Here is a 72,089-nt window from a genome sequence, read left to right on the forward strand (position 1 = left end):
AGAGCCATACAACAGAGTTCAAATGTTATTCAGATTCATTATTTGCAGTTGAAGAATTTGGATTCACTTAGCTCCAAAAACTTTTATTGAGTAGAAACTGTAAAAATAGCAATCTGAAAAAAAATGGCAGTCTGAGTATAACGATTAACTTTATATGTTAAGTGGAGTGAGCCACAGGGTGCCCAGAGGAAATTATTTCTGAGTGTGTCTATGCAGATTTTTGTAGCTGAGATTAGCATTTGAATCAGTGGAACTCAATAAAGTCAATCACTATCCTCAGTGTGGGTGGGCTTCACCAAATTGGTTGAAGGCCTGAGTAGAACAAAAGGTGGAGAAAGGAGGAATTTGCCCCTTTTCTTGCCCCAGTGCTTGAGTGGGACATTTCATGTCATCCTCTCCAGCCCTTAGACTGGTATTTACATCATTGGCTCCTCTGGCTCTCAGGCCTTTGGACATGGACTTGAAGTACACCATGGCTTTCATGGGTCCCATCCTTGGAGAAGACAGACTATAGGACTTCTCAGCCTCCATAATTTCATGAGCCAATTTCTCATAATAAATGCCCTTCAACATTGTGCTATTTCTGTTTCTCTGGAGAAACCTAAGAGACTGGGAATACAAGAGCAAATCTAAAAGGACCCTTGCCTTTAGCTGCCTCCTTGGGTCGAAGGGGCAAAGGTACGTGCAGGTAACATGGTTAAGGTGGAATGCTCTGCAGAAGGAGGCTCAGGGGCTAAATGAAGGCACCTAATAAGGAGATGATACCAAAAGTCAATTTTCTTATTCCATTCATTTAACAGAATGGACATTCTCTTGAAATACAAAGTAGAACAAGGCTGAACGAGTCACTACCCTCTTTACTACCTTTTGTAAAATCCTCTAAAAGAATAAAATGGTGGGATGCCTGGGTGGCTCAGTTGGTTGGGCGGCTGCCTTCGGCTCAGGTCATGATCCGGCGTCCTGGGATCGAGTCCCACATCGGGCTCCTTGCTCAGCAGGGAGCTTGCTTTTCCTTCTGCCTCTGCCTGCCATTCTGTCTCCTGTGCTCACTCTCTCCCTCTGACAAATAAATAAAAAATCTTAAAAAAAAAAGAATAAAATGGTTAGTTAGGAAACACACACACACACTTTCAGGATAAATGAATTTCTTAGTTTATAATCCTGGCCCATCCACTTTCTAGCCATATTATTTTGAGCATGTAGATTACTTAACATCTCCCTGGCTGTTTTTCCTTCTCAGAAGTGGAGCTATTGATGGTATTAAGGATGATGTCTAACTCACAGATATATTACAGGGGATAAAACAGGAAAAAATATAAAGCCTTTATAGCATAGTGCCTAACAAACAGTGAAAGTTCAGTAACTTTTATTTATTATCCTATGATGATGATTATTATAATCAAGTGGAAATGCCTTTTGCGGACCTAAATACAAAAGTGGAAAATGGGCCAGCTATTGGCCCTCTCCCTGAGCAGGGTGAGAAGGGCAAGGGGATATCTGCATAGCAGAAGGTTGGGACTTGTCCTTGAGCAACTAGCAAAGGAAATGAAAGCCCATTTGACTTAATATTTCAGGCTCAACTTTAAGCAGGTACCAGAGGCAATTCAGTTTCCTTGTCTCTGAGCTGGACTATCCCAAACTTATCTGCAGAAATGAGCAAGGTGACCTAATTGCTCCTCTGCTTTTCGCATGAATTTATCTTCTTGAGTGACAGAACATTGCTTTTTTAGGTAGGAGCCTTCTGTTTAATAATTTGGTAATTAGATACACCACTGTCAGCTGTGAAATTCCTAACAGCTTTTCAGTGACAACATACTGCCGGCTTTCGTGGTCCTCTAAGGTCCCTCTCAGATGTCTGCAACAGGAAGGACAGCGGGATGTGAGAGCCTCACTCAGGTGTGTGCAAATCCAGGTGCAGAGGCGGCTGTGGGTTGATGGCCAATGGCTCTCATTTCCTCTCCTTCAGATCACATTAGCTGGGAGAGCCTAGGCATGACTTGAGAAAGTGGGAGAGAAGCAAAAATAAAATGCCTCATCCTTCATGCATTAAGGATCCTCCCAAGACTTTAGCCTCAGGGTCGTTCAATGAGAATCACCTCGCTGGAGAGGAAGGAAGACAGCTCAGCACACAGTTGTGTAGATTCTGCCTCCACAAAGGTATGCGTTTTGTTTTGAATCTCAAAAAAAAATTTTTTTGCAAGTATTTTATCATTTTTCCCCCCCAAGAAGAAACCTCCAAAAGAAACAAAGAAAGGTGAAAGGCACTAACAGCAGCATGCTAATTAGCAACTACGCCCTAGCCACTTCGCATTAGCCGACTTAGGCACAGTATGTTTTATGTCTTTGTTCATTGGCAAGGACTTCCAGCAGCCTAATAATTCACTCTCAGACCAGCTTTATCAAGAAGACACTGTGTTTTAGAAACTATAAAAGATCATTTAGGGCAGTGACAAATTACTGCTTTTAATAAAATGCTTTCTTTTTTCACTCAATAGGATACTGTAAAAAATAGTCTATAGAGAAATATCTATAGAAAAGGAACATTTCTGTCTTTGAGAAAATAATACTGGGAGAATGATAATGTAGTTGTAGTGACTCATGGTACAAAAGGGGGAGAAAAAGGCTCATTGTCTGACATCTCTCTCTCTGTTGCTTCCCTGTCAACCTGCCTGATCATTCCTTTATAAACTCCTTCCCAGGTGCCTCTCTCTCCAGGCCCCCTCCTTCCTGCTGGGTTCCACAAAGATCAGCGCTTGGATGCTTACTGATCTCACTTTCCACACTATGCCCAAGATAGTCTGATCTAGTGGTTTCAAAAAGGAAACACGGTCCAGAGTATTTGCTCATGCAGATTCCTGGCCCCCATCCCTGACCTGCACAGGGAGAATCTCTAGGGACTGGACCCAGGAATCTGGGCTTTCATGACATTTTTCAGGTGATGTTAGATCTGGGAGTCTAGGTTACAAAATCCCGGAAGCTGGCATCCTGGAAGCTACCCAAAGACTGGAATGATCTGTATCTGTTGAGGTGGTGGTTCCCTTCAGCCTGAGGCAAGACTATCTAACTGCCAGATAGATGTACATATCTGAATGTCACTGGGACTTTTCACAGACAACACACCCAAAGCGGTTCTCCCCCACCCCAATGCATCCATGGGTGACTATTTTTGTATCTAACCTTGCGGAGGAGCAACCAAGGCTCTTAACTCTCCCTCAACCTCTACATATAGACATCAAAACCTAAGATGTGCCTCTTTTGACCCATTTTCCTCGCCTTGTCCTAGTTTAGGGTCACCTAAAGCTTCTCTTGGACTAGAGGCACAATGACTAGGTCTGAGGCTCCAAACAGGAAGTGAATTACCTGTCACTTCTGCCTTTGGCTGCCTCATCATCACACGAGGATTTTTATTTCCTTGCCTCCATAGACTCTGGACCCAACACCTGGGACAAGGGATTCCTGTTCCCCAAAAGGACTCAAGCATCATTTAAACCTTCGACTTGTGCCTTCTTAATTACTGCAAGATCCTCCCTGCCCAGAAGCCTGTCCCTTTCCATTTATCAGGGACTTCCTCTAGGTTTCGAGGACTTACAGTAAACCTCTGTGATCAGACCCCCAAGCTCTGCTAAGGATATGCAGAAGGAATGTTTTTGGAATTTAGAAATCTTTTATTCGCTCCACAAAGCTAGGCTTTTAAGACCACAGACTTAAGAAAAAAAGAAAGTTAGTGTGAAATTCAAGCTGAGCAATGACTTCTTTGTTCTAGATGGCATTTGCTGCCCCTCACCCCCAAACAATTAATGCCATTGATCCAAAGGGTGAGAAACCTCAGGGCAATGTGATTGACAGGGAAGGAAAAATACATTGTTTTCAATATCACCCGCCCCTTCCCTTCCCCCACCCCCCACATTTTCTCCCCAGGCCAGACCTTTGCACCTTTGAAAAGCACATTTGTTTCAAGCAAGTGCTCCCCACCCCTCCTCCGAGGAAAGAGGGTGTCAGTTTTCTGTGTGAAGCTGCCCCCGTGAAGGAAAGCTCGTCCACGCTCTGAGGTTGTGTTGAATCCCATCCAGGCAGAGCGGACTCCATCTTTAATGATGCTGGACAGAAATAAATGCCCTGAAATGAACATGGGTCCTTGTTACCCAGAGAAGGCAGAAGTGGCATGTTGGGGACAGTCGTACTGCCCATGCTCAGGACACATTGGACATGCATCTCGTGTGGGTTTGTTTTTGTATGTCTTGCCTTTGCCCCTAAGGATTTCACTCATACGTCCATTCCTGTTGGCTGTGAGTAGAGAAGAAAAGTGAAAATTTCAAACAAAGGAAGAAGCAGGGAAGTAGCTGGCTGAGTCGGTGCTGGATATTTTTGTTTTTGCTTCATTTTGTTTTGTTCTTTCAAGGGAAGCCTTAGGAAAAATAACGCTATGGGGGAAAAACTTGGATTTTAATACTATTGTGTGTTTGAAAGGGAGCTGAGACATAGAAGACTATCATGGCTGGATGCAAAGTACATCATCGTGAAATTATGATGGGTAGAACTGAGTCCATATAATCTTAGATGCTGAGTTGGTTAAATATTCAACCTAATTCTTGTTTCTGAGACCATAATTACTCTCTCTCTCTCTCTCTCTCTCCCTTTCCTTCTCCATGCATCCCACCCCCCCCGCCCCACATACATGTTTGGGGGGAATATAACTCAGCAATTATGCTGTGCATATCTGGTACAACAAAGCAAAACAATTTATAAGCATTTTGTTAAAAATAAATGAAGTCAGAGCTTATAAATATTTCAGGCACTTAATGACAATAAAAGTGTATTATTTGGTATAACTTTATCTGTTTAAAGAGATTTGTAAAATATAACAAATCAGAGATCTTGTAGATCATCCCAATACTTTTTTTTGAGTTCTATCTTCTGTGTTTTCATAGATCTGTATATTCAATCTCAGAGCACAAGGGTCATGTGCAAGAGGCAAAGCTTAATAGCCCAACCTAATGAAAAATAAACTATTTTATTCACAAGGGAGCCACATATGAATTATTTGGAAATAGTTTTTAAAATCCCCTTTCCTCTGCTAAACATGTGCCTTAAACTTCAGATTTACTCTAGCACAAAATTTTCTTCCTTCTCTCTTCACTTCTCCCCAACCAACATAGCTTCCCTTCTCTATATTCCTTATTCCTACAACTCTTATTATGCTGTGGCTTACAGTCCTATGTGCTTTCCTCACCTTTCCCCAGAGACTTTGGTTCTTTGCCTTCTTTGGTCTTTGGATTCTACATTATAAAAGTTTAAAGAGCAGAACCCTGATAATAACATTCTGTGTCTCATCAAGCTTTCTATAGATCCCCCACGCATAGCATAGTGCCATGGACAAAATGGACCTTTGACCATGGGGCCAGGAGGGGAGATGGAGAGACAGAGAGCCTAGAGCAAGTGAAAAGAAAAGCTGTGTTAGTTTATGAATTTTTTTCAAACTCTTTGGATGGAAATTTTACAAGAAAAATCTTACACATGACGAGTTTCTACCTTCCGGATTGTTATACACTGTAACAAAACATTAAAATGGACCAAAGTATTTTTCAGTTAATCATGTAGTTAAATGGATGATCAAACACAGTTGATTACCAAATAACAGAGAATTGTTAGAAGGTCAATTAAATGACAGAAAGTTTTATTTTTATCTGGAATCTTTGGCACTTGGTTCAACCAGAGTCTTGTAGGCTAGAACTAAGCAGGTCACTCGTGGGACTGGAATGATAAGGGTGGGGAATAAAGTCACTATATGGTGAATATTTTGGATTTGATCATGAATAGGAAATTAGAAATGACTCAGGTGGGTGAGGGGTAGTGGCAAGTTGTTACAAAGACTGAATTTAAGAACAAGGTAACTCAAGGCTCGATGAACAAAGAAAACTCACGGTCATAGGAAAATAAGGAGCAAACCCATCTGAGATAAGAAGTTTTATCCTCAGGGGCTCACATCCCTGTACCATTTAATTTTGTTTCAGGTATTAATATATGACACAGCTAGTTGCTTCTCCCAACTACTATTACAAGTGTGAGATATAAAAGCATTTCTTACTTCTCTAAATTTTCAGATGGTCTAGTTTTACATTGTTCTTTATTCTGAGAATTCTTAGAGTAAATGTGCTGATGGGTATTATAATCTTACAAGTCAAGTTTAAGATTATGTGCAATGGAAACTTGATGATGTAAGTGAGAGTTTCTTAGCCTACTGAGGCGACAGGAAAACACACAGGTGTTAAAATCTTCCACGGATTTGAAAATCTTCCAGTAGATATGTGTGCTTTGTCATAAGCTCTTATTGATTCCCTATATCCATCTGTGTGTGTGTGTGTGTGTGTGTGTGTGTGTGTGTGCATGTGTGTCATATTATTGCCACCTCAATGGCTTCCTTTTGTACTTATTATTTTCTGTCATTACTGCTTTTACATAGTGTGGACATGTGACAAGAATATACACACCCTAGCCTCTGTCGAGGTGACAGAAACTCCCAAAGGTCAAGAGTGCCATCTTAAGCCTTTTTTCTTATATGGCTTATTTCCGGTATGTGAAACCCTAGGGCCCATCCCCTTATGACACTAACTGAGAAGTTCCCAGGTGACGGGAAGGCAAGATATTGGAATGCAACTTAGGGCCCTAAGCAGTACCAAGGATAAATCTAGGAGTTCACAAGCCAACTTCTGGAGGACCTTGCTACTAGAGCAATGTTACATCAGAGCTGTAAAATTATTCCACACTAAGTCAAGTAACCCAGGTTTGTTATCCTCACTTCATTTCATTCTTTCAAATATACTGTTAGAAGACTTCTTTCATGCCTTATTTACATTATTAGCTTCATTCTTAAACATATTTCGCATATGATCCTTGTGCGTGTTCTTCCTTGTGTTCAACAACCGCCAGTTGGTTGCTTGGCTCTACCTGTGTGGGGTAGGCAGGATAATGCTCCCCCATGCCCAAAAGATGTCCATAGGAACGTGTGCCTATGTTCTGTTACATTGCAAGAGGGAATTAAGGCAGCAGATGGAATTACAATTGCTAATTGGCTGACCTTAAAATATTATCCTGGATTTTCCATGTGAGCCCAATATAATCAGATGGGCCCTGAAATGGGAAAGTGGGAGACAGAAGAGTATGAGAAAAATCTCACAGGCAGTTCTGGATTTGGAGATTGAGGGGACCATAACCAAGAAAGGAGGGCAGCTTCTAGAAGCTGGAAAGGCAAAGAAACAGATTCTTCTCTATAATCCACCAACATGGATTTTGGCCAGTGAGATCTAATCAGACTTCTGACCTCCAGAACTCTAAGATAATAATTTTATGTTGTTTTAAGCTATGAAATTTGTGATAATTTGTCACAGCGGTGATAGGAAACTGATGCACTGGATAAGGAGAAACAACATTCAAAAGTATTTACTAGTATGCTTCCTCTACTAGACTGTGAGTTCCCTAAGGCCAGAAGGTAGGTATCTTTCTCTTTCTTCTTCTTTCTTTTTAAATATTTTATTTATTTATTTGTCAGAGAGAGAAAGAGAGCACAAGCAGGGGGAACGGCAGGTTGAAGGAGAAGCAGACTCCCTGCTGAGCAAGGGGTCTGACACAGGACTTGAACCAGCACCCTGGGATCATAACCTGAGCCAAAGACAGACTCTTAACTGGCTGAGGCACCCAGGCACCCCCCAAAGGTAGGTATCTTTTACTTCTGCAGCCCCAGGATCTATAACACTACATAATAATTTCTGATTCAAAACAGATAAAGAAGAGAGAGAATAAAGTGGAAATTCTCACTGTATGCTTAAATCTGTGCATTAATAAATATTCTCCTTACAGATAGACTACCTGAGAGTATGGGCTATGGCTCAAATACATGTGTCAAAAGACTAAACAATTTTCTCATCAGTGGTTTTGATGCTTTGTTCTATGTGAGCCCTAGTGATTCATTTTCAAAACTGTTATTAAGAAGGTAGGTATTAGGGCACCTGGGTGGCTCAGTGGGTTAAGCCTCTGCCTTCAGCTCAGGTCACGATCTCAGGGTCCTGGGATGGAGTTCCGCTCAGCAGGGAGCCTGCTTCCCCAACCCCCTGTCTGCCTCTCTGCCTGCTTGTGATCTCTGTCTGTCAAATAAATAAGTAAACAAATAAATAAGTAAAATTTTTAATAATAATAAAAAAAAGAAGGTGGGTATTAAGGAGGGCACGTATTGCATGGAGCACTGGGTGTGGTACATAAATAATGAATCTTGGAACACTGAAAAAATAAAATTGAATTTAAGAAAAAGAAGAAGAAGATAAGGCCTCAACCAGCTGCATAGCTAGAAAGATTTGGCAAAATACAATTATGGGATATCACCAAAGCCATATTCAAGGATAGTATTGTAATAATACATTAAACAGAAATAATGTTTATTAGTTAGAAAGAGACAAAAAAAACGCTTGTTATTTGAAAATAGTGTAATAACACACCTAGTAATTCTATAGAAATCAACTGAAATACAGAAATAATAACATTTTGTAAAGTGTCAGGATAGCTAAGTATAGAAAAATCAATAGATTTCCTTTAAGTTACCAGTAAGAATCCAGAACACACTAAAAAAGAAAAGAATGAGTCCACAACTGTTCAAAACAAAAAATTCTTAGAAATAGCTTAAGCAGAAACACTGTAAGCTTATAATTAAACCACAGAACCTTACAAAGATAAAAGAAGTTTTCAATAAATTATATATGAAATATATAAATATATCTACATATACGATATCCCATATTCCTCTAACCCCTTGTTCCTAGAATGGCTATTATGACTGGAAACAACAACAAATTCATTTATAAAACTAGGGAGATTTCCAAAGAAGTGGCATACAACTTGTTACAAAATCCTTCTAGAGTTAATCTAGAAGAATAGATGAGAAGAGGCAAGATATATTTAAAAAAGTACAGTAATAGAGGCATAGCTATTTTATAGTATATTAGAACATAAAGTTAAAATAATTAAATTGTTAGATACTAGGGAATATACTTACAAAATTATTAAAAAAATGTTTATGCCCGTAAAGTAGATGTCCTTCTTTGAGTGTGTTTTGATCTATGATGTAACAGTGAAAAAACTTGAAAGATGTGGAACATGACTCAATGAATCATCATGCAAAATTTGACTATTTTTTTTTCAAAAGTAAGTTAAATATTTATGTTACAGCCATACATTAAACAACTTTATTAAACTGAGGACAATTATGAACAATTAAGTTACTTAATGTCAGGGTGGAAAAGGAATCACTAAAGTGTAAAAGTAAGAGGAAAAGTACACATAGATATTAATATATGAAACTTTTATATCATTTAACGCTGAGGAAGATAAAAATGACAAAAATAGGAAATGTATTCATGATGAATAAAAAAAGACCAATAACTAATATCATTTCTATTTAGAGAATTACTAAAAACCAAAGAAGAAAATACTTAACATTTCAACTGAATTTGCAAAACACATTTACACAAAATTCACATATAAAGCCATAAATCTTCAATAAGCAAATATCAAATATATTTCCAATCTAACAGTAAATTAGAAAGAAAACAAGTTAAAAGAATAAAAAAAAGTTAAAAGAATTACTTTTAACAATTTAAAAGAACTTAAGTAAGTTAAAGAATATGGCTTTACTTTTCTAACAACTGGGCAATATACACAAAATGTTTCAATACTATTTGACCAGATTTGATTGTGATAAATTGTATCATTTTCTATGGGTAAAAATGTAAATTATCAAAAATATCTTGAAAGCAATTTGTCAAACTATTGTCACGAGTCAGGAATATATAAGAATTGTGATTTAGAAATTCCTTTTCTATTAATTTATCTTCCACAGATAAGCAGCATGCTTATAAGCTTTGTACATAGGATGTTTATTATGGTGTCATTCTTAAAATAACAAAATATTGTTAGCAATTTACATGAACAAAAGTACAACAGATATTATACAACAAATAAAATGCATGTTTTATGAAACATTTTCTGACAGAAATTCTCTTAACACAATTTTAAAAAAGCATTATGATCTCAATTTTATGTATAATTATATATATATTATATATAATACACACACATATATATCTTATATATATGTTTTGAAATGTTAGGAGGTAGGTTAACCTATTAAAAATAACCATCTGTAGTTGATGAGAGAAAAAAAAATTCTTTATCTTTCTCTATTTTCTAAATTTAATGTAATTTTTTTACATTAATTTTATAAGTAAAGCACACACACATTTTTAAAAGAAAATACTGAAAAAATTATTTATTATTAATGTTGCCCATTGAGATAATGAATCAAAAATTTTAAATTTTATTTTGGTACACACTCCAGAAAAAAAAACAACAACAAAAAACAATTGCAACATCCAAAAATAGATGACAAAAATAGATTTAAATAGGATAGTAAAAGGATTTATATACTGAATCTTGCACTATTAATTTGTGGTTTTAGTAAACTTTTCACTTGCTTATAGGTCTCTGCAACAAAGGCAACTTTTAAAAGAGTAGGGAGACACCAATTGCATAAAGAAACCTTGGATCAGGGTGCCTGGGTGGCTCAGTGGGTTAAGCCTCTGCCTTCAGCTCAGGTCGTGATCTCAGGGTCCTGGGATGGAGCCCAGCATTGGGCTCTCTGCTCAGCAGGGAGCCTGCTTCCTCCTTTCCCTCTGCCTACCTCTCTGCCTACTTGTGATCTCTCTCTCTCTGTCAAATAAATAAATAAAATCTAAAAAAAAAAAGAAACCTTGGATCTCAGTTGACCATAATAAAAAAACACTGTGATATTTGGGTCAAAATCACAGCTATGAATTGTTGCACTGGTTAGGTGTCAATAGAGAAAACTCTTCCCCAAGGAAATCATGGAAGAAAAAGGAGGGTGCTGTGGAAACTTGACAAATTTTTTAATATAATGGTTGAATGAGAAAAACAAAGAAAAGTAAACGAGACCTTCTTGAAATTTGGAATTATTTGTTGAAAGGCTATTTTATAAGAAGCAACAAATCATTCTGAGTTTTGATCAGTGAACATTGCCCAGTTCATTTTTAGTTAGTGCTCAGTTAAACTCAGCTGAGATATCAGAAAATGAATTATACTATTCATTTAAGAAATAAGAAACAAGAATGAGAAAAAATAAGAAAAAAGTCTTTAAATTTAGGAAGAATGAAGAATATCCTTGATATTAGAAAATATGGCATGTTTCCCTCAAATAGTTTTGTAGACTATTTTTCATTGTATTTTAAATTTCCCAGTGGCTGTTGGACTCTTCAAATGATAATAACCATACAGGGAAAATATAGATAATTGCCAATTTGGGGAGAAAACAGAATTTTAGTTTATGCTTGCCAGCTTCTTTTTTATTAATTAAGTAAGCTATTAATGTTTAAATGTTTAAAAACTCTGTCTCTGGAATTTAGAAGTCACAGAGAGAAACTCTACTGGAGAAAAAATAATGTTGGAAACATTGCCCTCCTTTGAGTATTCCAAAGATTATGGGGTTGTGTACTTTGCTTTTTCTCCAAGTTAGCAGGATAATAAAGATGATTTTGCTTTTGCAGATGTTTAAAGACATAATGCCAAAGACAAATTTTTTAACTGGAACCCCCAAGAAATGTCACTTCTGTGTCTTGCCAAGAGAGATCCAGCATTCTATCTACGTAAACATCTGCTGGAAAAATTTTAAAGGGAGGCATTTTAAATAATGATGTTTGTAGCTTCATGCCTTTAATAAGCTAGGAAAATAATGAAAATGAATTTGTGATACATTCCCTCCCAAAACAACTTTTCTTCACTGACATGCATCAAATTAGAGGATCAGAAAGTGAAAACATGAACATTGTGTTGGGTGGAAATGGTTAAAAACATTTCTGTGAATTGTCTATCAATCATCCCTGAGAGACACTTATAAATCACAGGTTCCTTTAACTCCAGAAGCTCCACCAGTTCATTGTTATGCTCACTTGTTTGTGGCAATTACGCTATGTTTGTATTTACATAATAATTGGATTTTCTATTAAATTAAACCAAAAAAACCTTCAAAAGCGAGAGTCAGGGAACCATAAGTTAGCTATACAACCTGAACAATGCAAATTCATTTGTAGTTAGAATGGAAACTTCATCTTGTTCAAACCAATGTAGATGTTTGGGGATAATTCTCTGTAGGAAATGCAAAATATATAGCCAGGCTCTTTAAGGTTCCAAGAAAGAGACACACATGGATTGCCTTTGGTAATAGGTGTTTATTGCAAGGATACACTAGAATGTAATTTAGCAAGAAATGTTCTCTCGTAGCTCCTCTGGGTTTCACTGCTTCAAAGAATCAGCGGTCCTGCAGGCATCAGGAAGTGCAAAGACAATTTAGTGTAAAAAGAGCTCAGTGTCTTTTGGATTAAAAACTAAGCTCCAATGATCTCTCCCATTAAACAACATTTTAACTTCCTCCAAATAACTGATTTGCTTGATAGCTTTGCCACCATCCAGAAAGGAGAATTCCCATCATTAAGGCTTTCAGAGCACCTCAGCTCAAGGTACTCACGTACCAGTCTCTAGATGGAAGATTTGGATTCTCTTGACACATGGAGTTCAAGAAGTTGGTGACCAATTCAGTGAAGTAATGGTTTAGGTTTTTTTCTAGATGTTAGCAACAGCCATAGTTGAAACAGTTCTCCTGGAGTCTTCTTGCAGCATATTCAATACATTAATAATGGATTGAAATGCATAAAGCAAGGATTCAGTGCACATACCTTCAAATAGAGCTCATGAGGGTCACCTGAAGCTAGCTTCAGAGACCCATGCTATACTAAAAAAACAGTATTGGTATTTAGTACTTCCTGAATGGTGGCCTGAAAGCTCACTGGACCTTCTCCCCAGTAAAACAACAATTAAATTGGTGAAAATTCTGAGGAAACAATTATTTGTAGTTTATGAAAAGTGTCCTAGGGGCATATAGCAAATGGGTAAATTTTCATTCAAGAAAATCAACTCAAACTCAGTAAGAACAGTGAAAGTCTGTGATGCTGGAGCCTCCACCTGCTCCCTTCATGCTGCTTCCTTCCTCAAGCTCCATATTAGAAGGTCTGCCCCCACCACAGCTCTGCTCTCGATCAGTGCAGAAGACAAGGGAGTCCTTGAATGCATTCCTCATACGATCTACAGAATGATCACTGTCACAAAAGGCTTGAGTACAACTTTTGAGCAAACTACCTCTATGATAACTTACTCTGACCTGAGGGTAGCTCCTAGGAATCCAGGCATAAAACTTCCTGGTAATCTGGAAGACTGTGTGCATGCTCAAGGTCATGCCCTTTCAGAAGTAATCGGAGGGTAACTCCAAGCTATTAACCTCCAGCTACAAATATAGCTTGAGTAAGTAAATAAGTAGATAAGTAAACAAGTAAACAAACAATCTGAATTGTGATAGCAGCCCCACACCACACACATATCCAGTGGTAAAGGGTAAAATTCATCTGACTAAGTGGGTATAGTGGATGTAAATGTGGTCTTTGATGAATAAGTGGTTTATGCTGCCCCAGGAGCAAATCCAGGTGGCAAGAAAAAAACAAGGGTTAAAATCTGAGTGAGGATATCAGAAACTTCACACTGTATGGAAAATAGATTTGGCAAAATTAGTTCAGCAAAATCACTAAACAAAGAAGCAAACAACCTAGCAAAAAGCAATGTGTGGGTGAAGGGAATCAGTATATAGAGTTGCCAGAATATATAATTCAATTTTTTTTTGTTTTGTTTTCAACAACAACCAAAAAATGAAGTGTACAAAGATACAGGAAAGTGTCAATCACAAAGGAAGAAAAATAAATATTAGAAAATGCTTTTAAAGAGGTCCATTTTGTGGATTTAGACAAATATTTCAAAGCAATTGTTGTAAATATATTCAAAGACTAAAGGAAACTATTCTCCAATAATTAAAGGATGGTATAATGACAATATATTATCAAATAGCATATATCGGTAAAGATACAGAAAAGTTTAAAAATAATCAAATGGAAATTCTGGCACTTAAAGTGTAATAACCAAAATAAAAAGTTTAGTAGCAGGGCTCATCAGTAAATATGAGCAGGCAGAAAAAGAATCAGCAAACTTGAAGACAGATTCAAAAGACATCATGCAATCTGAAGAAAAGAGAAAGGAATGAAAATAACAACAACAAAAATAGGGCCTTTAAAAAATTCAGGACAATAATAAATACACTCACATACACACGATGGAAGTGCCAGAAGTAGAGGAGAGAGAGAAAGGGACAGGGAAACTATTCAAAGAACTAATGGATGAAAACTTCCAAAATTTGATGAAGATGTTAATGTAAATATCTGAAAAAGACCAATGAACTCTCAGTTGGATAAAAGCAAGGAGATCCATCAACATCCAGACATGTAATAGTCAAATTGTTAAAAGTCAAAGATAAAAATAAACTCGAACTCAATGAGAGATAGAGGACTCATGTACAAGGATTTCCCACTATGATTAATGACTATTTTTATCAGAAACAATTGGAGGTCAGAAAGAGTGGGGTAGCATATTCAAAGTGGTGAAAGTGAAAATAACTGTCAACCGAGTGTCATATATATAACAAAACTTTTTTTCTAAAAAATGAAGGTAAAGTAAATACTTTCTAGGCCAAATAAAACCCAAGGTAATTTTTTCTAGTGGACCTGCTTAATAAGTACTAAATAAAGAAAGTACTTCGGACTGAAATCATGTAGCACCACAGTATCTCAAACCCAGGTGGTAAAAACAAAGAGTATTCAAAAATAAATATGTAGACAATTACAAAAGACAAGGTAATTGCCCATTTCTTCTCCTTTCTTCTCTTAGCTCATTCAAAAGTAATTAGCAAATGGGGCGCCTAGGTGGTTCAGTTGGTTAAGCAACCTGCTCTTGATGTCAGCTCAGGCTGTGATCTCAGGGTTGTGAGATCAAGCCCTACATCTGCTCCACATTCAGAGAGGAATCTACCTGAGATTCTCTCTCTCCCTCCAACTGTCACTCTTTGCAAATGACATGATACTGTATGTGGAAAACCCAAAAGTCTCTACCCCAAAACTATTAGAACTCATACAGGGAATCAGTAAAGTGGCAGGATATAAAATCAATGCACAGAAATCAGTTGCATTTCTATACAAGAACAATGAGACAGAAGAAAGAGGAAATGAAGAGTCACTCCCACTTACAATTGCATCCAAAACCATAAGATACCTAGGAATAAACCTAGCAAGAAATCTGTACTCAGAAAACTATAAAGTACTCATGAAATAAATTGAGGAAGACACAAAGAAATAGAAAAATGTTCCATGCTCATGGGTTGGAAGAACAAATATTGTTAATGTCTATGTTACCTAGAGCAATCTACACATTCAATGCAATCCCTATCAAAATCTCATCAACTTTTTTCACAGAACTGGAACAGAGCATCTTAAAATTTGGATGAAAACAGAAAAGACCCTGAATAGCCAAAGGAATATTGAAAAAGAAAACCAAAGCTGGTGGCATTGCAATTCCGGACTTCAAGCTCTATTACAAATCTGTCATCATCAAGACAGCATGGTACTGGCACAAAAACAGACACATAGGTCAATGGAACAGAATAGAGAGCCCAGAAATGGACCTTCAACTCTGTGGTCAACTAATCTTCAACAAAACAGGAAAGAGTGTCCAATGGAAAAAGAGACAGTCTCTTCAACAAATAGTGTTGGGAAAATTGGAGACACACTTCAAATTCAAAGATGCAAACAATCTGAAACAACTTGCAGACTATAACCAGAAAAGACTGGAATGGCTATGCTGGTATCAGAAAAGATGGGCATCAAGCACAAAATATTACCAGAGATAAAGATAGATATTTTACAGTACTAAAAGGGTAAATCCATGAGAAAGATATAACAAATATAAACACGTATGCACCTAGTAACAGAGAGAGAGATACTGGAATACTGGAATCAATACTGATAGAATTAAAGGAAAATACAGTGAATTCAAAACTAATACTTGGAGGCTTCAATCCCCATTTTCAATAATGGATACAGTAGTTACAGCAGAATATCAACAGGAAAATAAAAGGTTTGAGCAACAGTTTAAATCAACCAGACTTCACAAAGACCTACTCCCACCAAGAGTTAATATATACATTCTTTTCAACTGTCCATGGAACATTCTCCAGGACATAACAAATGTTAGGCCATAAAGTAAACCTCAGTATTTAAAAAAAAATCTAAATTAATACAAAAAGTATTTGTCCAGCTCATCATAAAATGAAAATCAAAATTAATAATAGAAGGATATTTGGGAAATTAATGAATATATAGAAACTAAAGAGCACAGCTAATTAACCAATAAGTCAGAGAAAAAAATATCACAAGGGAATGTAGCAAATGCTGTGATATGAACTGGAAATACATACCAAAATGAGTAGGATGTAACTTTTAGTAACTTAACTTTTGGTTAAGAGGGAAATTTATAGGAGTGCCTGGGTGACTCCATCGGTCAAGTACCTGCCTTTGGGTCAGGTCATCATTCCAGGGTCCCGGGATTGAGCCCCACATCAGGCTTCCCACTCAGTGGGGAGTCTGCTTCTCCTTCTCCCTCTGCCCCTCCCCGCACTCATGCTCTTGTGCTCGCTCTCTCTCTCTCTCAAATAAATAAGTAAAATTTTTTTAAAAAAAGAGGGAAATGTATCACTATTAATACCCATAAGGAAAAAAAAAAGAAGAAAGATCTCAAATTAATAATCTAAACTTCTACCCAGAGAAAATAGAAAAAGAACAAACTAAACACATAGCAAATAGAACGCAGAAAATAATAAAAATAAAAGAAAAAATAAAACAATAGGAAAAAACAAATAAAATAAATGAAACAATAGATAAAAACAACAAACATAATGTAAGCAAATACTAATTCTTACAAGAGATCAATAAGACTAATAAAATGTTAGCTGGAGTGACAAAGAGAAAAACAGAATCAGACTGAAAATCAGACATGGTAAAGGGGTCCTTACTGACAATCTTGCAAATATAAAAATGATTCAAAGGGAATGGTATGAATGATTGTAGGATAAGAAATCAGATACATAGATGGAAATGGACAAATGCCTAGAAAGATACTACTTACTTAAGTTGACTAAAAAAAAAAAATAGGGAACATAAATAGATTATATTATGTAAACATTTTGAATTTGTAACCAAAAGATCTCCTTAAATGCACAGAGAGCCCAGGCCCAGATGAATTCCCTGGTGAATCCCACCAAACACTTAAATAAACATTAACACCAAGACTTACAAACTTTTCATGGAAACAGGAAAAGAGAGAAATCTTCCCAAATAATTCTAGGAGGCCAGTATTACTCTGATACCAAAATCAAACAAAGACATCAGAAGAAAAAATTTATAGGTCATTTTTTTATACATATAGATGTAAAATCTTCAACAAAACATTAGCAAACTAAATCCAGAAACATATAAAAATGATCATAAATCACTTAATGTAGTGTATATACCATATTAGTAGAACAAAAGACAAAAGCAAGTTATCTAAATAGTTGCAGAAAAAGCATTCAGCAAGATCCAACAGACTTTCATAATAAAAAGGCTCGATGAATAGGAAGAGAATGAAACTTCCTCACACTGATAAAAGACATCTATGACCAGCCTAATTAATGTGAAAATTAATGTGAAAATTAATGGTGAAAGACAGAGTGCTTGCCCCCTGAGATCAGGAACAAAACAAGGACACCTACTCTCACCTTTCCTATTAGTATGTACGGGAGATTCTAGCCAGGGCATCAGGACAGGAAAAAAAAAAAAAAAAAAAAAAAAAACAAGAAAATAAAGTAATAAAAGTCATCCATATTAGAAAAGAAGAGGTGAGACTCTCTCTATTAGCTGATGACATGATCTTGTATATAGAAAAATGTAAGAAATTCACAGAAATAATATTAGAACTAATAAATGAGTCCATCAAGTTTGCAGGAGACACAATTAATATATAAAAATTAATTGTATTTCTATACAGTTGCATTGAACTCTGAAATAAAATTAAGATACAGTGACCTGTACATAAAAGGTTTATTAGAAAACTATCAACATACTAATGAAAGTTATGGGTAAATAGGTACCTGGTCATGCATTATGTTAAATGAGAAACTCGAGTTTAGGCAGAGTATAGCTATTCTAATATGTCTGAGAAAATTTGTATATAAATTTGGAAGTTTAGAACCAAAACTGATCCACAGATCTTTTGGGGGTTAGGTTTAATTTAGGATAGTAATCTGGAGAATACATTATATTCCATTCCCCAGATATTTAATGGAACCTTGTTTTAAAAGACAACTCTTGCACATTTAGAATGGTCTCAGAGTAGGTAAAAAGAACAGATTTGGTTACCAGGTGGGAATAGAGTGGCGGGATGGTCATTCTCTTAATGGATAGGAAAATTCATCACAGTGATTGGTACATAGGGCAGAGAGCCATTTTTAAGAACTGCCAATCAAGTCACACCCTTCCTCTACTTCCAATCCAAACCTTCAACGGCTTCTCATCACACTTGAGTTAAAGGTGAAACTCCTAAAGGCACCTATAATCAACTCCTCCAAGATTCAGCTCTTCTTTGTTTTCTGGATCAGTGTGTTCAGTTTTGCTGGCCCTTTCCCAGTTGCTGATACTCACTGAGCTCATTCTCTCCTTGGGGTTTTGCTCTTGCTGTTCCCACTGCCTGGAGTAGTCCTTGGAAAGCCCTCCTGTGGTTCTCTCACCGAGGTCCTTGCTTAGACATGGCTGTCCTCACTATTGACCTGAAATAACTCCCATGTCCACTCACTGCGAAGTCCTCTAGCCCGTTTCCTTTCCTTCAATGGACTTACCACTCCCTGAAATTATGTGCTACATAAGCTTGTGTATTTAGTTATTTGATTACTCATTTTCTCTCTCCCCCCCACTAGAACGTCATCTCCTTGAGGGTGTAGGTTTTCTATTTTGTTTACACTTCAGACCTAGTGGAATCCCAGTTACAAAACAGATATCCAATAAATATTCAGTGAATGGATTAAATTGGGACCATCCTGTGTCGTCTACTGCATTTGAGTGAAGAATTCAAAAGGTTAACTAGTCTTTTTTTTTTTTTTAAATCTGGCCACTTATGTTTTTAATGAATGGCATGAAAACCTGGGATCAGTGAACCTTAAAATGAGAAACTATCTCAGGAATTGAAATAGCCTTGACTGTTGTGTTAAGAAAGGCCCAGAGAAAAGATTCAGGTAGAGGAACAAGAGGTTCCATAATATAAATGGTATTCTGTGGCAGAACATTTGACTGCATAATATAAGTGGTATTCTATTTATTATGAAATCAGATCCATTTCACTACTGTTTTTATCCTCGAGAAATATAGAAAACAAAAAGCCCTAAACTTAAAACTACTATAAAAAAGACCCTCAAAAGGTGCTTTAATAGATTACATATGTGCATATATGTAGATATATATTTATATATTTATATATTTATAGTCTCTCTCTCTCTCTCTCACACACACACACACACACACACACACACACACACTGAAGACATGCTTAGCCCCCATTGTGGAATCAGATACACCTGGTCCAAACCTGGGCCCCGCCATTTCCCAGCTGTTTAAACAGATTATTTGACGTCAATAAGACTGAATTGGCTCCTCTTTAGACTGGGGATTAAGCCTAATTCACAGGAAAGGTGTGAAGGATAAATGCTATAGTGAATGTTAAGTGCTGGGCACAGTGCCTTGGACAATGGACGCGTTCAATAAATAAGAATTCATCGTTTTCCCCACAGAACCTTTCAGGCTTCCATTCTTCTCTCTTTAAATCTTTCTTGGCTTTATAAGACACATGGTCATTGAATTTGAATTTTCCAGAGCCCCGTTTCTTCTTGCAGACTTCTCCCAAGTACTACAAATTTACCTGGGATGTGACAGGTACATAAATTTGGTAAGCTGGCCCCTCCGAACAAAATAAATAAAGAGAAATGGAATAAATGATGGAAATCCTCACGCAATCTATTTCTGGTAGAAATAGTTTATTGGGTTTTCAGAGAGAATCTAAAAACAATATCGAGTGGAACAGTGGGTGCTTCCCAGGTAAGTAACCAGAGGCGCACGTGTTGCAGTATATTGAGTTTTGTCCAGACGGAAATGCCTTCAGGATGCTGTCGTGATGTGAAACTTTCAAGAGGACAGAGAAGGGGGCAGAAGTTCTGACAGAGCGTGAATTGTGGTCTGCTAGGCAGGATCCAGATGCTAGCCTGGATGGAACTTTAGCCGTAGTCTATGGTGGGGGAAAAAAAAAAATCAGGAAATTCTTTAAATTTAATATCTATCCTATCATACCATTTCATTCTGGTTTACTTACCGAAAGCCTCAAGTGTGTTTAGCCTAACACTTTTCATAGTATAGACAAAAATTCAAATGATCTCATTTCTCTCTTTTCTTTAACAAATGGGAAGGAGGGATTTTCAGCCCCTTCCTGGGTCTAAAAGACCTCTGCAAAGTAAAGACAAGACAGTAATTATTAAAGGCTCCAATATGCTGGTGCATCTAGAATACATTCTAAAGGTCTCTTGGAGCTGGATTTAAAAAAAAAAAAAAAAAAGTCATCGACTGAAACACTGGCCAGACTTTATCTTGGACAACGATCTTCTTCAAAAGACTTAACCGGGCTGAGAAAATGACTCTGTGTATAGAAAGGTTGACTCTTCAGTTTCATGGAACATATTTCCTGTCATTCCAAGAAGTTTTTGTAAATCATGTTTTGCTTTATTTTGTTTTCTGATTTCTCTAGGAATCTGTACATCTCTGTGTCTCTTCTCTGCCTTTTCCCACATTACCCCTGCAGACAAATAATAATAATAACAATAACAATAATAATAATAAAAATTAAAAAGTGGGCTGGAAGCATTTAGCAAGTTGCTAAAAATGCATTACTTAGAAGCTTACTAACACCCCTGTTCTTTGACTTTAGGTAAAGTCAAATTCATCCCAAAGATGAATCTTCTCCCAGGGAGGGGAGAGGGCCATTTGATTTCCACAGCAATGCCTGCTTGACAGATGGAGGGTCCCGAATTCAGTGAAGTGTCCATGAACTGGACCCTCTTCCCTGTAGGGATTAAGAGATGGACCCTAGAGAGTAGTTTTATTAGGGCCTTAAGAGCAGTATCTCAGTATCAGTGGCTGAAGCCTTAACTTTCCCCCTTCCCCTGTGTCTTTGTGCAGGTATGTTCATTTGTTTGGATAATTTTTTTTGGTTTCAGATTGAGAAAATGCCTCTCTGGGAGAAATTTCTATATATTTAATATGTAATCTTTTATGGGCCTTTTACAAATAATCCCAAACCCATTAAACAATAACAACAGTACTTAAAACCATGTTTTGCACATTTTGTGGTTGGTTAGAAGCCAAACACCCAGAAGTAACATCAATATCATTATTTCCCTGTGGAAATACGGTGAACATTATAAATTCGTGCTTACTTGAAAACATGTCAGTGATTACACATTCTTAAAAAAAAAAAAATGAGTTTGGGACGCCTGGATAGCTCAGTTGGTTAAATGTCTCACTTGATTTTAGCTCAGGTCATGATCTCAGTGTGGTGAGATCGAGCCCCACCCCGCCGCTCTGCCCCCTGCACTGAGTCCTCCCTTGGCTCCTTTCTGGCTGTGGTGTCTGCTTGATATTCTCTCCCTTTCTATTCTGCTTCTCTGCCCTCCTCACTCCATCTTAAAAAGATGTCTATTTTTTATTACATATTTGTTAGTAGAGTTAGTATTTTCTAAATATAGTTTTAATGTTAGTCCCTAGGTTAGTTTTAATATTAGTCCCCAAATTTGAAACCCCTACCCTTATCAATTATTTATAATGCATTGTACCAAACAGATTTCCATATCATCATGGAACTACCTAAATATTCTAGCTCACACCAAAGTATACATCATCAATAATATGCATTACAACAAAAAACAATTTACTATAAAATATTAGAAAGTTATCTTAGAGACACTATACTATATATTTTGAAGTGTTTTTTTTTTTTTTTTAAAGATTTTATTTATTTATTTGACAGACAGAGATTACAAGTAGGCAGAGAGGCAGGCAGAGAGAGAGAGAGAGGAAGAAGCAGGCTCCCTGCTGAGCAGACAGCCCAATGCAGGGCTCGATCCCAGGACCCTAGGATCATGACCTGAGCTGAAGGCAGAGGCTTTAACCCACTGAGACACCCAGGCGCCCCTATACTATATATTTTGTATAGGTTGTTTTTAAATTGGGGGGTGTAGGAGGGAAGGAGGGGAAAAATGAAAAAAATGAAAATATTTCCTTCCCTTTTTCTCTTCCTTCAAATTGAAGAGAAAAATGTTGGGAAGGAAAACAGCTTTTTCAGAAAGTTTTAGTACAGTGACCTATAAACAGTGTGACTACCTTTTCACCTTGGTGGCCCCTTGGATGTGGGCTCTGAACTCAATAATAGAGCCACCACAGCTTACACATTAATATTTTCTAATAAGCAGACTAAAAAAGAAATCAAGAGAGAAACTACAACATGAAAGTTACCAAGGGAAGAAAAAAAAAAAGTCATGTCCCAATCTCTCCAAATGTATTGATATTCTTCGGACTGATAATAATAAAGAAAGCATTACATGCTTAGTTCCAGAAATTCTCCATTTCCATTATTGCTGGAAAAGCCATCTAAAAAGCACTTGAAGTTGATGATGTATGTTGTTTACTCTCTTGAAAAAACATCCTCTCCAAATAGGGGGAAAGGTTAGAAATGATTTGTAGTGCATTGATCAATTTATCCGAGTTGTCTTTCGACAGATTGTATTAATGGAACTTCATTTTCTTTTATTCAGTTGACGGCCAATTTTTTGTTGTCTCTTAAAAAGATCAATGAACATGTCTCGCCATCTTTTCACAAAACAAGATGATTTTCCCCTTAAACTTTAAAAAAGACTTTATTATTTTGTTGTAATAGATTTTTGTCTCCCTCTTTTTGCTTTCAACCCCCTGCAGTGAGTTTTCTAATGCCTGCCTTTTCTTTTATACCTCTTTGTAGTTTCGACTTCAATACCTTGAATTTCACTTCTTTTCCCCATCATTCTGGGTGCCACAGATATCTTCAGGGACAGCAGCTTCTCCCCACTTTGAGCTGCACTGGGAGGACAGGCCGATGGCTGTTCACCACACAATGCAGAAACATAATGTAAACGAGCTCCTGCAAGAACAAGAATGCATTTCGATCTTTCACAGTCTTTCAAAATGAAAACTTGCCGCTTTTACCAAGGCCAGATGGGAATAGCTGATTATCTTTCTGTGCAAGGAGGGTAGGGGGCCTAGTAGTACCCCTTATTTGCCATTTCTTGACATTTAGAGTATGTTTCTATGAATGTAAATGCATCTTTCTGTCTGGTGGAAACATTCTTTTTGTTTGTTTTGTTTTTATTGCAAGGGAAAATCTGAAAAGTCAAAAGACAGTAAACCTCAATTTATCTACCTGGCTCTTCCCAGTAGAGGCTGATTCTTGGTTCCTTCTACTTCTCTTCTGCCCTCTTATAATTACTCCCATGATCACATCTTGGGCTAACACATCACCAGCCACCTGGCATTTTTAAAGAGTAGCCGTGCCTGGAGAGAATTTGCACATTCAGAAGGTTTTGGTTTTGTGTGTGTGTGTGTGTGTGTGTGTGTGTGTGTGTGTGTTTTCCTCCCAGATCCTGAATAGCTGTGGAAGCCATGTGATATACACTGACTTCTCCCAACCACCCTCCAAAAAATTAAGAAGGACAGGATGAATGACTTCAACACTTTTTCAATACACATATTAAACACAGGAAGTATAAATGTCTACATCTTGAATATAGGATTTCACTGCTTCATTTTTATAGACTCAAAAACTTCCTTAAAACAGATTTCATGGAGGGAAAAAAAAAAAAAAGAAAAACAGTATTGGGACTCTCATGCATGGATTTCTTTACAAAGTCATTAGAGGCAAACAAAGTGAAATCCTGATTTCTTAAATTGAGGGTCTCTTCCCAAACCATGACTTACAGGGGAATAAGCCAGTCAGGATTAGGATCGATCATAAATCACCCCTCGATTTCTGGATGCCATGGTCTGTAGAGGAGGACAAGTGGGTATCTGGACTCCCCAATGTGGGGGAAGAGGACAGAGAGTTGTTTTTGTTTGAATGTTTTGTTTTGTTTTGTTTTGTGTGTTGTTGCTGAAGATGATTGTATCATTATCATTCAAGCAGGACATCTGGGCATAATGCTATATTCCCCTTTCTTATGTAAGCCACATGTATAATCGATCAACAAATCTCCCAGCTTGTCTTCCCTGAACATCTCATATCCATCTCCTTCCCTCTTTCTTTTGCCATTTTCCCCAGTTCAGGCTTGCATCATTCCTCACCTGGATGAGTGGGGCTAACCTCCCAACTTGTCTCATTTCCTCCAGCATGGCCCTGGGAGTGATCCCACATACTTGGGCAAAATAAGCTTTGTGAACTGCAAATCTGATCCTGCCCTTGCATTCCTCAAATTGCTGGACAGCCCCAGGCCCTGTTAGTTGCAGGATGAAACTCACGAGATGACCATTTCTCCTTCAGGCCTCCCAGGCCTGTCTCTAGCTCCTCTCACAGACACATGACCCTGTAGAAGTAGGAACTGTCTGCAGCTCCTTCGTTCATTCTGACATTTTACTCATTTGAACTTTAACATGTGTGGGTCCCCTGGCCAAGAATGCCCTTTTTCTCTTTTTCATTGAGCAATTTCCTACTAATTCTCAACAGTAAAACAAGCAAAGATAATGGAGCGAGTGATCAAGCACAAAACACAATCTCTAACAAAATATTGTTTTCTTAGGGGTCTCAGCTAGATTTCTGAGTGCAACGAAGTGCTCCTTTTCTAGGGTTTCAGAGCAGCGTCAACTAGGTCTTCACAGAATTGACCACAGTTCTCTGTTGATTGATTGATGCTGGAAGCTCCCCGGTGCTGCTCTAGCTTTGACTCCCTAGTGAGAATAGGTGCATAGAAGACACTCAATATTTTTGAATGTTAAAGAAGGGATTTGCACTCCACATCTAGCCCTTAATAGGCTCTTCTGGTTGGCAATCACAGAAACAACCCAAAACTAATGTAGTACTGAAAGGGTCATGACCTATGAGAAAATCTGGTCATCATGGGAGCCGAAGGCATGGATTATTAGTCTATGAAAGCCTGTGCCAGAGAGCATGGGGAAAATCAAGTCTCTTTCCTTCATCTGTCTAGGATTACATGCTCTCTTATCTCTGCTTCTCTTTGCATGTTTCACTCTTCTCTACCAGGTTTAAATGTGCTCAAGCATGTTCTAGCCACAGCTTTACAGAACATTCTAATGCAGATGTATACTAGAAAGACACTGCTCGGAGCATTGAATCATCATGCCAATGTCCTAGTTGAGAGAATCTGATTTCTCCTCTGGATCTTGAGTGGTCTTTACCCTTGGCCCAGGAAGGTATAGCATCTGGAGACGAAGAAATGGATTCATCGTCTAGTACTATGGGCAGGGCATTTGAAAGGGGTCAGTTGTTGTAGGAGGATGATCGTGGGTCTATAAGCATCAAAACAGTGAATGGCCAATTCTCAGTCTTATTTCCCAGTTTATTCTAATAGCTTCATACAGTCCTAGACTAGCAAGCCATCTGATCTTTCTCCTTAAAAATGTGATTTTCTGAAGGCCACTTGGTATTTTACAGAGTTGATCCATGAAGTCCTTTTCCAGTTGTACTATTTGGTAATGCTGTGCTTCCCTAGAACTATAGAGCCTACACTTTTGGAGGCAAAACTGATGGTCAGAAGGAAGAAAAACCTTCACTGTTAAGGATTCAATATAAATGGTGACAAGAATAATGCAGTCCTAAACAAATATGGTTGACTTATGTTTTTGTTAATTAGTAATAATGCTAAGGACCTAGTTGAGGATATTCATTGCTTAGGTGTTGTGTGTTCACTTGGAAACAAGTTTGACAGCTCTTTTGTGGAGCACAGTATTATGGGTTGACTTGTGTCCCCCCTTCAAAAAAAATCATATAATGTAGTCCTCACCTCCATTACTTCAGACTGGGACCTTATTTGGAAATGAGACCATCGCAGATGTAATTAATTAAGATGAGGTCATATCAGAGAAGGTTGGGATAATCCAATGTGACCAATGCCCTTATAAAAGGGGAAAATTTGGATACAGACATAGAAGGCCATGTGAGGATGAAGGCGGAGAGCAAAATGATGCATCTACAAGCCAAGCCAAGCCAAGGAACTGCAGAGATGGCCAGAAAGCCACCAGAAGCTAGAAGAGATGCATGGAGCATGTTCTTCTTCACAACCCTCAGAGGGAACCAATCCTGCTGATGCCATGATTTTGGACTTCTGGTCTCTAGAACTGCAAGAGAATACACGCTATGTCTTAGCCACTTAATTTGTGATAATCCTTCAAAAACAATGAGAAATCTGATAATCTAACATTAACTGTTCAGAAAGAAAGAGGTGTGTGTTTAAGATACGCATGCAAAGTGCTCAGTTCACTTATTGAAGGCTAGAGTTTGGGAACTCCATACTTCTGTGAATATTTCTTGGAAGGTTTTGCTGCCTTCTTGCCCCTCATTTAACTTAACTCAACATTAGATCCCACAAAAATATCCCACATCAGTACCAAGGCATGCTTTGCAACTTCAGTTTCCTTATCTGTAAACTAAATACATACCGGAAAATATGTTTTAGAGTTTGCGTTGAGGACTGAATGAGACATAAAATATATAGTCTGGTGCCTCACACAAAAGGCACAGTAGAATTTATCTATTTTTTCTTCTAAGTCAGAAAATATTTGTACTTCCTCAATTTGATATCCAATGTCTGAGAGGGTTTCCTTAATTCTTTGTTGATTGAGCTACATCTTTCTAAATAGATCATATTTCAAATAGATCTGTTTCCAAATAGATCACTTTGGGAAAGAGAGGATCATGAATTTTCTTTCTGTGTTTCTTCCCCTTTCTTCCCAATGTCCATCATAATTATAAGCAGAGTATTTAATGCTTTTTGTACAAATGTATGATAAATGAGGAGACTAAGGGGTAAGGTAGATTTGACCAAAAAAAAAAAAAAAAAGTCTAACCATCCCAGGTGGTTTAAGAGTCACTTTGGAAACTGGCCCTATAACAATATTCCTAATTTTGAAGGTTCCAGGTACATAGAAACAAACAAACAAACATGACATGCACTTTGTTGTTAGTTAGTTTCAAATTCTATTTCTGCCACCAATTTGTTCTGGGGACTTGGAAGTGGCTTAACCTTCCTGAACTTCAACAAGCTTCTCTGTAACATGGTGGCTCCATTGAGAAGATGGAGAAGATACACGTAAAGAACTTTGTAGAGTGCCTGCCATTTGGTAGGTGCTCAGTAACATGTGCTCTATGCTGGAACCCCAGGGAAATTAGGTAAGTGGATAGACAGATAGACAGACAGATAAACTTCCACAAAATTGGTTTATGTGATTATGGGTGGGGGTGCAGCAAAAACATGTCTGAAATTCCCAGAGCAGGCAATCAGTAGGAGATGATAACGAACGAATAGGCTGTAATGTGGGCATAGAACAAAGTTGCTAGCCTCCCTGAAGTGTTGTTCAGTCAAGTTGACCTATCAAATACCCTCACTCACACATAAAAAATAAGCAACTTTCAGGGGCACCTCAGTGGCTCAATCATTTAAGCCTCTAAATCTTGATTTTGGTTCAGGTCATGACCTCAGTGTCATGAGATTGAGCCCCATATCAGGCTCCACGTTAGGACAGAGTCTGAGTTTTTCCTCCCTCTCCCTGTGTCTCTTCCCCAGCTCATACTTTCTCTCTCTTTCTAAGTAAATAAATAAATAAATATTTTTTTTTAAAAAGGAAAAGCAACTTTTGAATATAAGAAACCACTTCTCCTCTTTACCTTCTATCATGGTAGTGATCATCTCAGACCGAATGAAACAGGGGCTCAATGCCCCTGCTTCACCTGCTTCCAAAAGTCTCATCCTATATGCATAGTGTTTGTTTGCTCTCTCTACATATCTGAACTTTTCTTTTTAACTAAGGTAATGTACACTCACAGTTAAAAAAATAATATTGTCTAAAAAATTACCATGCAAAGCAACTGAAGAAGAAGGAATGAGGGAAGAGGCAAAGAAGATAGAGTACAGGTATTGAGAGCATGTAGGTACAAAGGTACAAAGTGCTACCTCTCCCTTTCCCATCAGGAGCTACATAATGGAACCATGTAGAGAACTTTTTCCACTTTAAAGACATCATGAAGCTGAAACAAAACTATATATTTGGTTGCCATATTTCCTGGTTGGTCAATACAAAATTGTAACTTGTTTATGAATTTCCAGGAAAAGAAAAATCTAGATTTTGATATTAATCTAGAAATAAGAAGTTTTTGTGAGGAATCAAAGGTACTGTTAATGCAGGGAGCAGAAGTTTAAGGCTTTATTTTATTTTTTTAAAGATTTTATTGATTGATTGATTGATTGATTGATTTGACAGAGAGAGATCACAAGTAGGCAGAGAGCCAGGCAGAGAGAGAGAGGGGAAGCAGGCTCCCCGCTGAGCAGAGAACCCCATGTGGGGCTTGATCCCAGGACCTTGAGATCATGACCTGAGCCGAAGGCAGAGGCTTAACCCACTGAACCACCCAAGTGCCCCAGTTTAAGATTTTAAAAGAGCAAAGAGAAACAAAAGGGGCAGTGAGAAAAGTCAGGGGAGGGAGATCTGAATCCCAGCTCAGTATGGTGGGTTGGACACATGGAAGTCCAGTGACAGTGAAGAGAGTGAGCAGGAGGTGACTTTACTGCAGGTGGGAGATTGTAACAGATTTCCGGAAAATGGAAAGCAGATGGCATATGCAGAAGGATGAAAGCTGCAGAGATATCCAAGATTGAGAATTTGTACACAAAGTTCTGCAGCTGCGCAAGGAACCTGTCCTTTCAGCCAAACCTAGGGAGAACCACTAACCTCAAGGTTGAGGGATACCTTACATAGGGATTAGAGGTTGGTCTAAAAACAGAAATTAAAAGCTGACCACAAAAGAGCTGGGTCAGGCATGCTGCAATTCATCTTTTGCACATACCCTGTACTCATGAACTGTAGACCTTTAGGCATTTTCCACTCAGGGGGTTTACCTGAAGAATTTAAATGAATCATCTTGGGAGAATTTGGACTTCCAATGAGAGCTTTGATGTCCCAGAGTTAACCCAAGTCCTTCTCCTCCTGGAATTCCTTCCCCAGGCTAACCACTTAATGGTTGGACTTCCACTCTCTAACTTAGAAGGGAAGGGAAGTTTTGGACTATCTCTGTGCATCAGACTACCAACCAGCCTCCCAGCTAGGAAGCAAAGTGACAGACTACCTTACTCATGGCCAGTTTCTTAAACCATCAACCAAGCTCTTGATTCACAAACATGCCATCCCCATAATTACAGTATCTAAAGCATCTCCAGGTTAGGAACAGTTTTGCTCACATCTGTTTATCCCCAGTATCTAGCACAGGCTACACGAAGACAAAAAAGCGAAATCTTCACATTTTCCTATGAAGGCCAGATGCTTCCCACCGAGTGTCCATTCCACTATTGAGTCTTTCTGTCTTTTAAAAAACACGGTTGTTGTTCATCCATTCATTCATTTAAAAAAAAAAGTATTTATTGATTACTTATGACTGCCAAGCACTTTCTACAGACAGTGACCAGAACTTCCATTTTAATATTAATCTATCATGAAAGCATTTTGGAGATGCCAAAAGAAAGTCTCATGATTTGAAATAAAAGATGTCCTTGTTTTCACTTATAGTTGTTTATATCTAATGGGGAAGAGCGTGATGATGGTAGCTCTTACTCTTTAAGATGAGCCAAGTGTTGATTTACTTCTTCTGGTTTTCAATCGCTCGCATTTCATCTGAGAATTATTCTTTATGCTTAAGAGAGAATGTATGTAAAAATACAGTTTTGAATTAAGACATATTATCACAAAGGGATGACTGGAGAGTAATGAGGGCTCAACATCAAAGACACAATGATCTTTGCAAATGACATCAAAAAATAAACACAAAAAATGCCTAGATGAACCGTGGATCCCTGCTTTCTTCACTCGCTACTTAGTGATTTTAGAAAGTTGTGCCATGTTTTCTTTCTACCTTAGTGGTTGAGGCCTTGAAGTCAAGTGTTATTCAAAAGGTGAAAACAGATGGTCAGATATTTATGATAGCTCATCTTGTAACTCACCAATAAAAGGTAGGAGGAAAAACAAACCAAAGGAACAGCAAAATATGCTTGGTTGAATAAGGAGTTCTCACGGTCACTGAGCTTCATTACCAGTAGTGATCTTAGCAATACAGACACATAAAGCATCCTTGGCTTTGCAAAGCCAGTGCCTGGGGAATAAGGGTTAGGAACAGGGGAAGGGGCAGGGAATAGAGAGATAAACTTGGGACCTCGAAGTGGTGGATAGCATCTGTCAGCTTGCACTCTGTATCTGAGTGGCAACAGGAAAACTCTCTCCTGTGACTGTTTATGTTTTTGTTTTTAAGATTTTATTTATATGAGATAAAGAGCCAGAGTGAGATATATAGAGAGTGCTAGCTGGGAGTGGGGAGAAGGGGCAGAGGCAGAGGGAGAAGTAGACTCTCCACTGAGCAGGGAGCCCAACATGGGGCTCTATCCCAGGACCTCAAGATCATGACCTGAGCCAAAGGCAGACACCCAACCGACTGAGCTCCCCAGGCATCCTTACTGTGAGTGTTTATAAAAGCAAGTTTGCAAACATGTACCTTTAACACAGAATTCAGTTAATCTCTGATTGTATTCAAGCCAAATGGGAGATTTGGTTTAAGTACAGGGGGCCCATACTGGTAGTGTTCTAAGTGCCTGGAAAGAAAAACACAAATTTTCTGTGCTCTAATAATCATTGTTTTGTCTTACAAAAAAGGAAGATCTAATTGGCATATAAGAAATAGCACATATTTAAATCATTCAAATTTGGTAAGTTTTGCCATATGCATGCACTTGTGGAGCCAGGACTACAATAAACGTCAACCTCACCCAAAATTTCCTCGAGTCCTTCTCAATTCCTCTGTCCTATCCCTTTCCACCCCTCTATTCTCTGGGCCCAGACAGCCAATGATCTGTTTTCTATAGATAAGTTTGCATTTTCTTATTTTCTTGTATTTTATATACATGGAGTAATACAGTACATGCTGGGTTTTTATTTTTATGTTTTTTTTTTTTTGTCCATCTTCTTTCGCTCTGTGCAATTATTTTGAGATTCATCCATGTTGTTGTAATAGTACTTCATTTCTTTTCCAGATTAAAAAGTGGAGAATGGAGCTGTCTTTATTCACAGAAGACATTATCACTTATATGTAAAATTCAGTGGAATCTACTAGAAAGACAAATGAAGGGGCGCCTGGGTGTCTCAGTGGGTTAAAGCCTCTGCCTTCGGCTCAGGTCATGATCCCAGGGTCCTGGGATCGAGTCCCGCATCGGGCTCTCTGCTCAGCAGGGAGCCTGCGTCCTCCTCTCTCTGCCTGCCTCTCTGCCTACTTGTGATCTCTGTCTGTCAAATAAATAAATAAAAATTTTTTTAAAAAAAGAAAGATAAATGAGCTTAGAAAGATTGTAGAATGTACAGAAATCAAGTGTCTTTATATGCTAGTAAGAAAAATCAGAAGTTGAAATAAGGAAAATACCATTTGTAATAGCATAAAATATGAAATAGGTATAAATCTGATAAAAGTTGTACAAAATCTATATAATGAAGATTCAAACACGTGGCTGAGATAAATTAATGAAAACGTAAGTAAATGGAGAGATATATTGTATGTTGGGGAAACTCAGTATTTTTAAGGTGTTAATATTCTCCAAATGAATCAATAGATTCAGTAGCATCCCACCCTCCATTTAAAAGGATTTTTGTAGAATTTTTCAAATTGATTCTAAAATTTATATAAAAATTTAAAGGGTGTGGAAGATTCAAAAACAATTTGAAGAAGAACAAAAGTGGAGAACTAATAGTACCTGATTTCAAAAGTTATAAAGTCATAGCAACAAACAGTGTCTTTTTTTGCATCTTATTTGCATAAAGATGTTCAAATAAGTCAATGGAATAGAATACAGAAAGATTCCCCCTACAATATAGACAACTGAGCTTTTACAAGGTCATTTAGTGTAGAAAGAATAGTTATCAATAAATGGTACTAGGGACACCTGGGTGGCACAATTAAGTGTCTAACTTTGGTGCAAGTCAAGATCTCAGGGTCCTGGGATCAGGCCCCACGTTGGGCTCCTGTCTCAGCAGGAAGTCTGCTTGTCCCTTTGCCCCTCCCGCTGCTTGCACTCTCTCTCTTCTCTATCTCAAATAAGTAAATAAAATATTTAAAAAATAAAAATAAATGGTACTAGAATATGTGAATACCCATAAGCAAAAATTGAAATCCTCTTCATACCTCACGCTATATAAAAACTCAAGTCAAGATGGGTCATACACTTAAATGTAGAAACTAGTACTGTGAAATTCCCAGAATATTGGAGAAATCTTTATGAACCAGAGTTAGGCAAAGTTTTCTTAGCTATGGCATCAAAAGCATGATGTATAAAAAACTAAACCGATAAATTGAACTTCATCAAAATTCAAATCTTCTGCTTTTCCAAAAGACTTGGAGATGGTGTGTATCTTGGGAGATACGTGTATCTTGGAGATGATGTGTAGCAACTAGAATTGTCTATGCCATCACTGGGAATGTAAAATGTTAAAAATACTTGGAAAGTCACATCAGAACTTTTTTTTAAAAAGTAAAACACCATATATTTTACCTTATGATCCAGCCGATCTTCTCTTGGTATAACTGAAGCGTAATGAAGGCATCATTCATTCCAATACTTTTACATTGATGTTCATACCCCCATTATTTGTTATAGCCAATAACTGGAAACAACTCAAAAGTCCATTAGTAGTGCAGATATTTAAAAAGGTGATATATTCCTACAATAGAAGACTACACAGCAATAGAAAGGAATGGGCTACGGTTACATGCAATGACATGGATGACTCTCAAAATAATTTTGCTGAATGAAAGAAACCCAACAAGAATGCCTTTTGTATCCTTTAATTTACATAAAACTCTAGAAAGTGCAAACCAATCTACAGTGTCAGAATGCAGATCAGAGGTCACATAGATTGGCAAAAGGCTAAAGGGATCTCTCGGCTAATGATCAGGTTCCTTGTTTTCGTTGTGGTGATCATTTCACATATCACAGGTGATCATTTTATCATTTCACAGCTGTATGTATATAACAACACTTATACATTGGTACACTTCCAATGTGTGTAATTTGTTTTGTGTTAATTATGCCTCTCAATAAAGCTATTAAAAAAACCAGGAATGATAACAATAGTAAAATAAACAACAAACATGGCGCTAAGCTAGCCAGGCATCCAGAAGCACACTCTCTGTGATTTCCTTTACATGGGGTTCTTGAGGAGACAAGACTAATCCAAGGTGATAGCCCTCAGAATAGCAGTGCCTTCTTCTGGGGGTGGGAGGGATGACTGGGGAGGGACAGGTGGGAAACTTTTCAGGGCCAATACTCTGTCTTGATCTGTTTCATATTTATGTGAAAAACTTGATACGATGTTTAAATGAAGAACTTTTAGCAACCTAAAGACACAATACAATGGAAAGGAACACAAAGAATTGGACTTTGGAAACTATTTCCTGTGAAACATTGATGCTTCCTGTCACTCTCTCTTCCCCAGAGATTTTGAGGCAATTAGCATTTCAGAAGCTCTGAGGGTTTTGCAATATAGGAGCTTGGTTAACTTTGTTTTAAACCAGCTTTTCTAAGACTTGCTGGACCACTGAAACAAATTTTTTTTTTTATTTAACACTTTTAAACATCTGATGGAACAAGTGTTCCAAAGGGATATATTTTAGGCAACACTAAACAAGCCAATTAAAAATATACTGTTTAGAATCTCTGGAGGTTTAGAGAGGTTAATTGTTTTTGTCAGAGCTCACACTGCCAGCAAAGGACAGAGGCGGGATTGGAAACACAGGGCTGTCTGACTCAAAGGCCAATCCTTATTCCTCCCAGTCCTTGCCTACGTGCCCTGAGCCTCAGTTTTCTCATCTAGAGAAAGAAAACAGGAGCCCACATAAAGTGCAAGATAACAATCAACACCCTACTTTCTTCATTTGTGTTTTGGGGAGTTTAATCAAACTTTCTGATTTCAGGTTCTGGAAAAAGAATAATTTCACCCTAACTGAAATGAGTATTAAAAGAACTTCGTCAAAACACCTAATGCTTCTTGTCTCATTTTTAATTTTTATTTTAAAAATTTTTAAAAGATTTTATTTATGTATTTGACAGAGAAAGAGAGCGAGTGCGCACACAGGGGGGAACAGCAGGCAGAGGGAGAAGCAGACTCCCCGCTGAGCAGGGAGCCTGATGAGGGACTACATTCCAGGACTCTGGGATCATGACCTGAGTCGAAAGCAGGTGCTTAACCAACTGAGCCACCCAGGTGCCCCTCTTCACATTTTTTAAATCTAAAAAATGACCAGGTAAAATAAGAGATGTTTTCATAACAGGTTATGGCTTGCTTTCTGTCACCTTTGGACCATTTTGCTTGTGAAAGATTGGCAGTTAACTCTTCTGCTTTGGGTTTCTGTCAATGAATACCAGGCTTGGCCTACAGCTACATTCATTAACCATTCTACTTTGACCACACAGCTTTAAAAAAAATAGGAACAATTTTTGTTTTAATATTTGATGTATTTATAATAAGGGGAACAAGCATCATTTATGATTTAATACACCTGATATCATGCTACTAATTCATTGCTATAAAATATTATTTCATTTAATCTTCACACAATTCTAAGGAGAAATTATCATCCCCATTTGCGCCTTGGAGAAATACATTTCAGAGTATTTAATCAAAGACCAGAAGGAGGTATGTGGGGGTATTAAGGGAAACTGCCATTGATAACTGATCCCTCTTCCCTCTTTGGTCTCTCTGGTCCCCTCTAGGTCACTACTGGTTGGGGTGTTTCATTGTGCTTTTTTTCATTTGTTTGTTTTTTGTCCTCTGTGTGTGTGTGTGTGTGTGTGTTATTCTGTTTTTAAAAGATTTTATTTATTTTTCAGAATGAGAGAGTGAGAGTACAAGCAGAAGGGGCAGAAGAGGGAGAGGGAGAAGCAGACTCCTTGCAGAGCAGGGAGCTCAAGGTTGGGCTCTATCCCAAGGTCCTAGGATCATGACCTCAGCTGAAGGCAGACACTTCACTCACTGAGCCACCCAGGTTTCCCTTTCATTGTGCTTTGAAAGATTCTCATGGACCAGGGGTCTATCTAGGACTTGCTGTCTTATTTTCTATCTCATAAAGAAGAACAGAATGGATGCAGGGAGCCTCTGAAGGTTTAGAAAATACAGTGTTTTTCATTGTGATCACTATTTATCAAGTTCTTAGGCTTTTTCCAAATTTCTCTTTGAGAAACATAGGAATAACATCAGTTATTTCAAATAGAAATAACAGAAATGGAATAAAAACATGGAAAATGCCCCCCCCCCCCAAGTTAAGCTCCCAAAAGCCAGGTGATTTTTACCTTTACATTCATGGAAAATGACATTATTGTAGCATGTCCTTCCAAATCACCAAGAAATAAAGGTATATTTATAACACTCTAATTCATTATGCAAAACACATTAATTATGGAAAAGCAACATGTGACATGTACACAATCCTGTGTGAATAACCAGATGTTATCAATTGGATTATTTTTTAATCATTGCTCTGCAAACACCAATTTTTTATACAAATTAGCCAATAATATTTGCTAACCACTTATTCATAAACAAACTCATGTTTTCTGAGTGTCTGTTATGTTTCTTGTCCTGAGGTAGATGGCACATAGGAAGATAAAGTGATGCTTGATTCACTGTCATGTAACATGCTGGTATTTTAAAGGACATTAAAAGAAAAATGGAAAAAGCTACAGGATTATTAAATAAAGCAAATAAGTCTAAAAAGAAAAAGGTAAACTAAAATAATAAAATATCAATAAATTCAAGGGGCCATGATGTAAAGTTTGCAATGTTCTGTACCATCCAGTCCTTTTGGGCTTGTCTAGTCTCCCTCAGTGTTATATCCCTTGACTGTCTACTCATGCTAAAATCATGCGAGCAATGTGCCATTTCTTACCCACTTCTGATTCTCTTTAATATATTAATGTTTTAGGATTTTAAGTATCTCTACTTTTTTGTTTCTATAACTTTTTCTTTTATTATGATTAGTTGTGCATACTGTTAATAACAGTGGGCAGAAAATATAAGCCTTGACCTAAGAACTCACTGACTTAAGCACTTCTTCCTAAATATTTACTGAAAGTCTACTAGGTACAGGCACAAAATTAGGTGCTAGATTAAGAAGATGCCTCTGTAGTTGGATCAATCTGAGCCTTCTTGCCAAAGATCAGCCATGCCCAACAGTTCCCCCTTCAAGGACACAGGAGGTGAATTGATGAAATGCTCCTATTTTTAAATATTACAAACCATACAGTATATCTCAAGTCATGCCTAGGTCTTCTGCACAACCATTTTATTTGACAAACAGGATATAATATTAATAGCTTGCATATTGTTGAAGTGATTAGTATATTCAAATACATAATTATCTCATTTGATCTTATTCAAGTTTTAGCTTTCCATAGCATATTGTCTTGAAAGTGTTTTTTCTTTCTTCCTTCCTTCCTTCCTTTCTTTCTTTCTTTTTTTTTTTTTTTTAGATTTATTTATTTGAGAGAGAGAGAGAGAGAGCAAGCATGAGCAGGGGGAGGGGCAAAGGGAGAGGATCTCAAGCAGACTCCGATCTGAGCAAGCAGCCTGAGGCGGGGCTTGATCTCAGGACCCTGAGATCGTGACCTGAGCCAAGATCAAGAGTCTGACATGCAGCCAACTGAGCCATCAAGCACCCCTCAAAAGTGTTTTTTCCTTCCTTTCTTTTTCTTTTTCTTCTCTCTCTTCCTCCTTCTTTTTTTTTTTTTTTGTTTGTTTTCTTTTATCACTGTCTAGAACACACATGCTAAGCCAGCAGTTTACAGTCCAGAGAGGCAAACAAACAATAACAACACTGATGTGATTGCATGCTATTTTTCCAGAGTTACAGGAAGTTAAGAAAATATGAGATAAGGATAAGGAGTCAGAAAAAGTCACTCTGATCAAAGCTATATTCTTGAGATTTGGTAGGCTTGTTTTTATATGAGGTCTGCAGGCAATACTTGGTTGACTACCATATATATATTTTTAAGATTTTACTTACTTGACAGAGAGACAGGCAGAAAGGGAAGACAAGCAGAAGGAGTGGGAGAGGGGGAAACAGGTGTTCTGCAGAGCAGGGAGTTGATCTGGGGTTGGATCCCAGGACCCTGGGATCAAGACCTGAGCTGAAGGCAGATGCCTAAAGACTGAGCTACCCGGACACCCCCAGTTACCATATTTTTACGTTCAATAGTCCATTGGTCCTGATAAGAAACAAAGTTTCTAAGAGAATAGTGGCCTTCAGTAACAGAATGGAGGGAATGATGATCTGACCTAAGATCTCCAGCTTTCCAGGCAGAACTGACTGGTTGGTGGGCTGAGTTATGCTAAGCAACCTATTGATCCAAAGTTCTGATTTCTCAAGCCTCTTACAAAGAACATGACCAGGACACGATAAAGTGCTAAAGCTGAAGGAAGACTTGCTGATGAGAAACAAATGATTCTGCCATTAGCATTGATTGCTAATTGACGAAAAAGAGAGTAAGTGCAAACCTACACAATCAGTTCAGACAAGAGACACATTGACTGATGGTGGCAAAATGTCTGCTTTAATCTTGTTCTACAAGATGCTTCTCAGGAAAGGCTATTCTGGCTAGGAGATATGGACCCTGTAGTGTAAAGAGAGACTCATGTAAGGAATGTAGACATGAGAAATACAGATTAGCATTGTTTTTAAGATATTTATTTATTTATATATAGAGAGAGAACACGAGGGGTGGGGTGAGAAGCGGACTCCTCACTGAGCAGGGAGCCATATGTGGGGCTCCATCCCAAGACCCTGGGATCATGGCCTGAGCCAAATTAAGCCATGCAGGCACCCCCAGAATAGCATTTTTATAAATGTAGAGCTGAGTGTTCTTCATTGTGGAACTATATTAATTATTAGATCCACACCAAGCTATTTAGGTAATTAGCTATTTCTGAAAATTTCATTATGGCCATGAACCAAATTCCTAATATGTTTTGGAAACTGGGGAATCTGTTTTGACAATGCCATATTAAGCTGAGTACAATGTTCTGCTTCTTCAGGTACAGTGGACTCAGCAATGGATGGAGACTGAGAAGGCAGAACTTGGCATATGTGGTATCATCTTGCTCTGAGGAAGAAGACAGAGACAAACACTTGTGTCATGAGAAAAGTGTGTGAGTTCTCAATGGCTTTCAGGTGAGTAAAAGGACAGAGCTTTTCCTCCTGCCCTGGAACCCACTGCACTTAGTTGTGAAAGACCAACAAAAACGAGATGGCACCAGCTTCTAGGAGAGCATGTTATCTTTTAAAAGATGGGGAGAAGGGTAACCTAAAGGCCCATCAATAAAGAGACGGTTAGATTATGGTAAAGCACAAAGTGAAATGCGTATCAAGAATGAGATATTTATATTCTTACTGATATGGAAATATGTTCAGACAATTGCTAATGGACAAGGACAACATAATTCTCCTCTATAAAAATTACACAAGCACATACGTATTATCTGTAAGTATATAGAGACGTCTATAAACACATGGGAATAGGTCAGGAGCACCATATCTATTAGGTGAAGGGATGGCTCTAGTGGACAGAGAATTGCTCATTTAGTATCTGTGTGTGTGTGTTTGTGTGCGTATCTGCTTTCAGAAAGCCACTAAGTCAGTTATCTTTCAATTAATTGTATAATAGAATATTTTTAAATTTGGGTGTTTTGATATGAAATCATAAGTAAAAAAAAAATTGTAAGTAACTGCTATGGACTCTAAACTCATTTTTGATTTAAGGAAACTATTTCCTGGTAATGAGTAATAACATGAGACCTAGAAGTGTTTCGAATTAACTCTAATGACTGTATAGGATTTCTTCTGGCTATTGCTCTCTTGGTAATTTCATGTGTAAGTTTCCTTCATGTATCAAGACATTCTCAAACATTTGCAATTTTCAATCAACTTGGACAAAGTAATGTGTAATCAGCTTATAAATGGAGTTTAAATTCATATCTTTTTAGATCGAAGGCAAAAAGAGTCCCCAATAATATGTGGTAGCTGGGTATGATTGAAATCATAATATTTTATCCTTATTCTTTGTATCCGTTCAGCCCCGAATAGCATGCCCACAGTGTAGGACTTCTAACACTATTTGAATAAAATCAATACTTGATATTGATTTGCTCCCTCACCCCCAAACAGCTGCCCATTTTCCAACCAACTTCTCTCCAATGTCTCCTGAAATTTAACCACTTGACTCCACCCCTAACTTTAGCTCTTCCTCTCCTCTTCCTCCATCCTCCAGCTAAGGTATCTGGCATCAGCCCTGATAGAACCAGTGTGAATGATGCATCACAGTGTATTTTCAAGGCAGAGTGGGACTGGGTATAGAGCTGTGATGGTTTTCCATGGGTCAACCTAGCAGAGCTAGAAATAAGATTCCCAGAATTGCCTTCTGGCGATGGTTTGCATTCAGGTTGGCTACAGAGCAATTTGTCAGGATTGGGAAGGTTAAGTGAACAGTCATCACTGTGCTCAGAAAGTTGGGTTGGGACTTTAGACACCACCGTGGTTTGTGCATGCTGTCCCTGCCTGCTGGCTCACCTGCCCAGCTCGAGACAGCAGTAGGCTCCATCCACTCAAACATTCACTGTCCTTCTTCCTTCAGGTTCTGCAAGTCTTAAGTCAAGTCCATGTAACAATATGTGGCCAAGGGTATCAGCCCCTTCCGCAGGTCACTCGTGCTGCACAGGCTACAGCTAGTGAAACACTGGAACGGAATCGATTTGTCCTCATGGATACCCCTTTGTCCTCGTGGGTTCCAGTTTGTCCTCATCAATTTCAACTGGCCTTTGCTCTCCCCTCCTTTTCTTCCTACTGCTGGCTCTGCTGACCCACCTTGAACTCCATGCTCATCACTAGGTTCCACAATTCTGTAAGGTCCAATCCCTGTGATATTTTCTTATCCTAAATTGCTCATAATGGTTCTAATTCCCTTACTGAACCCTACAGAAGGCAATGACAAAGGCATCTCTCCAATATTTGGTAAATCAGGAAGATCCAAGCACCACACAGGAGCGGCTATTGGACTGGTGCTGCCCCATTATCTACTGAAGTAATTCTTGTGTATAAAAGCATTTGACCCAACTCATGGAGCAACTCAGAGAATTCCTTATTAGAAATAATTAAGAACACTCACAACCTAGCTTTGGACTCCAAGCAAAATTCATTCTTTCTTTCTTTCTGATTTTATTTTTTTATTTGAGAGAGAGAGAGAGAGAGAGAGAGAATACAAGCAGGGGGAGGGACAAAGGGAGAGGGAGAAGCAGAGTCCCTATTGAGCAAGAAGCCGGATGTGGGGCTCGATCCCAGGACTCTGAGATTATGAGCTGAAGATTATGAAGCTGAAGGCAGATGCTTAACCCACTGAGCCACCCAGGTGCCCCTCCTATCAAAATTTTCTTAAGTGTGTTCTTATGGGAAAGAGAAGTTTTGTGTTCCCCCTCCTTGCCTTCTTTTTTTTTTTTTCCCCTCCTTGCCTTCTTGAATGGAAAAATATTCATAACCCAGAAGTGTATATAATATTCTGCTTGTATTACTGAAGTTCTAACGGTGTTTACCTGAAATGTTTCTATCATTCCCAAACTTTCAGGTTTCTGTTGGTGATTGGCGAGGAACAGATTGCACTTTCCTGAACTGAAATCTAATGAATGCCACAAAGTGAAAATAAACTAGAGACACTTGAAAAAAAGGAGAAGAGGAAAAAAAAAAAAAAAGAAAAAGAAAACTCACTTCAAGAAATCTCTGTTTTTTTTTTTCCTCCCCCCCTTCACTTGCAGCCAACTAAGCTCCCCCACATTCTGATCATCTCCCCGCACTATGTCTGTGGTGGTGACAACTGATTCATGTGTTCATTTGCATATCCCCCGGTGCCAGCAGCAGAATACAGAACGAGGCCTCCTGCTCTGGCAGCCGACACAGCACTGGCAAATCAGGGGGCTGTCAGAAACAGCTGTCCATTAACAGAGTTTGTGGAAACAACCAGGAGCTGTTTGAAAATGCTAGGTGGTAGAATTTAATTGGAGTAGCAACTGTTCAAAATTAAGATTAAAAGGACCAGTCAGTCAATGTGGATTTCGTGACACCTTAAAAATAACATTTCAGGTTTGATTAATGCTGCATCAAGTTTGCACGTCTCTCTTCTTTGCCAATAGTGTTGATTTGCTTGCTGGTGGGTGACGCAGGGCACATACCTAACCACGGGAGCTCAGGGTTTCCCAAGGTTGGATATCTGCATCCCAATGCTGAGACCTTATTGCTTTCAGAAAACAGGATTTTAATAGGAATCCCACACGCACAGTGAATAGGACAGAGCCTAGTGGTCCTGGAGGAAGCAAGCTTGTAGTTTTGGAGACAAGCATGCTTCTCTTTGTCCCTATTGTGAGTGCAATATGGACTCAGTTCAATATGGACTCAGCGAGCTGCCCCACAGCAGACCCTAGGCTTCCTTCTGCAGACAGAGAAATATACAAAGCGCCGTTCGATTCCAGGCCCTGAGAGGGGGGAGAATAGGGAGTCTGGTCTCCATGGCCCATTGGCTCCTCTCCTGATTATACCAAAAAGGATATCAGGTGTTGGTGACATTGAAGTGGTGGTGACGGGGTGCAGGTGGGGCTTATGAGGACTAGCAGTGATTTCCTAAAAGCACGTTTTTGTCTCCTAAGAAACCTCAACTTTAACATTTCCTTAACAAGAGAAAAGAATTCTAACATGCCAGAAATAGCTACTTACAATTTGGAACTGAACTTCTAACTCCAAACCCTGATTTTTAGCTATTTTAAATTCATGATTGAACTCTTTGGTTACTCATCAATATTCTCAGTTCCATATTGACGATGTCTGTTGTCATCAGCTGGACTACAAATTCAAACCGGATGTTCAGTTTAACTCTCTACTTTGGCTGCTAAGTCGACTGCATAGCGCACCATTCCCTTACAAACGTCCATTCTAAAGTCAGCTTCAAAGGGAGCATATTGAATTTAGTTGTTAATGAAAGCAAATGTACAGTATGATTAAATAGCAATCTCTTTTTTGGTAGACCTTTAAATAAATAAAAAAAAGACATCAGAGCAGATAGAAAAGGAAGGACAATAAGAGCGAGGAAGCACTTGCAGATAGGTGGTGCATGGTGGCCAGAAGAGGAAGTGACAGCTGGTGGCTTAGTAAACAGATTTCAGTTTAGTAGTTTCTGAACATTTTAATATGCTCCACTGTATCTTTTGTTCCCAGTTCAATAACAAAGCCATTTTCTATTTGTTGCCTGGAAATATCAGATCAGTTAGACAACAGATATAGAAAAGATAAAATCAGGTGGCATCGAGACAAAACATTTTTAAGTATCTGATGCGATGTTCCAGTGATGGGGTGGGGGAAGGGGGGGTGGTGAGATGAGGGAAGGGAATTTATCCAAAAAAGAGAGAGCAGGAAAATGTTTGCAAATGGCAAGGCATAGACAGCCTCTCTTTCCTCCCAGGCTTTTTTTTGCAAATGATATTCTCTCTCCCCAAACATCGCGTATTCCCAAACTTCTACCAAACCGATCAAGAGATCTAGCTGACTGTGGTGGTGGCTGGAAGGAAAACAGAAAAACTGTGAAAAAGTGAAACTGACAATGGCATTGAAGGCATTACTCCTATTAACAGTCTTGCTCATTTCAAAGCGGGGAGATGTCGAAGGGGACAGTTATATTGAGACCCATGGTATGTGTGGCATGCATTGCCCATCTCAGTGAAAAGCATCAATTTGTGTGTTTTGTAAAGATCTGTAAATACTGTCCAATGGCAGCTAGTTTTTAATTGTTGTCAGCCTCTGGGGAAAAGGTGATTGAGTCCTCTGTGCCGCTCACATGGTATGTGGGAGATGTAATAAGACAAGTGGAGCTGTTCTTTGAGTGAAAATGTTCCTCTCCAGCCTGAAAGAAAAGGACAGAACGTTTCAGAATCCAGCACTTTCCCTTTCTACTTTTAGAGAGATTAGGTTCCTTTCCAATGACACTATTGCTGCAGGGACCCATGAGAAGACCAAAGGCAACTGCTAATACTTCTGTAACTTAGAGAGCTTCTAAATGAAGTGGTTCTTGGGAAATCTTCGTTTGGAGGGTAAGGATAATTGAAATCAAGGATTAAGGAACTTAGCATCACTTGGGAAGTTAGCGTTTCACTTCACAGCATTCTACTGAGAGGACCGTGCAAAGAATTCATGTTTACATAGGACGCTGGTCTCTGTTTTCTCAATTCTAGTTCACAAATGGAGGAAGGGTGCAGATTGCACCAATAGATTTATGAAATTTACAAAATAAACCTATTTATAAATGACCATCCTTTTATGGAATAAATCTATTAATATTATTTCTGTCAAATCTGTCTCCTCCTGGGGTGCCTGGGTGGCTCAGTGGGTTAAGCCTCTGCCTTCGGCTAGGATCATGGTCTCAGGGTCCTGGGATCAAGCCCCACATCGGGCTCTCTGCTCATCAGGGAGCCTGCTTGCCCCTCTCTCTCTGCCTGCCTCTCTGCCTCTCTCTCTGTCAAGTAAATAAATAAATCTTTAAAAAAAAAATTTGTCTCCTCCTGTAACTGTGCTGCTTGGCAAAAGTCCTTTGTCCCGCACCGACTCACGTCTTTCGGCTTGCACCTGTAGCTGGTCATTGAAAACCTGCCTCCTAGTGTTCCTACACAAGTGGCTCCACCCACTTCCCAGCATCCCTTGCAGGGAAGGGAGGTCATGTGACTCATCTCCACCAATGGCATCTGAAGAGAAGCCATGGTTTCAAGCTCAGTCTTTAAGAGGCGTAGATTTCCCACATGCACCTGCCCTTTCCCTCTGGGGGATGGCAAAACCACAAGGCCCTAGGGGACGGTAAAACTCACAGAGGAAGGATCATGGGTCCCCCAACCATAGGTTGAGGGAAGCCACTACGGACCAGAAGCATCTAACATAACATGGACCCTCACATGAGTAAAAAAAAGCTTCCCTTCTGTTTGGGGTCTTGAAAGCATTCTTAGTTATTGCTTCCTGTGCAAAGTGAACTAATAGACACGATCCCGAGCCTCATAACACCAATTCTCTTCCTGCCTCCTGCCACTCATTCCTCCAGCACACCTGTTCCCCACGCCTACCTGCCTAACGGGCCAGCTCATGGTTTCCATACGTCAGCTTGGTCTGATGGGCTCTGGACATTGTGGGGTGTCCCGCACTGCTGGCCTCGCCTGCGGGATGTTAGTGTAAGGGCCACAGGGTAAGAGAATGAGTGCGGCAGGGACCACAGGAAACACTCCACTTCCACCCCTGGAACAAGCTTCCAGCAGAAAGCAAGCTTTCTGAAATCAGTTCTTCAGAGCTCAAAAGTGTGCAGAAAGGAGTCAGTGTTACCACTGAAACACCCGCCAGGGTTGCTACCTTTTCAAAGCGGATTCAGAGATAAAGTGGCATGAACCTGAATTCTAAATGGAGCATTACTGCAGACATCTTCAATGTCTGTCTTTCTTACAGAATGACTCTTCTTCTTCCTCTGAAGAAGATACTCTTGGGGCACCTGGGTGGCTCATTTGCCTTTGGCTCAGGTCATGATCCCCCGACCTGGGGATGGAGCCCCGCATGGGCTCTGTGCTCCGCAGAGAGACTGCTTCTCCCTCTGTGCCTCACCCTGCTCATGTTGCTCTCTCTTATTCTCTCTGAAATAAATAAATAAAATCTTTAAAAAAAAATAAAAAAAAGAAGATAGTCTTTTGTTGATTCACATATTCACATAAGGAATGTGCTCTTTGTTCTGTCCTTCAGGATTTCCCAGTGAGGAAGGGGGCATCAGGATCCAAGCTCCATATTGGGTGCTGAAGGTACAAAGCTGGGGCGCAAAAACCAAAGGTTCTGTTCAGAATTCTTTGCATAAGATAGACACCCATAGGGCATGTGTGCTCTACAAATGTGCAAAATGCTATAGAGTCACATGGGGAGAGAACACTCATTGGGTCAGAGGCAACCTTTAAACAGGTTATTCCAGTTCATTTGATTTCACAACTGAGAGGATAGTGGGAGGCAGGATGATGAGTGTATCTTTTAAATACTGAGGTGGGGTAGGGGGCAGACATACTATTTTTACTATGATAACAGGTGTATCAAGTTTTTTTTGTTGTTGTTGTTATTTTTACAAGAAATGGCATGAATAGTGCGTTCCACCCAATAAGAGAGTATCTTTCAAATTGATAACTGTTTTTCTTCTGTAAGTGTCCACTTATTATAATCTTTCAACTCTTGATTAAATGTGCATATTAATTTTTATGTACTTTTAGAGTGAGGACAGTTCTAAGACACCTTCAGTTGAAGCACTACTGTTAAAATGCAACAATGAATAGATTGGAATTCACAGATCAAAGAACCCTAACCTACAACCCAGTAGGGTGCTGGTCCTGGCACGATTGAAAGGTTTTTGACTTATCACTATTATGGCTCCCTGGACCTCTTCCTTATGTCATATGTCAGCAGTTGCTTGGGATTGTGATATATTATAATTCATTCACTCCTAGATCCCAGTATACTGCAAGTAGAATCAACTATTTTGAAATTTAACCACATAATGGAATAAGCTGATATAACTGACTTTATCTAGAGGATGAGAGTAAAAATATAGATGTGTGGATAGTCCCAAAATAACCGGGAATGGTTTTTATGCAGCTTGCCTATGTGTGGAACACGGTTCCTGGAGAGAGGTAGAAATGTTGGAACAGCTTCGGGAATGGTAACATCACTCATCAGCTGGGTTTTGGAGTTCTTGACTAAACACCACTGTGTTTATTAAGACTCTCTGACCACAATTAGAACACAAAATGAGCTGAGAAATTTACTGACGTAAGAGCATAGACGAAGGGGACCAGGAGTACTCTCCATTTGTACTGATCATGACTGCACCGTGTGATAACTCAGGAGAACATCATGAAAGGGACGATTTTGTGCCACAACCAGAAAGGAATTTCTGTCTTTTTCACCCAAAGATGATTTATCAAAACTCAGATGATATGATTCTTTCTATACTTCTTTGGCTCCGTCACTTTTTGTGTTTCTAATGGGCATTTGTTATTCTCAGCTGTACATGAGTTAAGTCTTCTGTAAGTTCATCCATGGCATCTCCCCATTTATTTTGCACTTTAGCACTTGAGCCATTTCTGTGATATTTTCATATTTAGACACACAATGGCGTCTTAGAAAATGTGAAGGTCACGGGAAAATTGATACGGTCTTGTGCAAGTGGACAATAGAGGAGAACTCTAGCACAGGAGATGACCTATTATCTAAATTCATGCTATGCTGAGTTCTCTTTTTAATAGTGTTTTGCTTAATCCTTATAGTAATAATGTCAACTAGAGAACAACAGGAACATAAAGAAGAGAGGGAAATTAGGAGGAGCAAAATAGTGTGGTGTTGGAGAGCTCTGGCTCAGGGAGCATGAGCCAAACCTTGCTGGCACCATAATCATGCCTTTGGATAATATTACGAACATCTTCTTGAGCATTAGTTGACTTCTTGGTAAAATGTGAAAAGCATGATTTGTTTGAAGAAATAGATAAGTTGCTGCATGTTATGTGCTATGGATGAACCCTAGGAGCTAAGAGTGGTCAACCTATCTTAGGTGCTGTTTTATTGGTGAATAGCTCTGCATCACAATCTCCAACAACTCAGGCCTCAAGACATGGAGGTTTACGTCTTTTCCATCCTTTCTTCTATGCTTCTTTGTCTTACATATTTTGATCTGCTTTTATATCAGTACCTTTCTGGGGGAAACATTTAAAGATCTATATATTTTTTTAAAGATTTTATTTATTTATGTGAGAGAGAGACAGAGCATGAGAAGGGGGAGGGTCAGAGGGAGAAGCAGACTCCCTGCCAAGCAGGGAGCCTGATGCGGGACTCGATCCTGGGACTCCAGGATCATGACCTGAGACGAAGGCAGTCACCCAACCAACTGAGCCACCCAGGCGCCCCCAAAAATCTATATTTTTTAATTTAAATTTTAATTAACTTTTTTTTTAAAGATTTTATTTATTTCTTTGACAGTGAGAGAGTGAGAGAGCATAAGCAGAGCTAGCAGCCAAGGGAGTGGGAGAAGCAGGTTCTCCCTGCTGAACAGGGAGCCCTACTAGGACTTCGATCCCAGGATCCTGGAATCATGACCTGAGTTGAAGGCAGATGCTTAACCAACTGAGCCACCCAGGAGCCCTTAAAATCAAATAATACTGCCTTTCTAAAATAAAAGTTTCCAGTTCTTATTAAAATGGTGGCAATTTGATTGCAGGTTACATTAAAGAAAATGTAACGCTTTACGATTTTATTGTTACACATAGTCTTGTGTGAGAAGTCATTGTCCTCTAACACTGACAAATTAAGTCCTGATATGGAATCGTTATGTCATAGTAAACGCCACATAACATGTTCACTCCATGGGAAAGGTACCATGCCTAACCTCCAATATCGGGGTTACAAAAAGATATGCTGAATTTTCTCAGTCAATATTTATATCCTTTCAACAAATCTTTTACAAATTTGTACACTCTGGTCTTAACATTTTGACGACCCGCTTGTCATCACACCTGTGCCTTACTAGATACATACACGCCTTATGCTGGCAGTTACACAAATATGCAACTCAAAAAAAAAAAAAAATGAGCCCTTCATATCCATGATCACCAAACTTTAGGGAAGTTCTTATAACTAAGTAAAGCCCCCAGATCTAAAAGTCAATAAATAGATGAAAACGCCATGGACACATACAGCAACCCAGGTTGTATTGCCTATCCTAGCAACAAAGATCCTAGCAAGAGTTAGGATTACAATAAATAGAAATGCAAATTTAAAAAGGAAAAGGGTGAAAAAAATAGGGGGGGAAGAAGATGAAGCCTTAGGAGAAGAGGCAGGCTGGGGAGAAAGGGGCTGTCGCTTAACTGGGAAGCTGCTGCGGGGTCACATGGCCCACTTGTCTGTGTGTGTGCTCCGTGATTCTCATTCAGTTTGGCAAGATTCTCAAACAAAGTCCAGTGTCCTAAAAATATTTGGAACTATTACAAAGCATAAATTATAAATGTGTCAGGAAAATGGAAAAAGGTGTCTTGGGCCTACTTAAAGCACAAAATGATCTCAGCCATTATTCAACAATGATATGAACATCTTTTATTTCATTTCTCCTTAACAGTTCCTTCTGTTTGCTATCATTTCCTGCTCGGCACCATGTCAATAATTACTAAATTAGTAGGACGCCTGTACAATTTCAGCTCAAGTGTTATTACTGACAAGTCAAACAATGGGGCTGATAGAAAAGATGGGACTCCATCTCCTTATTTAAATGGACCGTGTTCAGAAGGAAAGATTGAAACCCCCTTTTCCTTCAAAAGAGGGAGGGAGGGAATGGTTTACATTTTGTGCAGCTCAAGGACACGGAGTCAGAGGAAATGCCTTTTTAATGTAAACCTCTTTTCATTTCCAGGGGACAAAAATGAAGGTTATTGAAAAGAATCATGCCTGGTGGAAGAAGTAATTACATTTTTTTTTTTTCAAATCTCAGAGGAATAATGCTTTTATATTTCCTGAGATGACCCAATTTGCACTGCGCTATGCTCCCTTAAGTGTAAATGTGCGGATGTCCTCGCCCTGCATTGTTTTTCGCCCCCGTAAATATGCCCCTGTTGTACCTCTGATTAATTTGAGTCCTGATCTCCCAGGGTGCAAAAGTGACTGTGTCAGTTTTCACTCCTTACCATGATGAGTTAAAAATGAAAAACTCCTTAGCTGGTTGTTCCCTACCTCTCTCCCACCAAAACAAACCAAACCAAACCAAACCAAAACAAAATCCCAAAACCCCGGTCAGCTACTCAAGTAACTGCAGCTGCAAACTGTCTCCTCCAACTGTACAAGGTGAGGCCACCACCCTTGGAGCAAGGAAGGTAGTTGCCTGACACCTTATTGTCTGGAAAAGGAGCCTGAACTTCTGGGGTCAGCAGTCCGTGGCTGGTGGTATGTGCTGGCCAAGCCTTCTTAAGATAGCTCACTCATCTCCAACCTTATGTATACATGGGTATATTTCAAGGACGCTGCTATCTATAGCTAGATAGGACCCAGCATCCCCAGAATATCTTTTCTCTGTAATTGGAAGTAGTGTTTCTTCAACTTTCTCGAATATTTGTTAAAATGGGCTTACCTAACGATATAATTGCTAATGAAGACTCCAAAATGTCATCTCTACACCTCTGAAACATTTTGATGACTTCAATTAAAATGCTCCACGTGCTTTCTGGAAATGGGTTTGGTTTTGATACAGATGGGACTTTCATGGACATAAAACTAAACTTATTTTTGAAATGTCAAGTGAACCTTCTATGACCTCTGGCTCATAGAGAGGTAAACATTTATTTACAAAACACATATAATGCCTGTTCTGATATATACACCAACAAACTCTTAATCTCTGGGAAAGTGATCTAGTTGACGTTGAACATACTGAAAGGCCCTAATCTGATGGTCATCTTGATCACGTTAATGAGGTTACTGCCTTTCTTAAAGTAAGTTTTACTCTATTTCTTTTCACTCATTTTCCCACAAGATGTGGAAAATTTGGGGTGATTTGTTTTGAGAACTGACAGGGAAGTGGGGTTCCTCTCTCCTGCAATGCCTCAGGGAGGTCAACACAAGAAACCCTAGGGATCATCAGAAACTCAACAAATCTCACGTAGTATGAGACTCAGAAAAAGAGAAATGGCTTGCATTTCATGAACACGAACTGCCAACATTTTACATAAACTCTCATAAAGTTGATGTTTAGATGTCAATGAACATATTTACATTGCTTGGCTTCTTCTTCTTCTTCTTCTTCTTCTTTTTTTTTTAAGAATTATTTGACAAGAGATAGAGAGCACAAGCAGGCAGAGCAACAGGCAGAGGGAGAGGGAGAAGCAGGCTCCCCACTGATCAGGGAGCCCAACATGGGACCTGAACCCAGGTTCCGGGGGTCATGACCTGAGGTGAAAGCAGAAGGTTAACCGACTGAGCCACCTAGGCACCCTTACCTTGCTTGACTTCTCAAGAATGATTTGATTAACTATACTCAATAACAAAATTGATTTGGGTAATTTTATAATGAATCTTAGAGTAACAATAAACCCACAATATAGCTATTTCAGAAATTTATTGTTGATTTCAGAGCTGGCTACTAATTGTGGGGGGGAGGTTAAGAAAAGGGAAGCAAATAACAACAACAACAAAAAGAAAATAAAGGCAAAGAGTCTGATTGAAATATTTCTAACATTTGAATTTAGTGATTTTACCTGGACTTATGTATGGGTCACTCATTCAGTCAACTGAGTTTTTTCCCACTAAGTTGACTAAATTCTCTGATTGTTTCACTTGTACTGACCCTCTTGAATGGCTCAGTGTGTTTCGATGAACAGGATATATGGAATCATTTTTGGAACTATCGCTATTTGAGTTAGGCTTTTTCTTATTGAGATTAGTTTCTTTCTTTGTTTAATATTAATATTTTTGAAAGAAGTTTCTGAATTTTGAGGTGTTGCCTAGTAATTTGTGTAGACTTGTAGATGATGCTTTGGTAGAAATATCATAGAGAGGTGAATATAATAGGTATTCTTTTATGACACTACTAGGGATTAGGGGTATTATAAAATGTGAGGTAGCAGATCCTACAAAGCAATACTTTTCAGTAGAAGTAAGGAGCAGTGGTTAAATCCTGGATATTGTTGCATATGCTGAGGGATTGGATATGATGTCTGAGAGGAAAGCTGCAAGGAAGACTTCTGCTTGAGGAATTAGGTGCATGGAGTGTCCTGTGACCAATATCAGTTTTTTATATTAGATGTCATAGTGGAAGCAGCAGGTGGGGTGGGGATATACAAGCCTGGGACCCAGGAAGGAGATCTGAGCAAAAGCTAGAACAATGTAAGTCACTGTCATGCACAAAGTATTTGAAACCTTGACATTGGCTGAGACAATGAAAGCAGTGACCATGGATAGAGAAGAGTGGAAGAGTAGATGAAGTCTGAGACAGGATCCAGCAATACGAGGAGTCATTAGTAACTTAGCTGAGAGCAGCTCTGCTGGAGAAGTGGAAGGGTGAAGAGGGCTTAAAAGAGAAGGAAAAGAGAATAATTTGAAGGCATTACATATAGACAAGGCTTTTAAGAAGTTTTTATTGTCAAAAGGGGCAAAGAAATGAAGCTAATAGCTGGAGGAGGAAGTGAGAATATGTGTGTGTGTGTGTGTGTGTGTGTGTGTGTGTGTGTGTGGTGTAATCTTTCAAATGAGAGAAATAAGTTGAATATGATGGGAAAATCCAATAGAAAGCAATAAGTTGGTGTATGACAAAGAGGACAATTGTGGGGATGATATCTCTGAGTCAATGAGAAAGGTTGGTGTCTAATATGCAAGTGCAAAGGCTGGCTTAGCTGAGAGGGAGGTGCTAGAAAAAAACCAAGTGTGTTGGGACCAATGGTGGCAGGTGGTAGACATGATAGTGGAAAGACTGTGAAATTCTCTTGATTGCTTCTGTCTCTCCAGTGAAACACAAAGCAAGGTAATCAATTGAGAGTCAGGAGAGAGGGAGAAAAAGTACTGGGGAGAAAAAGGAGAGAAGGGGTGCCATTGTGTTTAGGGTAGTGGCTCCCTAAGTGTGCATGCAGTGTGGACTGTGGGTCAGCAGAGCCCATGATGAAGGAAGCAGAACCATTAAGAATAACTAGCCTTATAGTTTTACAGCATATTCATGTTATCTCAACATCCAAGCCCATAATCCATACCAGCAAATATGGTTTTGTGCTTATTTTGTGTAGGAATATATTCTTTTGATCGCCTGGCTGTGATGTCAGACAAAATATTAATTGAAGTGTTAATTAGATTATGAAGCTTGCATGGGAATCTAAATCAGTACACCGTTCCCTTCATTGAGAATGTTTTGCTGTGAAAAACAAAACAAAACAAAACAAAAAAACCTCTGAGCTGAAATAAATAGTGACTTAGTGACATCATAAAAATTGTGAGTTACACAGTCATTAAAATTAAATATACTCATTACTATGTGATGATATAGCAGCTAAATGTGAGCAGTATAATGTGCTGACATATGATAGTTATGGAGAGAAAAACATTGTGTTGTAAAAGCTAGAACTATAGAATGAGTGCTTTGAGTTTCTGCAAAAGAAATAACAAGTTTGGTCCCAACTTTGTAAAGATGTGAAACAACCAGATTTGTTGATTTCTCCCATGTCTTTGATATTTTAAATTAATCATAATATTTTCATGCAGGTAGGAGGTAAGATCAAATAGGAAAAACAAAACCTAAGAGATTGGGAGAACAGAGTTTTACAGATTGTTTTATTGTGTTTGTAATTAACAATGATTTTAACAAAGACAGATGATCTTCTTGCGACGCCTTTATGCAAGGTTATGAGAGAACAGCTTTCAAGTTGATAGAAAGTTTAAAATTTTTTACTTTCCATCAAAAGCAACTGATATTTTGAAATTTACAGATCTAAAATTCACCTCTTTTCATTAATATATCATTTAAATTTATCTATGACATGCCAGGATAAATTATTAGAAATTGTTACTGACAAAGAATTGAAAATTACCTTTGAAAATAAAGCACTGCTTGTTTGCTTTGAATAAAAGGAAAAAAAAATGAATATTCTGAGCTTGCGAAACTGCTTTATAATCAGAAATCTCTTCTTCTGTTCCCATCAACATATGAGAATTCTTCATACTCTTATGAGTATTGTTAAAATGAAACTCTTAAATGCTATTTATACATTATCCCCTGCAGGTAGGTTTGCTATCAATGTAACCTAGATGAGATGAACTAACAAGCAAGGAGCAAACTCATTTTTCACACTAGCAACTTCAGGTATTGACATACATGGGTATTGGTTGAAAGTATACTTACAAACATTATATATAGGGACATACAATTTCCTTTATTATTTTATTTCTGACTGCAGAACCACAGAAAGTTACAAGTGTAATAGATTTTCTCTCTATGTTTTCCATACTTACATATTTTTTTCAATGCATGAGTGGTATAGTTTTTTTAAATTTTTCACTTCCCCTATTTCATTCTGATTATATTTACCAAAATGTAACTTTATATCTGGTCAGTCTAATAATAAACACTGGATTTATATTTTGTAGTTTCTTTTTTTTTCATTTCCTTTAAATTGTGTTTTACAAAAATATTAATCTGAAATAAATTGGATAAAAACTAGTGCTTTACTGCAAATGGTTTGAGAAGCATTATCTGTCATGGAGAACTACGTAAGATTCTCAAGTCAAGGAGACATGTGGTTAGAATGTACTTTGATAGGTTAGGAGAGAACAGATTGATAGAAGGGCTAATTGTCTGAAAAACCATATAATAGAAACTGAATGAACTAGATAGAGGTAAAGGCCTGCTAGCTTAGAGTTGCAAAATGCAAATATTGCCAAAGGAATTTTTTGAGTGGTACTATGTTTTTATGAGAAAGAAATCTAAGATTTTGGACACTGAGAAGTTTCCAAGGCAATGGGAGAAGGAGTCATGGTTTATCATGAGGTTTTAAAATTTGCCAGCTGGATGGTATATAGTAGCAATGAATGACCAGAGGATTAGATTGGTGAAAAAAGAAAAAGATTCAGTTGTTCAATATTCACTCAATAAATATTTTAGTACCCAAGGAGTACTAATACACTATTCTAGGCACTAGTAAGATAGCAGTGAATAAAAAGTCGAAGTCCTTGGAGCGCTAGGTGGCTCAGTTGGTTAAGCCTCTGCCTTTGTCTCGGGTCAGGATCCCAGGGTCCTGGGATTGAACCTCACATTAAGCTCCCTGCTTCTCCCTCTCCCCCCGCCCCGCTTGTGCTCTCTCTCTGTCAGATAAATAAATAAAATCTTTTAAAAAAGTTAATCATATCAAAAAATGGGCAGAAGATATGAACAGACACTTCTCCAATGAAGACATACAAATGGCTATCAGACACATGAAAAAATGTTCATCATCACTAGCCATCAGGGAGATTCAGATTAAAACCACATTGAGATATCACCTTACACCAGATAGACTGGCCAAAATTAGCAAGACAGGAAACAACATGTGTTGGAGGGGATATGGAGAAAGGGGAACCCTCTTACACTGTTGGTGGGAATGCAAGTTGGTGCAGCCTCTTTGGAGAACAGTGTGGAGATTCCTCAAGAAATTAAAAATAGAGCTTCCCTATGACCCTGCCATTGCACTACTGGGTATTTACCCCAAAGATACAGATGTAGTGAAAAGAAGGGCCATCTGTACCCCAATGTTTATAGCAGCAATGGCCACGGTCGCCAAACTGTGGAAAGAACCAAGATGCCCTTCAACGGACTAATGGATAAGGAAGATTTGGTCCATATACACTATGGAGTATTATGCCTCCATCAGAAAGGATGAATACCCAAATTTTGTAGCAACATGGATGGGATTGGAAGAGATTATGCTGAGTGAAATAAGTCAAGCAGAGAGAGTCAATTATCATATGGTTTCACTTATTTGTGGAACGTAACAAATAGCATGGAGGACATGAGGAGTTAGGAGAAGGGAGTTGGGGGAAATTAGAAGGGGAGGTGAACAATGAGAGACTGTGGACTCTGAAAAACAATCTGAAGGGTTTGAAGAGGGGGGGGAGGTTGGGGGAACCAGGTGGTGGGTATTAGAGAGGGCACGGATTGCATGGAGCACTGGGTGTGGTACAAAAACAATGAATACTGTTATGTTGAAAATAAATAAAAAAATGATTATATAAAAAAAAAGTAAAAACGTCAAAGTCTTTTCCCTCACCAAACTTATATATTCTAGTTGGGGAAATACAGTCAATAAAGACTCATTAAATTGTTAAATATACACAAACTAATGATAAGTACAAAGTATAAAACAAAGCACAGTGAGAGATGGCAGTGATGAGGTGAAAATGGAGTGGTTAGTAGTGTTTTTATAGGATGTTCACGGTAGACCCAACTAATATTTCTCTTGGGCAGAGGCATGGGGATAGGTGAGGGTAAATTGGCAAAATACCTAAGGCAGAGGGGGCCTTGATATGTTTAAGAAATAGCAGGGAACCTAGCTTCAGGCAGTGAGCAACAGTGGAGCACAGAGTGACATTAGTAGGAGATGGAATCAGAGAAGAGGCAGCAGCCAAGGTCCACCAGGACCCTGAAGGACAATATAAAGATTTTGGTCTTTGGCTATGAGAGGGAGAATATTTGGAAGATATCAAGAAAACAAATGACATGAATCTGGTGATGTTTTGAAAGGTTCACTACTATGCTGAAATGCTTACAACTGGGAGCAGGAGAAGGTTGAAAGAAGGCAGATCAATCGCGAATTATTACAGTAATCCAACCGAGAAATCGAGCTCAGTTTGGATAGTAGCAATGGTGACAAGAGGAAGTGGTTGGATTCTACATATTTTTGGAAGCTACAGGTGTTGGAAAATGAGCATTGAGGGAAAAGCACAAGTTGGAAATATAACTTGAGAGTGAAAAAAAAAAAATAGATGGTGTTTAAGGTAAATGAAGCCTGAAGAGAGAAGATGTGTAAAGACTGATTCTGGGGCATGCCAACATTTAGATATTGGGGAGGAGAGAAAGATTTAGTAAAGACAGTAGAAAGGGAGGTGTTGCTGACAATGACCAATAAAATTGGCAGCATGGAAATTATCACTTACCTTGATAACAGGTGCTTCCCTAGATATCTGGAGAAGAAAACCTGAATGGAATGGAAATGAAGTGGGAGCCTATGACACGAATGCAGTGATTAGAAGCAGGTCTTTCAAGGAGTTTTCCTCTGAATCAGGGTTTGGGCAATCTATGGCCCATGACCTGATTTTATAAATAAAGCTTTATTGGAAGATAGTTTTACTCATTCCTTTATAGATTGTCAATGGCTTCTTTTTTTGTTGCAATGACAGACTCAAGCAATTGCAATAGAGACTATCTGGCCAGCAAAGACTAAATTATTTGTTTTTTGCCTTTTAAAGAAAAGTTTGCTAACTGTCTGCTCTAAACTGGGAAGACAAGTTATGGTATCTTGAGGGAGCTGTGGGAACAAGAAAGACATTGTTAAAATGGAAGAAATTACAGAATATTTGTATGCTAGTTAGAATTATATGGGAAGAGTGAATAATGAAACTACTGGGGAGTGAAGGGACAATCAAGAGAGCCATACCTTTGGAATTGGTCTTGAAAGGGAATAGAATCCAGAGGAAATAAGAGGGATGGTTCATCCAGTAAAGAAAGACAGATGAGCAAATTATACATATACCTACATGTGTATATATATGTGTGTGTGTGAATAGCTGGTAAATGTGGGCTATATTTATGTATATTCTGATTGTTTTCATTTCCTCATTGATATAAGAAACAAAATCATTGGGGGGGGGGCGCCTGGGCAGCTCAGTGAGTTGGGCCTCTGCCTTCGGCTAGGATGATCTTGGGGTCCTGGGATCGAGTCCCGCATCAGGCTCTATGCTCAGCAGGGAGCCTGCTTCCTCATCTCTCTCTGCCTGCCTCTCTGCCTACTTGTGATCTTTCTCTCTGTGTCAAATAATAAATCTTGTGTCAAATAAATCTTAAAAATCTTAAAAAAATCTTAAAAAAAATGAAACAAAATCATTGGTTGACAATGAGGAAGAGGGCTTGAGGGGTTGGGTTGGAGGTTTGTGGAAACAAGAAAATAGATGAGGGGCACCTGGGTGGCTCAGTTGGTTAAAGCCTCTGCCTTCGGCTCAGGTCATGATCCCAGGGTCCTGGGATCAAGCCCCTCATTGGGCTCTCTGCTCAGTGGGGAGCCTGCTTCTCCCTCTCTCTCTGCCTGTCTCTCTGCCGACTTGTGATCTCTGTCTGTCAAATAAATAAATAAAATCTTAAAAAAAAAAAAGAAAATAGATGAAATAGTCATGAGGCAAGTTGGAAAATCACCACATCAGGAAAATCTAGTAGCTGGGCAGCTTCAAGAGCTTGCAAAAAGTGATGAATACCAAATGCAACTACCCATCATGATTTGTGATTCTTCCAGTCACGGGGAACAGCTCTAGAGTATGTCAGAGTTGGATTTATTGTGGTTGGAGATTTTCCTGGTGAATATGATAAAGGGGAGAAGAGCATGGAATTAAGTATGTATATGGAAGTGCTTCTTTTAGAGCAATGATCCCCAAGCTTAAATGTACAGAAGAATCACCTGGGGATCTTGTCAAAACACAGTATCCCATCATCCTCTATGGAGACTCTGAATTAATAGATGATGATAGGGCCCATGATTTTCATTTTCCCTAAGCTCACCAGTGATATTATTGCTGCCACACTTTGAGAACCACTGTTTTGGACTGCACAGTCTAAGAAAGATAAGTAAGGACATGAGGAATGAGGTGGGATGGGCAGTAGAAGATGACAAGTTTGATGCATTGTAAGAACCTCTGGATTTAGGAGAAGTGAGAGGGAAGAGTCGGAGGCATTGGATAGAGAATATGGAGATCATATAAAATGTTGCTAATAAGAAATTCTCTGGTATAACCTCTTAAGTGGGAGACTGAGGTATAAGATGTGAAGCAAAATCCCCGGAGGTGAACTGTTCAAGGAACTCTGAGGCTAAGGTATGCTGACATGGTATTTAGATATTGGCATTACAAGAATTTTGATAGTAGTAGGGTGTGAGAGAGTAACAGTGAGCTGGGTAAGTATAGAGAGTCTACCTGTGCCTCCTACAGTCAAATGGTAAGAGGGATATAGCAGTGAAAATGGACAACATTGGAAAGGGTCAGTGGGATGGGAAAAAGTATTTTCAAGGGCCCGTCAGGCTTCAGTCAGAGTAAGAAATTGAAGGAAACAGTCACATATGTATAGATCAGAGGAGTTTTCCTGATGATGGATAATATATTCCAAAAGTCTCAGAAAAAGGATCTGAATGAATATTAAGCGGGGAGGGGTAGATACATGAATCAGATGAGATAATGTCTATTTTCTTTATGAATTAGAGTTGGTCACTGATGGGTCACCTGGGAGTTTTGGCTTCTTAATGAATAACAGAGCACAAGTAGAAGGCATGATAGGTGTGTATGGTGAATTGTCCCATGTTAGGGGGACGTGAGGTCTTTCCAATCCTGTCAGGGTTCTTGAGTGCTTCTAATCCTCCCTTTTCATTTGTAATAATCCACAGACTCCTACAATACATCAATCTTACCACCTTTCCCTGTCCATCATACCTCCTTCTTAGTGCCAGGCATTGTTCTGGAGACAGGGAGCACAGACAGAAACCAAATAGACGTGTTTTTTTCAGACAAAACTTGCATAGAGTGATGGAGAATGAAAAATAAGTAAGGAAATGGGTATATAAGTTCATCAAAAAGTAATTTCAAAGAATGATAAACCCTATGATGAAAATCCTATACAGACATGAATCAGAAATCTGATGAGTTTTGTTCCAGACCAACTATACATTGACTATCACAATAGAGCAAGTCAAAGAATTTTTTGTCTGTTGTTGCTCAGGGTATATAAAAGTTATATCTATACTACATTATGTTCTACTGAGTGTACAATAGCATTACATCTAGCAAAACAATTTACATACCTTAATTTAAAAATTCTTTCTTGTTTAAAAAGTGTTAACCATCATCTGAGCTTTCAGTAAATGGCAATGTTTTTGCTGGTGGAGGGTCTTGTTTTGATGTTACTCACTGCTGACTGATCAGGGTAGTGATTGCTGAAGGCTGGGGTGGCTGTGGCAACTTCTTAAAATAAGAAAACAATGAAGTTTCCTTTCACAAACCATGTAATTCTGTTAATAACATTTTTCTCATAGTAGAACTTCTTGTAAAATTGGAGTCAATCTGCTCAAATCTTGCTGCTGTTTTACCAACGAAGTTCATGTAATATTGAAAACCCTTTGTTGTTATTTCAACAATCTCCACAGTATCTTTGATTGCATCTCAAGAATCCAGTTTCTTTGCTCAAACATAAGCAACTCCTCCTCCATTCAGGTTTGACCAAGAGAGAGCAGCCATCCAGTCCCATCTCCAGGCTCCACTTCTAATTCTACTTCTCTTGCTGTTTCTGCCACATATGCAATTACTTACTCCACTGAGATCTTGAATCCTTCAAAGGCATCCATGAGGGTTGGAATCAACTTCTTTCAAACTCCTCTCCATGTTGATATTTTGACCTATTCTCATGAATCACAGGTGTTTTTAATGGTATGGAGGATGGTGCATTCTTTCCAGAAGGTTTTGAATTTGTTTGGCTCAGATTCATCAGAGAAGTCACTATCTACAGCAGCTACAGCCTTACAAAATGTATTTCTTAAATAATAAGACCTGAAAGTCTAAATTACTCCTTTATTCATGGCTACAGAATGGATGGCATGTGAACAGGCACTGATCACAGGTGACCATACAAATATAATCCTAATGAGAAGTTTGAAAGATTTCATGAATTACTAAAATGTGACAGAGACATAAGTAAGCAAATGCCATTGAAAAAATGGTGTCTCTAGATTTCCTGGGCCTAAGGTTGCCACAAACCTTTGATTTGTGGGGGGGGAAAAAAAAAAAAAAAAAAAAAAAAGGAGTATTGGAAGTACAACAAGGCAGAGTGCAATAAAATGAGATATGTCTATATAGTAAATTGAAATATTAGTTGGAGAATATTTTTAATAGAATGGTTAGACGAATTCTGTCTGGAGAGTTGATATGTAACTTGACATTGAGGTTGAAAGAAAGAAAGGAGTGGGAAAGGTGACAAATTATTCCTGCCAGAGGAAATATTTGAGTGGACAGGCTGTGGGATGGGAACAAGTTTGGCTTGTTGCAGACCAGAGAGAAGGCCACTGAGCTAGAATGTCGTGCACAAGGGGAGTCAGAGATATGAGGTCAGAGAAGGCAGGGCCAGATCAGGCCAAGCTTAGAATGTGTTCCGCTTACGATAGGAAGCATTGAAGGACTGTGGGCAGAAGAGTGGCATATATTTATTTGTGTTTTAAATGAACTTTCTGGGTACTACGAAGCATTAACTGTGGAGGCAGAAGACAAAATAAAGGTGGTTTTGTTTTCAGCAGTACTGAAGTTCTAGCAGACTGAGATCTCCATTGATGTACAGCAGATGTTTCAAACATGGAGGTCAGTCATGTTAAAACCAGTTTGGAACATGATATACCCACAGCTATGAGTCACTTTGTCATTTCACATCCAGATCATAAGACCATGACTCACGAGTGTCGCAATTTCTCCTCTCTAGTATAGATTCCTTGTGTAATTGGATTTTATATCTGTCTGTTCTGATGCTGATAAGAGCATCTATCATTGCTGCATTAGAGATAGTGTTTGTGTTGGCAGAAAACAGTCATTTCTGTTGTTGTTGATTTTTATGTCCATTATATGGAATCTCAGCAACTCATAACATCCAGAACAGAGAAAAAAAAATAATGGCCAATTTTTCGTAAGTGAACAACTTAATCTGTTTGTTGCCTCTAGGTCAGATAATTTAATTTAACAAGTAAGAGGGAATGCACTGCTTACGTTGGAGATACAAACTTCTGAATTAATTTCCAGCACTCTGCTCAGAATAATGGATGCTAACAGAGCACAAGAGGACCCTACAGTAGAATGAACAAGGGCCAACCTTCAATTCACATCCACAGTTTTCAAGTTTTAGTTTGGTTCTGACTTAAATGTCAAAGAAGACAAAGAATTTAGTTGTGAGCAATGACTTCACTGGTTTTTAAAATGATAAACTTAGAAGGGCCCCCAAGGACTCTCAGGGTCAGAAAAATTAGATGGTTCTTTACCTCTTTTATTTTACTAATTGAATTTCTTGGACAATTTAATGATCCTCTCCATGTTTTGGTATTATCTTATGTAAAATAGAGAAAATAAAATGGTCTTTAAAATGTTATTGAAAAATTAAATATATTTTAAAGTAAATGCTTAATTAACAGAACACCCAAGGAATATAACATAATTGTTATTCACGTGCTAGTGCTTGTGTCTCTAAAAAGAACTCCAAAATTTATATTTTCGGTTTGCCTCTAAGAAAATGTAAACCCTTTGTTCAAGAAAGTATAGCTATCACTAGTACTGAGACCATGGCATATGCTCATTTGTGTATTCTTCTAAAAAGGGTTGTATAGTGAATTACATAGTAGCTTTCACAAGATCATCACAACAAGCAAATAGCAACCTTTATAAGGCTGATCTTTGTCAAGTTCTTTAATGTTAGAAAATGTCTTAAGAAGAAAAACCTTTAATAGAAATCAAACCAATGTCATGGCATAACCAATGAGTTAAAACCTTATCACAGACCTTTGGACTCTTAGGGTATCTTGGGCAAAATGCATTACTAGATTAATGATACTTTGGGGGGATACACCATGCCTTTGAAAAATGTTTCTTATAAACTTTAAAAGAATATGTGAGGATGCCTGGGTGGCTCAGTTGGTTAAGCAACTGCCTTCAGCTCAGGTCATGATGCTGGAGCCCCTGGATGGAATGCCCCATTGGGCTCCCTGCTTGGCAGGGAGTCTGCTTCTCCTTCTGACCCTCCCCCTTCTCATGTTCTCTCTCTCATTCTCTCTCTCTCTCTCTCTCTCTCAAATAAATAAATAAAATCTTTTAAAAAATTAAAAGAATATGTGAGAAAGAATGTTTTTCATACCTTATAATATTTGTGGTATGTCTCAAGTCCTAGGAATTCCTTCTGATTTAAAAAAAAAAAATCAGTTTAGTAACTTTGGTCCCAAGGTATCTTTTTTTGACTCCTCCCTTCACCCAGTCTATATTATCCATATCCATGGAGAAGCTGAATGAGTTATTCATAACGTGATAGCTCTTTGAATTGATATTGGTTAGTTTTAAAAAAATGTTCTTATTACGAAGACACATATAAAATACACAAAAATATGTATATAGGGAAGGCTGGGTGATTCAGTCAGTTAAGCCTCTGACTCTTGATTTCAGCTGAGGTCATGATCTCATGAGTCATCCTGTAATCAAGCCCCACATGGAGCTCTGTGTTCAGCAGGAAGTCTACTTGAGGACTCTGTTCCTCTGCCCCTCTCTCTACTTGTGCATGCTCTCTCTCTCTCTCTCTCTCTTTCAAATAAATAAATAAATAAATTTTTAAAATTTATTTATTTTAGAGAGAGGGAGCAAGAGTGAGAGAGTACACATGTGAGTGGGGGGAGGGTCAGAGAAGGAGGGAGAGGGAGAGAATTCCAAGCAGACTTTGCATTGAGTGTGGAGCCCAATGCAGGGGTCAATCACACAACCCAGAGATTGCAACCTGAGCCAAAACCTGGGGTCAGATGTTTAATCGAGCTACCCAGGTGCTCCCCAAAACACGTATATTTTTAAGAGGAGGATGTCTTTTCCAGAATTAAAGTATATAAAACAATGAGTATTGATGAACCAACACTCTTTTTTTTTTTTTTTTTTTTTGAGAACCAATTGACCTGGTACTGACTTGTGGGGAACCATCATTTTTTCACTTCTAAGTCTTGCAGATTTTTCTTTCTAAACCTTATATCTAAATTCCAAGAAGGAAAATGCAGATTTTCCAAACGTTCAATCAGAGGGGATTTCTTTTGGGTTTATTTGGAGTGAGAAAGATGGCAGTTCATTCATATTTGCCAAGACTTCAAGTGTCTTGTTTTATAGATCATTATTGAGGGCCTACTATGAGCCAGGCCCTGTACTAGGCATTAGAGACTAAAAAACAAAAACAAAAACCCTGAGTGACTAATTTATGAATTGTCTGAGGGCTGTGCTTGGTGGTGGAAACACACACATGTGGACATATTCAATTTACTTTCTGAGAGCTCAGGTAAATGATTTAGGAGTAAGTTTCATTTTTATATTCTATAATCTGCAGACTGAGTTATTATAGTAACAAAAATAATAATAAACATTTATTAAATGGTAACAATGGTTAAATATCTACTCTGTAATTTCTAATACCCAGAATAATTCTAGGGGACAGGTGTTATTACACAATTTTACAGTTTTGAAAACTTAGAGTTATTTAGTAACTGGCTCAAGGTTATATGAATATTAAGTTTGTGAGTCAGCACTTACACCCAAATCTATCTTCAAAGGCTATTTATTTTCTTTGCTAGTTCTATAAATATCATGCATCTATCACTGTGAAATATCTTTTAGGAGTTGAGTAGTTTGGGTGGACCTTTCATCCTGCAGAAATTAATACAAGGCAATTAATGAAGAAAAATATTTTCCTTCATATGTTCAAGTTAATTTGCATTTTGTTTCCAAAAAACATCTTATTTTACTCTCCACACTAGAAATAGAACTATTGTACTGTTCCTAATATATCAAAGAAGAAGATAAGGACCAATGAGACGAGATGCCTTGCTTCAGATCATACAATTAGGGGTTCCTGGTGTCTCAGTAAGAAGAGGATGTGACTTTTGATCTCCAGATCATGAATTAGGTGTAGAGATTACCAAAAAAATAAAAACAGAACAAAACAAAAATAAGAATTTTACAGACACAGAAATGCTATTTGCTTTTTTTTTTTTCTTTTTCTTTTTTTTTCCCCTCACTCTTTCTATTGAACATGCAATGCTGGATTATGCCATACTCTACTTGCTTAGGGTGGGAACACATATCCCAGGATCACTTTCCCTGTATGGTTCTGAGCTGGAGTAGACCAAAGAAGGATCTTGCTGAGCTGTAGAAGGCAGAAGGTTATTACAATAAAGCAGAGGTTATTACAATGGGGTATGGTGATAAAGAAATGAGGATAGTTGCTGGGACTGGGTACCAGCTCTCCTTGTTCTCTGCCACTTTACCGTGAAGCTCATCTTAACTACCAGCTTTGAAGATCAATAACAACCCTAAGCCTATCACCGGATGCTTGACAGCAGACCCACAAAGACAGCTACAAAGAGACAACAGCTTCTCTATAGCCTTTTTTGGGATCACCTCCTATATGGTTCCATGCTTGGCATTTCATATTTCCCTTCAAACTCCAGTTTTTCAGACACATCCCTGATTTTTGACCCTCTGACCTCTAACTATACCTTTTGAACATACTTTTTTCCATTCCCCCCTCATTTGTGTAAGTTTAGTTCCTTTAATCAATCCCTATTATTCTAACACTCATAGTGGCTTTAATGCCCTGAGTGAACTTTGACTAGTAGAGTTACTATTCCTAGAAGTGATTCTACAATTACTGAACCTTAAAGATTAAATTACTTCTCTCTTTGGATCCACAATTATTCAAGACTTTGATGTCACCAATAAATGATGGGACTAATTCATGGGATGCAGTGGCCAAGCATCACTTAGATTATTATCTACCATTGTCCGGAGTCAAGTGCCCCCAGAAGGTAAGGCCTTGGGCAAGTAGCTAAACCAAAAAATATTTTAATAAAAATAATGAGCGTAATGACACTTGGACTTGTTGACTACAAAGGAGAACTTGAGTAAAGAAAATGATAAGTTCAAGTTTTTAAATTCTCGGCTTATGGTCTGGATAAAGAACCTGAAACCTTTTATGACTACCGTAAAATAAGTCCTTATCTCTGATAGCCTCAAGGTCAAGATTTCTGAAAAACAAACAACAAAGCTAGTCCTGAAGGGGACTGAATAAAAATAAAAGTTGAATTAACAAATTTTCAAAGTCTCTTAAGATTAGGACCATTATAGGGAAGAATGGGGGGGCTTTCAAAATTAGGATGGAGACAGATGGGCAAATACCAATGAAGCTATGGATGGAGACAGATGGGCAAATACCAATGAAGCTAATGCCTGCAACTTAAAATTGTGCTAAGCCTCTTTGCCAGTTGAGGGCGCCATTCTTCCTCTGTCCAAAGAGATACCCCTTCCCTTTCTTGAATAACCTGCCATAGTCCTTGTCTTTGCACTGTTAATCCTCTTCAGGTTTTACCCTACTGTCTCTCATTGATTGTAGATCAATAACCACCCAACCCATACCGTTCTCAGGGGTATGGAGTCCAGATACCAGCAGATTTGTAAGATGTCAATTTGTACTGACAGAAACCTGGGAATAAATTATGTTATTGGGCCATAAAAGTGTTGGATTAGGCTAGAGGGGAAAAAAAAAAAGATGTTGAATTAAAGAAAATGTATTAGTAGAAATATATTAAGTAGAGATTCTAGATTCTGGTATCTGGAAAGGAGGCTTGGAATGACTGTTAGCAGTTTCCGTAATTATTTGTTTGAAACCTGAACAAAATAATGGTCTACACTAAATGAAGCAAAGAGTTCAGAACTTCCTTTGTAATCCGAAGCTGAAGATTCCTGAAGGCTTAGGATAATAGGATTGTTTTAACATATGCTTACACATGATTTCTTCACTTATCATTACTTACCACTAACTGTATTGCTAGCTTGCCCTAGCAGGTCCAGAAAACACCACCTTTGCTGTTCTCTCAATGTGCTGAGAGATACATTGGTAAGGGGAACATTGTCATCCCTGAAGATTTCTGTGGTGGCTCTTCTCCTTAGGACATGATTATGAGTGAGAAATGCTATTATAGAACCAGGCCTTTGTGGAAGAGTTCTTGAGTGACAAGGGGCTGAGGGGGGCAGTTAACTACCAGAGACAAGCTGGGAGTGGTAACTCTCACAGACAACAGAGTCAGAGCAGTGATCAGAATGGTTTAACTTTCAGAGATCCTTGGTTTGGTCTAATTGTGACATCTCTAGAAGTGAAATAATTGAGAAGTCTTCAAAAGTCTCACTTCTTTGTGTGAATGGCAAAGCCTTTGGTTTGTTAACAGAAGTATGACTCCCTATCACCACATGTAAAGAGTCACAGTCCCTTACTTAGTGTCTTTTAAATGGTTAAGAAGTCCCATCCCTAACAGGGAAGAAATGAGCAACTCTGCCAACAATATATACTATAATATTCTGTCTCGTATCCCCTCAAGATCCCTGTCGTTACTGAACAGATTAACTATATATTAAGAAAGAGAAATTATTCAGAGTTTTCAGAGATTACTGGATACTGCTTCTGACTGACATTAATTCTGGAGTCCCCAGACACTATGGTTGTCAAGCAGTCACAGTCAGGACTTACAGCAGCCAGGAAATTAATTAATGGAATTTTGATTCAGGTCAATTTCACAATGAGCCAAATTGACCCTTCCATCTGGCCTGTGGTTATTTTCTCAGTTCCAGAATGAATAGTAGGATAACTATCAGAATCTTTATAAGATTTCTATGATCTTGATAATGAGGATTATTATGGAAGCCCCAGTGTTGCTGCTACCACCCAAAAGGTAATCTAAGAACTATAGCGCATTTATAGAAGAATTTCAGAAATAGTGTCACTATCAATTGAAGAAGATGATTTCTATCATATTCCCTTTCAACTTGCCCATTTCATCTGTGCAGAAGAAATATAGAGCTCAGAGAATGATAGGTTATCTTGTGTTAATTTAGTGGTGATTCAAATTTCAGCTTCTGTTCTAGCAGCATCTAGCATCTAGTAGGTAGTTACTGATCTGTTTAATGTCTTTTCTGTATACCTGTTAAATGAGACTGTCAGAGCAGCTTGCTTTCATCTGGCAAGACCAACAATACACCTTTACTGTCTGCTTCAATTCTCCAGCCCTCTGTAGAGTTGTCCAAGACTCAACAAGGAAAGGACCAAACAGTCAATATTTTACATTTCCAAGGAGTATGTATATAATCATGTTTCTTAAAAACCTTTTAAAAATGTAAAAATCATTTTTAGCTCATGGACCATATAAAACAGGGCATGGCCCAGATTTGACCCATGGTTCAGAATTTGCTGAACCCTGATCTAATAATCCAAAGGGACCTTGGTTATATCTCCATTGCATAGACCTCTTATTGACCCATCCTGTTGATAATATTATGCTGATTGGACCTGGTGAGTAGGAAGTTGCAATTATCCTAGTAACGTTGGTAAGGCACAAGTGTATTAGAAGGTGGGAGATAAATCCCAGAAAAATTTAGTACTGCTTCCATGCTGATCTACAGAGATCTACTGGTGTTTGCATATTAACATAACCTTTCTAAAGTAAGGAAAAACTGTTGCATTTGGGTCCTCTTTCCCGTAAGAATTTCCTTACATTTTGGAGGTAACAGGTACTTCATTTTGGCATGCTAATCCAACCCATTTATCAGATAACAGCTAAGATTGCCATTTTGAGTGGGGCCCAGATTTACAGATAATTCTCTGATCTCAAGATGCTCTGGATCTTGGATAATATTATACCAGAGTAAATCCTATGGTGCTTTGAAGAGTCACTGGCAAAAGGCATGTTGTATAGAGCTTTTGATGGGCTTTCATAGGTGAATCACAGTGTAGTTCATTAAGATTTTGAAACAAAGCTTTTTCATATATATTTATTTTCCTTTTGCAAAACAGTTCCTGGTTTGCTATTAGACACTAGTAGAAATGAAACAATTATGGACCACAATGTGCTTCCAAGTCATGTGACCTGACCTACTGTTTATTAACTGGGCATCTTCTGATCCACATGGCCGTAAAATTGGCCATGCACAGAAGTACTCCATCATCAAGCAGAAGTGTGTGTGTGTGTGTGTGTGTGTGTGTGTGTAAATATATAGATATAGATATAGATATAGATGACATCACTACCTTTGTCAATAGTATTCAATCAAGAGAAAGAAGGAAATCTTGCCATTTGCAATAGTGTGGATGAAACTCAAGACGTTATGCTAAATGAAGTAAGTTAGACACAAGAAAAACAAGTATTGTATGATATCACTTATATGTGGAATCTAAAAAGCTGAACTCAGGGCAGAGTAGTGTTTACCAGGAGCTGGGGTTAGAAGGAATGGGGAGATATTGGTCAAAGGGTACATATTTCCAGTTTTAAGATGAATAAGTTCTAGGGATCTACAATACAGCACGGTGATTTTAGTTAATAATACTGTAATGTATATATGAAAGTCGCTAAGAAAATAGATCTTAAATGTTCTCATCACAAAAAAGAAATGGTATTTATATGATAAGATTGAAGTGCTAATCATTTTGCCATACATTAGAGTATCAAATCAGTATCAAATTAGAGTATCAAATTAGAGTATCAAATCAGCACATTGTATACCTTAAATTTATACAATGTTATATGTGAATTGTATTTCCTTAAAGCTGGAGTAGAAGAAAAAAACACAAAATTAAAAAGTAAACACTAAACAAATAAATAAACTGATAGCCTGTTCTGTAAATGTCATTCAGCTTTCCTTCTCGGTCTTTGACCCAGAGTCTCATGACAATTGCTGTGGTAATGGTGGGTTTTGGTGGCTTCATCTACATGGGTTTCCATTCATCAAGCTCAAGATATCAGTAGTTACTGCTGAGTGCTGAGCTGGCCCACAGAGGGTGAAAATAAGCACTTATTTACTCCTCTACTTCCTGACTGAACCTAAGACATCTTCTTTTGCACAGTGCATTCTTCAAATGTTAATGACTGGATACAATTAATTTGCATCTCTTAACCCTTTAAAGGTTTGGAAAATTGATTTACCTTAAATAATCCTAAGTATTTTGAACTCATTAATATTGAAGTGATTTCTTTTTTTTAGTAGAAAAAGTGATGGAATCTAATCCTTATCCAAAACTTTGTATAACCATAGCAAATAGTTTTCCTACACAGCAATACAAACAGTTCTCCATCAAATATATAGAAGTACTCCATCAAAACCCCATGGTTTTGGCTAATATTCGATAGAGAACAGAAAATAAGCAAGACTAGCTGATTTAAAGCTCTCTAGTGTCTAGAGACTGTCTCACAAACCCTCAGGTATAATATTTATTCCCCTTGCCCATCATGATTTACTCTATAATTTATAATCACACTTGAACTGTCAGTTCTAAATCAAAGAGCATTTTTGAGATGGTAATACAATCCTGTAGAGGACTACTAAATCTCTCCCTTAAGCACACTTGAACTTTCCAATACTCCTTGGGGAAGACTCAAGATGCAGCACCATGGTATGCAAGCTACTTATGTGAAAACATTATGATTTTTGCTAATTGGACCATTAAAATATAGGTTTTGATAAAATTTGAACTATTCTTTGAATAGGCTCAAGTTTGGTAACCGGAATTGAACGCTTTTCCACATCATACTCTGTAGAGCTAAGCACATCAGCGTATCCAGCCAGGCAGTGAACTTGTGTTGGCTGGTCAGATATGATTGATTTGTCAGGTCCAGCCAAATCTGCTATGAGTTATCTAAATACCAACTAACTGGACTGAGGATCAAAAAAAAAATTTTATATACATATATATATATATATATATATATATATATATATGACATTTCTGGACAAAGTCAATGGCATGGAAGAGGTAAGAGGAAATGAGAATTTCGTTTCTCCGATGAAGCTAATAGGATGCCATGTTAGATGGGTGTGGAATACCAGGGAGAGGAAGGAAATGGGCGTGACGTCGCTGCTTTCGTCATTCTCCATGATCTTGTAGCACCCCTGCTGCGCTTCTATGGCAAACTTTCTTTCTGGTCAGATTGACTTGCCTGGTAAGAATCTAAGCTACTGTAATTTGCGGAAGAAGAAGGAAAGAGTCAAACATCTATAAATCTGGGCTTATTCTTTTCAACATCAATTTCCTTTTGAAACGTAGGACAGCCATGCTCGAGGTTGAAAAGCAAAGGTGCTGACAACTGTATCTAAATTGAAAATAATTGGATGCTTGTGTGTCAAAGCCATGAGGCACATAAAGCCAAGTATCTGAACATCAGTGGAAATGCAAGAGGGTCAGAAGATAACCCGTATCTCCTGTGTCCCTCTATATTTCTACTTTCTTAAGTTTCGTTTTGGATTCATGATGTTCCCTCATAACCCAATGAAGTCAAAGTCTCTTATTATAGTATGTTAATAGCTCTGGACAATTCAGACCCCTGGTATGGAAAGGAGTCATCTTTAAAGGCTTGAGAGAATGTAAGAATCTATAAATCTAAAATAAACCTTGGCAAATCCCTATACTAAAAAGAAAATATTTAGAAATATTCCTAAATCAAGTATCTGAGTATAAGGAACATTTCTAAGTTAATAAGAAGGTGAAGACAATAATTGGAAAAGCACAAATCAGTCACTTTGATGTGGTAATTAAATTATAAATTTGCGCATGTAATTCTCACAGAAGAGGAATTAAAAAAAAAAGAGAACCCACTAAATCTCACTCAAGATTTATCCCCAAAAGATACTGAAATAAGAGGTACATCATTTCTTGACATGGAATTTTGTTATTTTTAAATTAACATTCTGTATATTTTGACTGCAGTTTAGTATTCAGACTTGGGAAATTCCTCAAGGGATGAATATATTTTCTATTAAGAGTTTTCAATTTCATTCGAGGTTTTTGATGACACCAAAGTCTGGTATGAAACATTACAGATCCTGGGCACTAAAAAAATGATTCTACACCCCACTTTGGAAATAATCAAGTTCTAACAGAGTTCTGGGAATCAGGCTATACCATCCAGAGCATGGTCTGTAATCAGTGACCTTGATCAACATCTAGCTTGTTCACATCCTAGTTCTGTGAATTCAGGAAAGATATTTGACCTTTCTGAGTGTCAGTCTCCTGCTTCCTAAAATGAGTATCACAATGCTGTTACATGATTTGCTGTGGTTCTCAAACCCAATAACCCATCGAATGGAATAGTAAATGCTCAACATACATTTGTGTAGTTTTCTCTCCTACCATTCTTCTCTTATTTCCATCATAAAAGGACTAAGATTAGATTTAAAGGCAAGTGACTGAAAATCCAAAATAATAGTAGCTTAAAGACAGAAGTTTATTTTCCTCTTCTGAAAATGTAGGCAACCTAGAGCTACCATAATGGTTCTGTGATCACCAGCTCATGGTTCAGTAAAGTTCTCCAGTTTGTCACAGAAATATCAGAGGGGAAAAGGGTGGGAGACAACTTCATGTCTTTACCTCAGAGTCACTACTTAGAATTCAGACTCAGTCTCTCTGTTGTCTGGTGAACTGGGGAGACGCCGAGCCCTGAGATCTCAATAGTTTTATGTATTTATTTATTTTATTTATAATAGCTTATCTCAAAGATGTGGCAGAAGGCTCTTGGTTTCCTCACAAGAAATAATTTAAGGACAGATGCAGCACAATGGGCAAGCCACAGGATTGGGAAAGTTTATTAAAGTGGGAGTACACTCCAGAGATATGAGAGTGGGTAAGCTCAAGAAAAAGAGTGCTGTGTCCTCAGGGTTGAGGTTTCTTCCTGTTATGGTTGTTAGCAAGGGGGTGGAATATTCTTTACTTGGGGATGGGACTTTTTGGAAGCAAGATTTCATGGCTTGCCCTTCCTTCCTTCCTTTCTTCCTTCTTTCCTACCTTCCTTCCTTCCTTCCAGCTTCCTTCCTTCCATATTCTGTTTTCTTAAATATTTTATTTATTTGTTTGAAAGAGAGAGAGTGGGGGATGGAGAGGGACAAGCAGACTCCACACAGAGTGCAGAGCCTGACACAGGTCTCAATCTTATGACCCTTAGATCATGACCTGAGCCAAAACCAAGAGTCTGTGCTTAACTGACTCTGCCACCCAGGGGCCCCATCATGGC

Source organism: Lontra canadensis, unplaced genomic scaffold (assembly GCF_010015895.1).
Source record: "Lontra canadensis isolate GAN:19392208 unplaced genomic scaffold, GSC_riverotter_1.0 scaffold89, whole genome shotgun sequence".
Lineage (NCBI taxonomy): Eukaryota > Metazoa > Chordata > Mammalia > Carnivora > Mustelidae > Lontra > Lontra canadensis.